Raw genomic sequence first — 72089 nt, 5'->3', positions numbered from 1 at the left:
TGCTGCTATGTGGAAAACTGTTTGGATTTTTTGCACTGTTTAACAATCAAATTGTATTCACACATACAGCATAGTAGGACTTTGTAGAAAATTGACACAGCTTTTCCTCAGGATACTCAGTTCTCATGCCACTTGCTGTAGTGCTGTTGTTAGTCATTAAATACAAATGTTTTGGATTTGAGACAGATATAAAAAGGTGTGTGCATGCCAGGATGCTTATTTTTCAATGTGGGTGTGTACGTGGATGTTTTGGCCCTTGGCTTGGCATCATTATCATAATTTGGCCCTCGGGGAAATCTAACTGGGGAACACTGTATTAGAAAGTGTGACTTCTTTTGGCCAGGCAGTGTACAAGAACGGAAACTACTAACAACCAAATTCTAAATCTTCTATTACTACCAGGAGAGGTGATTAAATAATACTGTGGCAGCGGGGGCATGGTCAAGTGCCGGTCTGTGACAGGAGGGCGGAGTCGGGGAAGGTAAGTGGCAGAATCGCTACACCTGAGGGTAATTAACCTGTGTTTTGTGTGTTTTCCCCAGTAAACCGCTCCCTATTTAAGGAGGGAGAGTGAGAGTGGAAGGGAGCATTCCCAGAGGAGACTACAGCGTGTGTGTGTGTGTGTCTCTCTGATGCTTGATTTAAATTGTCCTACTGAAAAGTACGGCAATAAAGCCTTCTGTTCCCCCTGATCTCTGTCCTGCCGTCCTCTGTGCTCCACCCACACGTTATTCTCGCTACAGTGGTGCCGAAACCCAGGAAAGGTGGAGCACCAGTCCTGCAGCTCCATGGAATCCTCCCCGTTCGCAGACTTGGTCCACGCCCTCGCCACGGCTCAGCAGAGCCAGCACCAGGCACTCGTCATGCTCCGGAAGGAGCAGGAGCGCCGCTTCGAAGCCCTGGTGCTGGCTCAGCAGGAAGATCGAGAGGCGTTCCGGCGTCTCTTCGCGTCGGCGGGGTCCACCAGCGCCCCGGCCGCGGGCCCGTCTCCCCTCACCTTGACCAAGATGGGCCCGCAGGATGACCCCGAGGCTTTCATCACCTTGTTCGAGCAGGTCGCCGAAGCCTCGGGGTGGCCGATGGAGCAGCGCGCGGCGTGCCTCCTCCCCCTCCTGACGGGAGAGGCGCAGCTGGCCGCACTACAGCTCCCCGCCGACCGCCGGCTGGCCTACGCTGACCTTCGCTGGGCTGTCCTCCAGCGCGTGGGGCGCATGCCGGAGCAGCAGCGCCAGCGCTTCCGCGCGCTGCGGATGGAGGAAGTCGGCAGCCCGTTCGCGTTCGGCCAGCAGCTCCGGGACGCCTGCTGGCGGTGGCTGAGGGCCGAAGATCGCAACGCCGAGGGAATCATCGACCAGGTGGTGCTGGAACAGTTCATCGCCCGCTTACCAGCCGGAACTGCGGAGTGGGTCCAGTGCCACCGCCCGGCGTCACTGGATCAGGCCGTAGGACTGGCGGAGGATCATCTGGCGGCTGTTCCGGCGGCAGGACAACTGATGGCATCGTCTTCTCTTTCCTCTTCTCTCTATCTTTCTCCCCCCCCTCCTCCCGTGTCCCGTCCTCGCCCCATTCCCCCACCATGGAGGCGGGGGCCGGCTCCACCCCAGCTGGCCCGCTGCACCCGTGGTGCCCTCCCGTTTCTCCCTTTTGTGTCTGTCTCTGCCCCCCCTCCGGTGAGTGAGCCCCAGAACACAGCTGCAGAGGGAAGGCCCGGGCCGGTTTGCTGGCGCTGCGGGGAACCGGGCCACCTGCAGTAACAGTGTGCAGCGATGGAGGTGGGGGCGGTGGTGCGGATCCCCGACGCACCAGAAGCTGCCCTCGATCGGGCCAGAGCGTATCGCATACCGGTAAGTGTACAAGGGGCTACATATCAGGCGTTGGTGGATTCAGGTTGCAATCAGACCTTGATCTGCCAAAGCCTGGTGCAAGACGAGGCATTGGGGGGAGCACAAGGGGTGAAGGTGCTGTGTGTGCATGGGGATATTCACAGCTACCCGTTGGTGTCGGTCCACATACATTTCAGAGGAGAAAAATCGATAGTGAAGGCAGCGGTTAATCCTCGCCTCACCCACTCTTTGATCTTGGGGACTGATTGGCCGGGATTTCGGGGTTTGATGGCACGCCTAGTAAAGAGTGGGTCCTGCCGGTTGACAGGGAAGGTCCCGGTGTCGCTTTGGCTGGAGCTGCGGTCGCAGAGCCGTCTACGTCATCTCCGCGACAGAGTGAGGAGCCGCCGGCCCCTCCTCTTTCTATTGGGGAATCCCTCGCGGATTTCCCACTGGAACAATCGCGAGACGAGACTCTGCGACACGCGTTTGACCAAGTGAGAGTAATCGATGGTCAAACGCTCCAGCCGAACGCCACCCCGTCCTTCCCCTATTTTTCCATTTTAAAGGATAGGTTATACCGAGTGACGCAGGACACTCAGACGAAAGAGCGAGTCACCCAGTTGTTAATTCCAAACAGCCGCTGGGAATTGGTATTCCCGGCGGCTCACTTTAATCCCATGGCTGGACACCTCGGGCAGGATAAGACACTTGCCCGGATAATGGCCCGATTCTATTGGCCGGGGATTCGCTGCGACGTCCGTAAGTGGTGTACGGCGTGCCGCGAATGCCAGTTAGTAAATCCAGCGGCCATTCCAAAAGCGCGCTTGTGCCCCCTACCATTAATCGAGACCCCATTCAAAAGAATTGGGATGGATCTCGTCAGGCCATTAGATTGGTCAACACGAGGGTACCGCTTTATATTGGTTCTGGTGGACTATGCAACGCGATACCCGGAAGCGGTGCCTCTTCGCAATATCTCAGCACGCAGTATTGCAGGGGCCCTCTTCCATGTCATCTCCCGGGTTGGAATCCCGAAAGAGATTCCGACTGACCAAGGCACCTTGTTTATGTCACGAACACTGAGCGAACTCTATGGGCTACTGGGTATTAAGCCGATCCGCACCAGCGTTTATCACCCACAGACAGACGGTTTAGTTGAACGGTTCAATCGCACCCTCAAGAATATCATCAAAAAATTCGTAAGTGAGGATGCACGTGACTGGGATAAGTGTCTCGAACCCTTGTTGTTTGCAGTGTGAGAGGTCCCCCAAGCCTCCACGGGGTTCTCCCCGTTTGAATTATTATATGGGCGTAAGCCGCGTGGCATCTTAGAAGTACTGCGGGAAAATTGGGAGGAGGGACCTTCACAGAGCAAAAACGAAATTCAGTACGTTATGGATCTGCGCGCAAAACTCCACACGCTCACCCACCTAACTCAGGAGAATTTGCGGCAGGCCCAGGAATGGAAAACCCGCCTGTACAACAAGGGCACGCGCCTTAGAGAGTTCACTCCGGGAGATAAGGTACTCGTCCTGTTGCCCACGTCGAGCTCCAAATTAATTGCTAAGTGGCAAGGACCCTTTGAGGTCACATGGCGAGTCGGGGACGTCGACTATGAGGTTAGGCGAACGGGCAGGGAGGGGGCACTACAGATCTACCACCTCAATCTGCTGAAACTCTGGAACGAGGAGGTCCCCGTGGCATTGGTGTCGGTAGTTCCGGAGAAGGCGGAGCTGGGGCCGGAGGTCCAAAAAGGGACATTGGCATCTCGTACCTCTCCGGTCCCCTGTGGAGACCACCTCTCCCCGACCCAACTCACGGAGGTCGCCCAGTTGCAGACCGAGTTTTCGGATGTGTTCTCGCCCCTGCCCGGTCGCACTAATCTCATAGAACACCACATAGAGACGCCCCCGGGGGTGGTAGTGCATAGCCGTCCTTATAGATTACCCGAACACAAAATAAAGGTGGTTCGGGAAGAACTTCAGGCCATGCTTGAAATGGGCATCGTCAAGGAGTCCCACAGTGACTGGAGCAGCCCGGTGGTCTTGGTTCCCAAGGCTGACGGCTCGGTCCGGTTCTGTGTGGACTATAGAAAAGTCAACGCGGTGTCTAAATTCGACGCGTACCCAATGCCTCGTATTGATGAGCTGCTCGATCGACTAGGCACGGCTCGCTTTTACTCGACACTGGATTTGACGAAGGGATATTGGCAGATCCCCTTAACTCCATTATCCCGGGAAAAAATGGCCTTTTCCACACCGTTCGGCTTACACCAGTTCGTCACACTTCCGTTTGGGCTGTTTGGGGCGCCCGCTACGTTTCAGCGGCTGATGGACCGGGTCCTCCGGCCCCACGCCACCTATGCGGCCGCTTACCTAGACGACATCATCATTTATAGTAATGACTGGCAGCGGCACCTGCAACACCTGAGGGCCGTCCTTAGGTCACTGAGGCGGGCGGGGCTCACTGCCAACCCGAAGAAGTGTGCGATTGGGCGGGTGGAAGTACGGTATCTGGGCTTCCACTTGGGTAACGGGCAGGTGCATCCCCAAATTAATAAGACAGCAGTGATTGCGGCCTGCCCGAGGCCCAAGACCAAAAAGGGGGTGAGACAGTTCCTGGGGCTGGCTGGCTACTATCGTAGGTTTATACCTAATTATTCGGACGTCACCAGCCCGCTGACTGACCTCACTAAAAAGGGGGCGCCAGATCCAGTCCAGTGGACGGAGCAGTGCCAGCGGGCTTTCTCTGAGGTAAAGGCTGCACTGTGTGGGGGGCCACTTTTACACTCCCCTGACTTCTCTCTCCCTTTTTTGTTACAGACGGATGCGTCGGACAGAGGGCTGGGGGCCGTTTTGTCCCAGCAGGTGGAGGGGGAGGATCGCCCAGTCCTATACATCAGCCGGAAGCTGTCAGTGCGTGAGGGGCGCTATAGCACAATTGAGAAAGAGTGCCTGGCGATTAAGTGGGCGGTCCTCGCCCTCCGTTACTACCTGCTGGGGCGCTCTTTCACCCTCTGTTCGGACCACGCGCCCCTCCAGTGGCTCCACCGCATGAAGGATGCCAACGCGCGGATCACCCGTTGGTATCTGGCACTCCAACCCTTCAACTTCAAGGTGGTCCACAGGCCGGGGGCGCAGATGGTCGTGGCGGACTTCCTCTCCCATCGGGGGGGGGGGGGGGGGAGTCGGCTGCGGGCCGGACAGGCGCCCGGCCTGAATCGGGCGGTGGGGGTATGTGGCAGCGGGGGCATGGTCAAGCGCCGGTCTGTGACAGGAGGGCGGAGTCGGGGAAGGTAAGTGGCAGAATCGCTACACCTGAGGGTAATTAACCTGTGTTTTGTGTGTGTTTTCCCCAGTAAACCGCTCCCTATTTAAGGAGGGAGAGTGAGAGCGGAAGGGAGCTTTCCCAGAGGAGACTACAGCGTGTGTGTGTGTGTCTCTCTGATGCTTGATTTAAATTGTCCGACTGAAAAGTACGGCAATAAAGCCTTCTGTTCCCCCTGATCTCTGTCCTGCCGTCCTCTGTGCTCCACCCACACGTTATTCTTGCTACAAATACACTGAAGAGACATCAGTATTTTTTCCCTTTAGTCCTTTTCACAACTTGCAGCCAGAACCCATTAACTGCTTTATCTAAATAAAATGAGTTAGGAGATTACAGACCATTTCACCAACCAACACCAATTTTACTCAGTACTTTTTTCTTCATCCAAATACTACATGAACTGGGGAGAATAAGTCATGAAAAGATAAATGATATCTTCATCAGAATGGAATGAGAACATGCTGATCTTTTCTTAATGTGACACAGGAATGCACAGTTACATTTAGAGTTTCATTTACATCTCAGCTTCAGTAATGGTTTGATCTTGATCAGGATCATGGTGGATCTGTCCTGGGAACACTGGGCGTGGGGGGGGCCAGCAGGGGCGTGGTCAAGCGTCAGTCTGTGACCGGAGGGTAGAGTCAGGGAAGGTACAGTAGCAGCAATTGAATTTTTCCCGTTCCAACTGCACGCCATGCGACTGCCATGCGACTGCCGTGCAGTTCCCAGCTGAACGCCAGGCGGCTGCCATGAATGGCTCAGACCCCCCTTCCTCCCCTATTTTAATTCTAAACACGCCCATTCATTTGATTCCACGGTGTCGCCATTAGATGACGCTTCTCTCATAAAAAAAAAAAAATCTTGAAATGATGCGTGAAGCTTTTGTACTGCGCTTCCCGATTTCAGTGAGAAAGTAGCTGTAGAATAGATACATAAATGTGAGGTAAATTTTACCCAATTTAAGTATTTCATAGCTTTTTATTTCAGTTATTTTATACTCAATATATGGAATTAAATCTACCCCAAACAAGTCAATGCAAATTGTTACCTCAGATTTATTGGGTAAATTCTATATGGTAGGTTACTTTTTCAGTGCAGGAGCAGACGAAACTGCGGGTCTTGGTAGTCTGGTGGTTACTGCACATGTCCTGTACCGGTAACTCCTGAAACATGGTTTGATTCTTGCCTTGGGTTTACTCGCTCAAAAATAAATATTTAAAAAAAAATGACTCTTGCAATGAAGCACTGTGCAATTTTTAGTGTTACATGTAGGTCCTTGTATCATCCGATCATTCAAGTATTCCATTTAATCAGAAAAACAAAAAAACACTCAATATTTCATTTTCCTGTTTTTCTGTATGACCAAAAAATGAGGGATTGGTGTTTGTTTTCCTTTTTCCAACTCAAAACAGAACAAATAATAAACAGGGAAACCAAAACGAAATAATAACTCTAATTTATGATTATTGATTTTCTCTATTCCCCACGCTACATTAGCCTTCCCATGATCCTCAGCGACAGTCCATCATCATCTCTGCGTCTATGAAACAGAAAAAGTGCATGTGCATGTATATATCAAGTAATTTATTCATACATCCTATTCATTTAATATATTAAGCTGTTAATGTTAAGCTGATGATCTCTTAATTATTATTATCTCAATATAATAGTAATCTGTACTCGAGTTGAGGGGGGATGGGGGGATGCCTTCCCCCGGAATAAAAAATGGTCAAAATCATCCCCTCTCTAAAATGGGCATCCCCCCTCCCTTCCCTTGAGCAATTTTATGAATAAATGTGGACATTACTTCTATTTAACATTGGAATTAGAAATGCCATTCCACGTAGCTTTGCTGAAACTGAGCATACAGTAAGCTACCGCGAGAGAGGGCACGCGCAAGTGAAGCGTTTGAGGAGGTGACATTCAGTTGGGGTTCCGTTATTTTTTATTTCATTTGGCGTCAGTGACAGCAGCGGATTGCAGCATCATGGCCAAGCGGAGTGGACAGCAAGACCTAAGCAAGTTCGGCTTTAAGATCGCAAGAAAAAAACATTTCAGGAGGTAAGTCAAGAGTTACGAATATCAGTCACACTTTCTGTGAGCCCACTATCATGCTGTAAAGTTACCGATATGGAGCCTAATTTGTGGGCGGCAGATAACAACACAGCTATCATAATGAATGTTAGTTTGGAGTCTATCCAGCTATCGATAGCTTACTCAGGTTCATGTTAGCTTTGATTTCTTGTATAAGGCCATTAATTTAATCAGCCTGGACGTTCGTTTGTTATTCTTCAGGCAACAAAAAGTGTTATTCAAGACAGGAAGGCTAAAATAAATGACACTAGCAGTTTTGAAGGCTTCATTGCCTCATTAGAGAGCCGGTCACAACATGTAAGGCAGAGCAGGATTGGTGTAGGACTTGACAAAGGCTACGTTCACACTGCAGGCTGAAGTGACTCAAATCCGATCTTTTCGCCCATATGTCACCTGTATCCGATCTTTTATTGACAATATGAACGACACAGATCCGATTTTTTCAAATCCGACCCAGGCCGTTTGGATATGTGGTCCTAATTCCGATTCCTATCCGCTCTTTTCATATGCGACTTCAGTCTGAACCACCAGGTCGCATTCATCCGACTTACACGTCATCAACAAGCCACAAACGTCACTATTCTGCGCTGAAGTAGGCGGCGGGTCTCTCAAAAAAAGTTACAACAACATGGCGCATAATCACGGGCGCAGATAGAGGGTGGGACTCGTCCCACCCAGATTTAAATTCACCTCGCTCGGTCCCCCCCACTTATAGGGAGAAAAAAAGTCTATGCTGTCTTTCTTTGCATAAGGCAAACCTCACGGAAAAATCAAAAGACTAATTACCATTCGGTTTATTGAGGTGCACAGCAGTGTATTCATAGTTGCAACAACTCACATAAAACAAAGACTGATATTCGATTGGTTGAGCTGCGCAGACTGCACAGGTTGCGAGCTCGAGCTTGGTTGCTATGGTAACCCAAAACAAGTTTGACAGGCATATCGGGGTTGGGGTTGGTTTGCTGGCAGCTTTGTCCCCCCCAGTTCAAAAAACGTATCTGCGCCCCTGCGCATGACATCAATGCGAGGGACGCTTCGGGCTGTGAAGGTTCTGAATCTTCTCAATGGAAGGACGCAGAGGTTAGGGAGCTGATTTCCATTTGGGGGGATACAGCTATTCAAGCTAGATTGGATGGGTCATACCGCAACCGGGCGGTTTTACTTCCGTAAACACTGGCCATGCTCACTGCGTGTGACGTTGTCGTATCCTGCAATGCGCATGCGGAACACTTTTAGTTCGCTTTTCGTTCATACTGAGGATCACATACAAGTCACATATATTTGTTAATGTGAACGACCTCACAAAAAAATCGGAATTGAGCATTAAGCCTTGCAGTGTGAACGTAGCGAAAGTGTCTGCTAAAATGCAGCTTTCTTTTTCTTCGTCATAGGCTCTTCTTCTGTCTCCTCAATGGGCCTTTTCCCCTTTCCAAAGAAACTTTCCAAAGATGCCTGCTTTTAACTCATTTTGCTAGCTTGTATCCAGTATGTATCAAAGTGCTGCTATGTATCGAAGCAAAGTATCAAAGTATCCAAGGCAGCTCCTTGGTAACCGTGAATGTTACGGTGTCACGTGACCTAGATAACAGCAGGAATCAACGTTACAGAAAGAATCCGGTCATTTTTCAAAGCTCAAATCCTCGTTCAGATAATAAATAAAACAGAAATAACATTATAATTATATTTAATTAAATTATCTTATCCACTGCTCTTTATTCCAGATGACAGTCAGCAGCAACTGCAACACAGTGCGACAGGAGCTGGAGGACCCGGAGTGTGAGACAATACAGGAGCAGGAGCAAGCAGGAGAACCAACAGCTGAAGAGCTGACCCCGATAGCAGAGGGTCGTTGAAACGACGTAGAGTTTTGGTCAGAATGGTCGGTTTCCGTCGTACGTCAGAAAATCAACGTTGAAACGGCGCCGTGAAACGTCGATTTCTCCGCCGTCTGAGAGGGTCGATTTATCACCGTTGAATCAACGTGGGTAAAGGTTGATCTGTCGACCGTCAGAGAAGGTTGAATATACGACGTTGAACCATCGTCACTTTTGCCGGCCAGTTTTCAACATTGGTAGGATGAGCAACTGGCCCGTAGCCAGGGGGGATCGGAGGATTCGTTCGATCCCCCCCCGCGACACCGCGCCCCGGACACACACGCCTCAAGATTACTCAAGATTTATTCATTTGTTCATGTCCGATGAATATACATTGATTCACATTTAAATTTACAATATCAAATCCAGACTAATCAAAAAAGAAAAGTAGACTAAGTGAGGACGAGTTAGAAAAACGGGTTCATTTCTCCTATGTTTATGTTTACACGTTTTGTTCAGACTGCTTTACACCCCAATCCAGTGGGTGGCGGTAATGCCCCCATTAGACCCCTTTCACTGACGTCACCCGAAACCGGAAGTAAACAAACCCTGCGCCACATTGGAAGACCAACAAACTCGTGATTAGGGGGAAATAACGGCAGCGCGCGGTATGTGAACCCACGAGGCACTTGGTTCATCATAAACCTACAATGGTAAACTTTTGTGCTGTGTTAGGGTTCTAACAAAGCTGATGGGAAAGGTGAAAAGAAGTCTTTCTACAGAATACCAGCTGTGATTGAGACACAAGCAAACCAAGGAGCTTTCTGCCGGGAGACAGAGAGAGGATTTAGCTGCTTTATGCAGAGCGGATCTGAATACTTCAAGTCTATTTTGTTACTGGTAAGTCACTAGGCTAGAGTGTTGTAGAACATTTTTTTAAATGTTTACTGAATAAAAACATCCTTAATTTTATCAAATATTCTCTATTCTATATTTCATTTCTTTCTTTTGTTTTAATTTTCCTCCCTCCATCCCTCTTTGGATTTTAAATATAGTTTTTCCCCATGTCCAAATAATGAGGTAGGGTGGCATTTAGAAACCCATAGCCTACTGCTGACTTTATCAATGCTGCATCAAATTAATTTTGGTTATGTTTTTCTGTTTCCATGTACAGGTCTGCGCCGCAGGAGGAATAGGCCACAATTATAAATTATAAATAAATCATAAAATGTTTCTAAGAACTTGTTCAAGTGTGTTCTGTTCCTTATAAATGTTAAAAGTTATGCCTCATTAGATAGCTTGACAAACATTAGGAGAGGTGCATTGTTGCATGCATTTTTATATCCTGTTGTACATTAAACAGGCCGTAGCCTACGCACATTGATATAAATTAAGTTTCACTTTCATGGTTGAAGTATGCATGTGTGTGTTCATCCTAGGCAAGAGCCCCGATGCTTTATTGTTAGCTAGTTTAATTTAGCCTGTTTTGCTTAATTTGTAGCCTTCCTGTTGTACATAAAACAGGAAGTAAAGTTGGATGAATCATCGCCGAAAATTAAACTATAAATCGACCGAAATACGTAGTTGAATAAAGGGTGAAAGGGGGTCTATTCTCTGTCGACCACCAACCACTTTTCAACGTCGTTTCAACGGAAACTCGTATGAGCAAAGCGGTGTTGAATCAACGCCGGTGATCCACGATGATTCGACGGCGTATGGTCGAAGAACATGCCGATGATTCCACGTCGAATCAACGACCCTCTGCTATCTGGGGAAGATTTACAATTTACTGTTGCTTGTTTTAGCTTATTGGTTACCTACCTACCTCTGTATTTAATTCAATGTTCAGCTTTGAATAAAAATTCTATTGACTTGATATGAAAAGATTCAGTTGTTCATTTACATTGCCTGCTGAGGTTTTAATAAATTATTTACCAAATGATTTAAAAGGAGCCTACCATGACTATGAAGTTGCACTTCAAATTTGTCATCTGCATTTCACCCTAATATGGAGAATGTGGTAGGTATCCCAGATAGCAGAGGGACGTTGAAACGGCGCTGATTCTTGGTCAGAATGGTCGGTTTCCGTCGTAAGTCAGAAAATCAACGCTGAAACGGCGCCGTGAAACGTCGATTTCTCCGCCGTCGGAGAAGGTCGATTTATCACTGTTGAATCACCGTGGGTAAAGGTTGATCTGTCGACCATCAGAGAAGGTCGAATATACGATGTTGAACCATCGTCACTTCTGCCGGCCAGTTTTCAACATTGGTAGGATGAGCAACTAATTGTTCAGAATATAAATTCTGGCCCGTAGCCAGGGGGGATCGTTAAGCGTTTTAGGATGTCCCATCGGAGGGTTCGTTCGATCCCCCCCGGACACACACGCCCCTCAAGATTACTCAAGATTTATTCATTTGTTCATGTCCGATGAATATACATTGATTCACATTTAAATTTACAATATCAAATCCAGACTAATCAAAAAAGAAAAGTAGACTAAGTGAGGACGAGTTAGAAAAACGGGTTCATTTCTCCTATGTTTATGTTTACACATTTTGTTCAGGCTGCTTTACACCCCAATCCAGTGGGTGGCGGTAATGCCCCCATTAGACCCCTTTCACTGACGTCACCCGAAACCGGAAGTAAACAAACCCTGCGCCATATTGGAAGACCAACAAACTCGTGATTAGGGGGAAATAACGGCAGCGTGCGGTATGTGAACCCACGAGGCACTTGGTTCATCAAAAACCTACAATGGTAAACTTTTGTGCTGTGTTAGGGTGTTCTAACAAAGCTGATGGGAAAGGTGAAAAGAAGTCTTTCTACAGAATACCAGCTGTGATTGAAACACAAGCAAACCAAGGAGCTTTCTGCCAGGAGACAGAGAGAGGATTTAGCTGCTTTATGCAGAGCGGATCTGAATACTTCAAGTCTATTTTGTTACTGGTAAGTCACTAGGCTAGAGTGTTGTAGAACATTTTTTTAAATTTCTAAATTAGAAGATTTGAAGTGTGCTCGTGTATTTGGGGGGTACGGGAGTAGGGGGCCAGATGAAGTCCACCTTTGGGGAAAAAAGATCCCCCCCCCCCCCCCAATGCTGGCTACGGGCCTGAAATTGCCACTGTTTGTCTTATCCTGCTTACACATAGATACGAGTAAATGATATAAGTATAAGTGATAATGATAAGTAAATGATAAAAAAAGAACAAAAACCAGTTTACTTTCTTAACTCAGCAATGGATTTGACCTTCTATCTTTTGAAAGTTTTTTTGCAAATAACATTTCCAAGATTATCATAAATTAATTCTAAGAAGATTGAAAGTGTTACAAAACCTGCATCTTATTACCTAACTGGTGGGAATGGTGGTGTTACAACTTATCCTGGTGTTACTTTCATACCCGGTGTCTCTCATCTCTGTTGTATTGACTTTCATTTCAAGGCATGATATAAAAAAGGGCCAGTACGTATACGTAGCGATATGTCGTTGGATGTCCCATGCTGTCCCATAATGCAGTGCGATTACCACTGCTGTTTACTGGATGACGTCATTTTCGTTATATACCTGGGTGCACGCGAAACTCCCACACCACTCGGTTGGATCGCGACTCTCTTGTGGATCGGCCTGCTGTTACGCTTGGAGCATTGAAACAACATTGAGAAAAACACTGGACCACGCTATATTTTCATTCATCCCTGGACATCTGGTACGTACCATTATTCAGTCACTATTAATAAAGGGAATTTCGAATACAATTTCAAGCAGTTTAAGAAGTTATGATGAACTTCAGTCATATCACGCGTTGGAGAAATTTCCCTCAACTAGTATCCATTTGAAACAACAACAATGCAGATGCATTATTCAATCGAAAAACGAGTCAAAGTAGTTGTCTTGTTGGAGTGAAAACTTAGCGTTGGTGTGAAAACTTAGCGTTTAAATCGAGCATGTAGGCCTAAGTCGCATGTCGTTTTGAGCTGACCTGTTCTTTTGTGTAGCCTCATTATTGTCTCATTATTGTCTTCATGCTACATTTTATTCTATCAGTTGTCTACCTTAGCCCTTTGTGGAGGAACTGACGTAGGGGTCACAGTGAGGCGGATGCTGCGTAGCCTCCTGGTCAACAGCTTGGCCGGCCAATTTAACTGGGCTGGAAAGGGGGAAAAAACTGTGTTTAAGGACATCAAGATCCATGATGTCCTGTTTGGTAGGTTATGCATGTGCACAAAGCTGTAAAAGAGGGTAAAATAGTAAGCTGTCGCAAGTACTTGCACACTACTTCTAAACGTTCTTTGATAACTCCTTCACTAACTGTAACATTACGATTATAATGACAACGACAAACATATTGTGAAAGATGCAAAGGATTAAAAAGGATTAAGAAACTCACCAGGCGCCTTACTCAGAAAAAGCAGGTGTGCAGGCAAGTCCAGGGAGGCTGACTGAGTGACGAACGGTCCGGTAGTGGCATTTCTATTTCCGCTTTGTGTCAATGGGGAAATTAAAATGTTTTTTTTTTTTTTAATACCGTTTAAATTGTCACAAGATTCACATCTATGGTTTCTGATTTTTACATATATTTTCTGTACTAGTACCATTACTTGCCACCGACGCAATCAAGAAGTGGCTTAAGTAAGTGGCTTAAGTGTGACGTACATAGTCTTAACAACTCAAACTTTAACAATTATCACTATGCAAAAGTCTCAATGTTGTTTTGTTCTTTTTCTTTCAGATGCTCTACAAAAGCAGCTGCCAGGGAGCACACACGCTACTTTTAGGCCAAGTTTACATTAGACCTTATCTGTCTCGTTTTCTTCGCGGATGCACTGTCCGTTTACATTAAAACGCCGGGAAACGGGAACCCGCCAGGGTCCACGTATTCAATCCAGATCGTGTCTGGTCCGGTGCTGTGTAAACATTGAGAATACGCGGATACGCTGTGCTGAGCTCTAGCTGGCGTCGTCATTGGACAACTTCACTGTGACATCCACCTTCCTGATTCGCTGGCGTTGGTCATGTGACGCAACTGCTGAAAAACAGCGCGGACTTCCGCCTTGTATCACCTTTCATTAAAGAGTATAAAAGTATGAAAATACTGCAAATACTGATGCAAATACTGCCCATTGTGTAGTTATGATTGTCTTTAGGCTTGCCATCCTTCCACTTGCAAGTGGTAATTGACGCGCATGCCCGACATGCACTGAGATCTCACACACAGCGGCTCAGTCCCAAATCACTGCTCGTGCGCTCCACTCGCGCGCTCTGTGAGCTGTGCAGGGCCGGAGTGCGCACCCTCCAGAGGGCACTCGCTGTTCAGGGCGGAGTGATTTGGAGCGCAGGATGCCTGCGGAGCTGAGCGTATCCGTGTATTGGCGTTGCTGTGTGCACACTAATCGTTTTAAAACCGTTAATCTGATGATCCGCTGATACGGTCTAATGTAAACACCACCTTAGTGACGCAATCAAGAAGTGGCTTAAGTATGCGCCAGAGAGAGAGAGGGAGGGATGAGGAGACGTGAGGTAGGGTGGCATTTAGAAACCCATAGCCTACTGCTGACTTTCTTTATCAATGCTGCATCAAATTAATTTTGGTTATGTTTTTCTGTTTCCATGTACAGGTGTCTGCGCCGCAGGAGGAATAGGCCACAATTATAAATAAATCATAAAATGTTTCTAAGAACTTGTTCAAGTGTGTTCTGTTCCTTATAAATGTTAAAAGTTATGCCTCATTAGATAGCTTGACAAACATTAGGAGAGGTGCATTGTTGCATGCTTTTTTATATCCTGTTGTACATAAAACAGGACGTAGCCTACGCACATTGATATAAATTAAGTTTCACTTTCATGGTTGAAGTATGCATGTGTGTGTTCATCCTAGGCAAGAGCCCCAATGCTTTATTGTTAGCTAGTTTAATTTAGCCTGTTTTGCTTAATTTGTAGCCTTCCTGTTGTACATAAAACAGGAAGTAAAGTTGGATGAATCATCGCCGAAAATTAAACTATAAATCGACCGAAATCTGTAGTTGAATAAAGGGTGAAAGGGGGTCTATTCTCTGTCGGCCACCATCCACTTTTCAACGTCGTTTCAACGCAAACTCGTTTGAGCAAAGCGGTGTTGAATCAACGCCAGTGATCCACGATGATTCGACGGCGTATGGTCGAAGAACATGCCGATGATTCCCCGTCGAATCAACACCCTTTTGCTATCTGGGTATGTCAGCCAGGAGACTGACTAAATATGACACGACATCCACATTGTGCATGTTTTACAGTAAAATACCAGTGTATTATGTTTTTTACAACAATAAAAACGGTACACAGTGTGTACTACACACTTTATCAGCACAAAATACTGTATGTCTGGTAAATGAACAAGGTCCACAGACCTACGTTGTATGCAAACCCTCCTAAAAGCAAACCAGTTTCCCACCGATGGGTTGACACGCGACTAAAAATTTCACCATCCCCCCGGTTTGATTTTACAACTCGACCACTGATAGTAATAATAAATAATGATAACAATAACAACATGGCATTCATTTTGTCGCTTTCAACATATTGTGTCAGACCAACTTTGCTTTTTATTAGAGGACATGAATCAGTGTATCATTCGTTCTTTCTATTTTCAAATGGCAATCAAAAAATGAAAAAGTAACTGGTTATTTTGTTATTTGTTTTTATTTTAACACAAAAAAATGAAAAAATGACTGGTTTTTCATTTTATATGAGCCTAAAATTGAAATGAAAAACAATTTTTTTTTCATTTTTTGATTGGCAATTAAAAATGGAAAGAACGAATGATACACAATCCGTGTATCATTCGTTCTTTCTTTTTTTTCAGTAATACTCAATGACTCGGCCAGGCCCTTTCTTTAGTGTAATAAGAGACAGTAGAGAGGTTCATGCCATTTGTCTATTTTTATTAACCGGTACAGTGTAATCACAAAACAGTATTGTATTTGAACCGACAAGAGACAGTTACCGTATCATTTCCCACTATGCCCTCCTTTGTTCCTAATAACCAGATTTATCATGTTTAATTATTAACAATTATAATAATAATAAATCAATATAAAACCCCGACATCTACAGAAGATTTTCAACAAATAGGGGGCAGGGAAGTAGAGCTGTGCAATATATCGTATTTTTATCACGATATCGATATTGGTGTCAAACGATATCAAAATTCATAATATCGATATGAAACGATTTTTTGTCATTTGTCGAAAGGGACGTGCACAATATTTCTACAATGGCAATAAAACAACAATAACATTGACGTGACAGTAAGGTAAAACGAACCCTTCTGTCCCCTAAGGCACACTGTAGCCTTACATACGTCATCCATTCTACTCCCGCGATATCTCCGCAACAGTAAAAAATCAGTTCTTCTGTTTTCATACGTGTCGGGTGATTTGATATATTGATTTCTTAATATGTTGTTTGATTTGCTTGCTAATAGTTATAATAATACAATTAACATACATTTACGTCATATTTTTGGATGTGGGACTGGGTAATGTAAAAATGGCATCTACGGAAGAAAACAAGCACAACAATATTAGCACATATCCAGCTTGCTAGCTGTGTTAGATGTGTTAAACCGTGTGGATTTAAGTGGAATAATTGCGAGTCGTCCTGTGGTCAAGGCAGCGTTTTAAGCTAAGGCAATTTGGTTATTAATGTTGCCCGCCGCGGCATGTTTACTTGGGTTCATTTGATTTTGACTTGTGCATCTGCAGCTAGCATCATGCTTTGAAGTAGGTTCTGCTAAGGACGGGTTTATTGCGCGATGTAGACGGACTCAGATGTAATTACATTGTTTTTAAAATTCCGTGCGCTTAAAACGGTGTCCCCCTGCTAATCATGTAGCCCTAATCATGTGTTGCTTTTACTTTTCTTAATGGCGAGTGAAATATCTCTGCAAATGGTATTTCAATGCTGACATGCCAAAAAGATAGCGGAGTCCACATTTGGAAGATGAAGGAAGAGAAGCCTATTTTCATGTATGTTAATTCTTAAGGACTTGTCTCTATATTGTGCGTGTTTAATGTTGGTGTCTTAACAACACACAAGCTTACGTTGTAGTGTGTGTGAGAGAGAGATTTTATCCTTGGCTGGCTACGAGCCAGTGTGGACGTTACGCGGTAATCACTGGTAATACCAGCGCTGGCTCCATCCTCTGTGATCGGAAATGTTGAGTGAGGAGAACGTGAGCCTTGTGCAGGCTATTGAGGTATTTCACCTGACGTCACAGGGTCACGTGACGCCCTGGTGTCCGCCATTTTGAACGTCAAGTTACATACTAACGCTGCAGACAGAGAGGGAGAACCAGCTTGAAAAAAAAAACGTGTTACAGACACCTAGAATAGATTAATTTGTCAGTAAGCACTCTATAAATAACCATGGTGTTTGGTTGTTGTGCTGTGGGCTGCCACAACAGACAGGGACAGCGTGCAGGACGCTCCTTTTACCGGTTTCTAGTGATGGGAATTTCGGCTCTTTTTCGGGAGCCGGCTCTTTTGGCTCTTCTTACTATAAGGAGCCGGCTCTTTCGGCTCCCAAACAGCTCCTGAGATTTTATTTTTGATTTAATTGCTGCAATTAACTAGTTAATTAATTACATTATTATTTATATTTTATCAATAGGATGTTTTCCATTTTATTTTTTAGTTTTTGTAGCCATTGTAAAGCTTTGTAAAGTATAGCAGTGTAACAATGTTCTAGTTATAGAAATAAAACTTACTTACCAATTAATAAATTATTTTCTCACAAACATAATGCAAAACTGTGTTATATTACCAATATAAAATACACAGCTGATTTTAAGCATTACACCAATTTTCGTATATTCGCAGCTGTGAATGACATCAACCAAAAAAAGTAGGCGTACACCATGCTACTTTTTTCCTTTGAATGGTAATAGACAACACAAAGACGCAATCGGACAGCAACTTTTTTTGTGAAAGTCTCTCTCTCTGAGGCACCTAAGGACAAAAAACTAATTCGGCTCCCACCGAAGAGCCGGCTCCCGTCGTTCACTTCAAAGAGCCGGCTCTTTGAACCGGATCGTTCGCGACCGACACATCACTACCGGTTTCCTACTGACCCAGACAAGAGGGCCAAATGGATTGCAGCTGTGAAGAGACAGGATTGGGAGCCAACAGAGTACTCCAGACTTTGCAGTGATCATTTAATTTCAGGTTAGTTTATCAATTAACGCAATTTTGATAAAATATATAGCAAAAAGTAAATGGGTCAGTGTTTGTTAACCCATCTGAGCAGTGAAACAAGGCAGTGTTAATTTGTCTAGGGTTGCATGTAGCAGACATCAGACATAAAACGCAATAACAAAGGCTAGAAAGAAACGGGACACAGAAATAAATAAACAGGGCTCCATACCAAGGCTGGGTACAGTGTTTGTGATAAAAGACAGATCCAATTTAACACGAATCACAGTACTTTCTTGTTAAAATGTGCAAAGGTCTCCACCATCTCATACCGCCTTGCACTGAAAGACTTAAGCGTGCCGTCCAAAATGGCTGCGTCACGTGACTTGGTCACGTGGGTGAAATACCTCAATAGGACCTATGAAAAGTACAGTATGCTTGCACAGTAAATAGTTTAAGTAAAAGGCGTTTCAGGGTACAACGGGAAGGGTTGACAGGTAGCCTATGAGGCCTGTACTATAAAAATGTGGCCCGGTGCCTCAGGTGTTGATGATCAGGGCTTTAAAAAAAGGTGTATAAATATCGTTTTAAAAATCGCGATATCGATATTTACTGAAAAAATCGTGATATTGATTTTTTCCAATATCGAGCAGCCCTACAGGGAAGCTCGCACACAGCAGCGAGTGATCTGTGATGAGATGATTTTGAGAAGCAAAAAAAAAAAAAACGCTCAACACCAGCAAATGTGGATTAAAGCAGAAAATTGCGTTAGGTAAAATCATTTTAGAAATTTTGGAAATCATTACATTCTTGTTTTTTCAATAAAAATAATATTTTTTAACTTTATAATGCTTAGTTACGTGCCGGGGCTCTGTCAGTCATTGATAGCCCAACTAATCACAGCGCTGTGGTTCTTTTCCTGATCCTTGGCATTGTGTTTTTTCTTTCTTTGTTGATAATGTGTTACCGTATGTGAAAAGGCCCACTTCTGCTGCATGCCCCCTCCTCTCTGCAAAAATTGTGTATTCCTCTCAAGGTGCTAACTGTCTCCATTGTATTGTGAACAGCCACTCCACCCCCCACTGAGGTTGCTATTCATGAATGGTAATTTGGTTTTAGGTTACACCCTAATTTCAGTGACAATTTACTCTGCCAAGCTTACAATGTCAGAGGACAGAGGACTGCGTGCCCCAAAAAACACAATTTCAGCTTGGAAAAACTACAGACAGTATAACTTCAGGAAGAAAATAAACATTTATTTCACACTAAGAAAAACAGACTCACTACACATGGAGGCTATACAAAGCACAGAAATGTAGCATAGAGTTGTCCCATCTAGTAGTTTCCACATTCCCATGGTGAGTCTTTCCTACAGTACATTTTCCACAGGTGTATTTGTGGCAGCGTACACAAAGTTCAGTGCTTCTGTTATTATTGCAGGGTGCACTGTCCTTCCCAAGCCCCATCCTCAATGCTCCACAAGTGCCTGGTCAGCACCCCCATGTTATATTTGGATTATTATTCCATTATTATTTGAGGCTAGGTTTTGGGCTAGGGGTTGGGTTAGGGGTGAGCTCAGGTTGGGGTTAGAGCCAGGATTTGGGGTTAGGGTTAGAACTGATCCTTCTTGGTTGCCTTGGTTGTGACGAAGTCTGGTTAGGGTTAGAAACAAAGAGGCTATTTCTCAGGTAACACAATAATTAGGCTTCTTTACACAACAATGGGAGGCAGGTAATGGTACGTTAGACTTATTCACAAATTTGGGGGGATTTCATTGCAGACTAAAGTCTGCACTTTGGGCCTTCTAGTGTTAAAAATATGCTGTTAACTCAAAACACTTCTTATTCATTGCAAAACGTTTATTTCAGCGCTGTATACAGGTATTGAGCACACAATGTGACCGCTTTTATGCGGTAGCCTAATAATAATAGAACAACCCGAAAATTGCAGGGTAACCCCAGACCTGTGCAAGTGATGTGCTACTGGCAAAAGAGCCAGCGACGTATGAAAAAAACCTACACCTTGGACCAAATACATATTATTTTCGGCACGCTGCTCCACCAGTCTGTAATGGTATTTTTCATATGATTACATGATGGTGTAAATGTGGTCTTGAGAAAAAAAAAAACGTTTGCAGACCTTTTGTTAAAATCGCTAAAAGTGATGTTGTAATATTAATATGTAATAAAAAATAATATCATCAGACAAGGCGGCACAGTGGTGTAGTGGTTAGCACTGTCACCTCACAGCAAGAAGGTCCTGGGTTCGAGCCCAGCGGCCGACGAGGGCCTTTCTGTGTGGAGTTTGCCTGTTCTCCCTGTGTCCGCGTGGGTTTCCTCCGGGTGCTCCGGTTTCCCCCACACTCCAAAGACATGCAGGTTAGGTTTACTGGTGACTCTAAATTGACCGTGAGTGTGAATGGTTGTCTGTGTCTATGTGTCAGCCCTGTGATGACCTGGCGACTTGTCCAGGGTGTACCCTGCCTTTCGCCCGTAGTCAGCTGGGATAGGCTCCAGCTTGCCTGCGACCCTGTAGAACAGGATAAAGTGGCTAGAGATAATGAGATGAGATATCAGACATTATGATCTTAGAAAACGTTTTAGTGACGAACAGTTACAGACAGTAATATGTCGTGATATCTCATCTCATTATCTCTAGCCGCTTTATCCTTCTACAGGGTCGCAGGCAAGCTGGAGCCTATCCCAGCTGACTACGGGCGAAAGGCGGGGTACACCCTGGACAAGTCGCCAGGTCATCACAGGGCTGACACAGACAACCATTCACACTCACATTCACACCTACGGTCAATTTAGAGTCACCAGTTAACCTAACCTGCATGTCTTTGGACTGTGGGGGAAACCGGAGCACCCGGAGGAAACCCACGCGGACACGGGGAGAACATGCAAACTCCGCACAGAAAGGCCCCCGCCGGCCACGGGGCTCGAACCCGGACCTTCTTGCTGTGAGGCGACAGTGCTAACCACTACACCACCGTGCCACCCTGTCGTGATATTATAAAATATTATTTTTCATTAGGCTATATATTAAATTATATATTAAATTTATCTTCTAAAATAACAGACTGTACTCATATCATAACCGGTTTATTTCACCATTGGAGATCAGATCACAGAAGACATGCGTTACATGACTCATTTTAAGGATTTAAGTAGGCTATTTAAAAGCAATACCAGCAGGACTTTGTGGCTCAGGTGTATAAGGCGCCACACCATAAATCCGGGGACCCGGGTTCGATTCCGGCCTGCAGTCATTTTCCGAGCCCTCCCTGTTTTTCTCCTGCTCATTTCTACACTGTTCTAAATGAGTTTGGATGTCTGTAAACCAATCAGGATGCTTTTTGTCGAGCATGCGCTACATGAACAGGCACACACACAGGCTCCCTCGCGCACTCCGTCATATGCGCGATGCAGACATTAATGTTTCGTGTGCACGCTCTTGCTCACTTGCTCTAGATTCCGGGAGATATTCTCCAATTTGCGGGCATCAGGGAGCCACTATCAATATGCGGGAGACTCCCGGAACTTCCGGGAGACTTGGGATGTCTGCACTCATGGATTAAAGCAAAAAAAAAAATCATCTGACTGAAAAAAAAGCTCCATGTCGTTGGCCCCTACCACATCAGCGATGCGTCAAATTTTAAACGCCGTGTTGTCCATTATCCCCTCGGCCCCTACTTATAGTACATTTACATAATTTTAACAATGACTAAAGCTAAGGCAAGACTTTACCATTGTCATTACTGGCTATAAATGATGAAACATCAAGTTTTCAGCGCAAAGTGCAAATTTATTTCAACAATACTTTAGTAATGCACAACAGTGGTTAAGAGAAAAGTGCAAGTGCAGTCGAACTTTAACCATGCTTTCAAAAGAGTGGAACAGAAAGAACTTGCAAGAAAAGTAAAGTGAAAGTTAACTTTTTCTGCTTCTTCGCAGTGAAGCCAAAGGCATCTAGTTTCTTGCCATTGCTTCCATAGACTTTTTTTATGGCAAACTACACAAAAGCACACACCTGCCATTTTCATCTTTTTGCACCATGAACTAAATGGCTTGCCATTATTGCCCGTTTCATTTAGCCAAGCCCATCTCCACTTATTCTTTACCGTTTTGTCGATGTCTGACACATCTGTGCTTTCATTTAAAAGAAGCGCGTCCATACTGGCAAAACCGAAAGTAATTTGACACGCTCTAGTGATGGAAATCGAAGGGCCTATGTCCGGTGGCCTTATACGCAGTACTCGAGTTGAGGGGGGATGTTGGGGGAGGCATCCCCCTTCTGAAATAAAAATCTCAAATCATTCCCCTTATAAAACAGCCATCCCCCCCATCACATCCCTTGTACCATTTTACCGATTAATGTGGAAATTAGCCTACAATTATTTTAACAAATATTACTACCATTTCAACATTAGAGGCTTTGCGCAGTGATAGCCTAAATGTAGCCGGATAAAAAAGACGCATGTTTATTTATTCGGTTGCACCTCTCATTCACACCTATACGGAGGTTTCAGTCACTGAAAACAGCTACTTTTGCAAACTCTGGGCAGAGTGGAAATTTCTGAAAACTCCATCTTCAGACACGCGTGTAAATCGGGAAAACGAAGCAGCAGTGGGCGAGAGGGCGCGCGCGAATATGAGTCATAGGTGTGACTCTTTCACCAAATGCCAATTGTCCCGGTTCTTCATGAAATCGCACGCGCACGCACAAATTCATTAGGTTAACTTTCAAATAACTGTTCTTGTGCACTTGCGACACCAGAGCCACTTTCCTGAATTTTGAGCTTCGGAGTATTCACTTCTTTATCTATTTAATCAATGAATTTATTTGTCACATACATTAAATTACTAATGTAAAACATTAGTAGCCTATTTAAGCAATCGCTGTTTTCTCCACTGTTTTCCGACCTTTTATGCTTAGTGAATGAGACACTTCATTACACTCCACTCACCGACTTCCAATTCCGGACTTTTTTGAAAATGTAAAATATAGGCCTACGAGATGTTTTTTTGGCACTTAATTCGCGTTGGTCCTTCACTATTAATTTTTGAGACTGATGAGGCACTAAATACTGTGGAATTATTTTCTCCTTACTATGAAGTTTGTCATCTTAAACAAGTGTCGGGAAATCTTGCAGCCCGACTCCGCAGCCTCCAATGTTTAAGCGAACTGCTGTAACCATAATGTTTAAAGATTAAATCGTAGGCTAATCAAACCAAAGAAAAACACAGCCTTTCCAGGACGTTGTCTGCCGAAGTCTGTTTAACCTACAAAAGGCTTAATAGCAAAGGTCTTGCTGCGGCTTCAACTTTTCACCTGATCACTTTTCAGTAGGCAAATATCATTATTACTACTACTACAAAAGGCCTAGTATTGAGACAAGTAGTAGGAAGACAAGTAGTAGGCAACAAGTAGTTGCCTAGTAGTAGGACAGCCAAATAGTTTCATCAGTGGCCTACGCCGAGCCTCTCTGGGACTAGACAGTAGCGGAGGCTTTATTTATTTATTTATTTATTTATTTATGCCTATCCATGCTGCACTAGACAGTGTTTATGTAGAGAGCATGCGCACTTCAATCAATCAATCTATCTTTTATTTCAATTATATATAAACATATTCAAACTCGCTGTATGAGCGTATTAAAATCTTATGGCTTTTTAACTCCCGGTGAAAGTCCTCCGGGTTGAATTAACTAACTGAAATCAGCTGTTCTCAGCGTTTGATAAACCTGCTTTGTGAAACAGACAATCACTGCTCCTCCCCGTGGAAAAATGAGGGATAGCAGCTGGTTTTCACACAAGCTAATTAGGGGCGTCACCAGTCAGGACTGCATTGACTACGTCATTGTGGGGGATAAATTATCTGCACGGACCAATCGGCAGACAGTCACGAACCAGTCAGGGGACGGCCAAGGGCCTGCTGAGGGCCAGTCACGGAAACGTGGAACAAACTCAATGGCTGCCACTGTAAGTGGCAGAATCACTGCACCTGATGTGGGTTAATCTGTGTTTGTGTGTCTTCCCCAGTGACCACGCCCTATATAAGGAGAGAGACAGAGAGCAGAGGTAGGAGGCTCCCCCTGACCTGAGGACTTGTGTGTGTTTGAGAGAGGGAATAATTAGACTGAAAAGTACTAAATAAAGAGTTGTCTTGGGGAACTTAGTTCTGGCCTGCCGTCTTTTCTGTGCTCCACCCTTACGAACTGCTACAGTGGCGCTGGAACCCGGGAATCGAGCACAGGAAAAAGAACAGCCCCATAGAGTCCTCCCCCTTTGTGGACCTGGTCCACGCCCTCGCCATGGCCCAGCAGAGCCAGCACCAGGTGCTAGTCACCCTCCGAAAGGAGCAGGAGCACCGGTTCGAGGCCCTGGTGCTGGTGCAGCAAGACGACCGACAGGTGTTCCGGCACCTCCTCGCGTTGGTGGGGTCCACCACCTCCACCGCCCCTTCTCCCCTCACCCTCACTAAGATGGGCCCGCATGACGACCCTGAGGCCTTCATCACGCTCTTCGAGCAGGCAGCAGAGGCCTCGGGCTGGCTGGTGGAACAGCGCGCGGCCCGCCTCCTCCCCCTGCTAATGGATGAGGCACAGCTGGCCGTGCTACAGCTCCCCGCCGACTGCCGGCTGGTCTATGCGGACCTTCGCCGGGCCATCCTCCAGCGGGTGGGGCGCACCCCTGAACAACACTGTCAGCGCTTCCGCGCTCTGCGTCTGGAGGAAGTCGGCCGGCCGTTCACGTTTGGCCAGCAGCTCCAGGACGCCTGCTGGCGGTGGTTGAGGGCCGACAACCGCAACGCCAAGGGGATCATCGATCAGGTGGTACTGGAGTAGTTCATCGCCCACCTACCAAAGGGAACTGCGGAGTGGGTCCAGTGCCACCGCCCGGCGTCGCTGGATCAGGCCATCGAGTTGGCGGAGGACCATTTGGCAGCTGTTCCGATGGCAGGACAGCGGACATCCTCTTCTTCCCTCTTCTCTCTCTCTCTCTCTCTCTCTCTCTCTCTCTCTCCCTCTCCTCCTGTGTCTCGTCTTCGCCCCATTCCCCCACCGTGGAGGCGGGGGCCGGCCCCACCCCAGCCAGCCCGTCGCACCCTTGGTGCCCTCCCATTTTTCCCTTCTGTGTCTGTCTCTCCCCCCACCCTCAGGTGAGTGAGCCCCAGAGCACCAGTGCAGAGAGGAAGCCCGGGCTGGTTTGCTGGTGCTGCGGGGAGCCGGGCCACCTTCAGCAATGGAAGTGGGCGCGGTAGTTCGGATCCCCGACGTTCCAGGAGCTACCCTCGATCGGGCCGGAGCATATCGCATACCGGTGAGTATCCAAGGGGATACACATCAGGCTTTGGTGGACTCTGGCTGTAATCAGACCTCAGTTCACCAAAGCCTGGTGCAAGACGAGGCATTGGGGGGAGCACAGGGGGTGAAGGTGTTGTGTGTGCATGGGGATGTTCACAGCTACCCTTTAGTGTCAGTCCACATTCTTTTCCGAGGGGAAAAATTTAGAGTAAAGGCGGCGGTGGTACTCAGACTGGGGACTCCATTGTGCTACTGGGGGAGTTCAGTGCTCACGTGGGCGACGACAGTGACACCTGGAGGGGCGTGGTTGGGAGGAACGGCCTCCCCGATCTGAACCCGAGTGGTGTTTTGTTATTGGACTTCTGTGCTAGTCACGGTTTGTCCATAACAAACACCATGTTCGAGCATAGGGGTGTCCATAAGTGCATGTGGCACCAGGACACCTTAGGTCGGAGGTCGATGATCGACTTTGTAGTCGTTTCATCTGATCTCCGGCCCCATGTCTTGGACTCTCGTGTGAAGAGAGGGGCTGAGCTGTCAACTGATCACCACCTGGTGGTGAGTTGGATCCGCTGGCAGAGGAGGAAGCTGGACAGACCTGGCAGGCCCAAACGTATGGTGAGGGTCTGCTGGGAATGTCTGGCCGAGCACTCTGTTGGGGAGGTCTTTAACTCCCACCTCCAGGAGAGCTTTTCCCAGCTTCCGAGGGAGGCGGGGGACATTGAGTCTGAGTGGACCATGCTCCATTGTGGACGCAGCTGTTCGGAGCTGTGGCCGCAAGGTCTCCGGTGCCTGTCGTGGCGGCAATCCCCGAACCCGGTGGTGGACACCGGAAGTAAGGGATGCCGTCAAACTGAAGAAGGAGTCCTATCGGGCCATGTTGACCTCCGGGACTCCTGAGGCAGCTGACGGGTATCGGCAGGCCAGGTGTGCTGCAGCTCGGGCAGTTGCGGAGGCAAAAACTCGGAACTGGGAGGAGTTCGGGGAGGCCATGGAGAAGGACTATCGGTCGGCCTCGAAGAAATTCTGGCAAACCGTCTGGCGCCTCAGGAGGGGGAAGCAGTACTCTGCCAACACTGTTTACAGTGCGGATGGGGAGCTGTTGACCTCGACTGGGGACATTGTAGGGCGGTGGAAGGAATACTTTGAGGATCTCCTCAATCCCACCATCATGTCTTCCACTGAGGAGACTGAGGCTGATGACTCAGAGGTGGACTCGTCCATTACCAAAGCCGAAGTCACTAAGGTGGTTTGCAAGCTCCTCGGTGGCAAGGCACCAGGGGTGGATGAGATCCGCCCTGACTATCTCAAGTCTCTGGATGTTGTGGGGCTGTCTTGGTTGACACGCCTCTGCAACATCGCGTGGCGGTCGGGGACAGTGCCTCTGGAGTGGCAGACTGGGGTGGTGGTCCCTCTTTTTAAGAAAGGGGACCGGAGAGTGTGCTCCAATTATAGGGGAATCACACTTCTCAGCCTCCCAGGGAAGGTTTACTCCAGGGTACTGGAGAGGAGAATTCGACCAATAGTCGAACCTCGGATCCAGGAGGAACAATGCGGTTTTCCTCCTGGTCGCGGAACACTGGACCAGCTCTATACCCTTCATAGGGTGCTCGAGGGTTCATGGGAGTTTGCCCAACCAGTCCACATGTGCTTTGTGGATCTGGAGAAGGCATTCGACCGTGTCCCCCATGGTATTCTGTGGGGGGTGCTTCGGGAGTATGGATTTCGGGGCTCTTTGCTAAGGGCTGTCCGGTCCCTGTACGAACGGAGCAGGAGTCTGGTTCGCATTGCTGGCAGTAAGTCAGACCTATTCCCAGTGCATGTTGGACTCCGGCAGGGCTGCCCTTTGTCACCGGTTCTGTTCATAATTTTTATGGACATAATTTCTAGGCGCAGCCAGGGGCTGGAAGGAATCCTATTTGGGAACCACAGGATTTCATCTCTGCTTTTTGCGGATGATGTTGTCCTGTTGGTTTCTTCAAACCAGGACCTTCAGCATGCACTGGGGCGGTTTGCAGTCGAGTGTGAAGCGGCTGGGATGAGAATCAGCACCTCCAAGTCCGAGGCCATGGTTCTCGACCGGAAAAGGGTGGCTTGCCCTCTCCAGGTGGGTGGAGAAGTTCTGCCTCAAGTGGAGGAGTTTAAGTATCTCGGGATCTTGTTCACGAGTGAGGGAAGGATGGAGCGTGAGATTGACAGGTGGATCGGTGCAGCCTCCGCAGTGATGCGGTCGCTTTACCAGTCCGTCGTGGCAAAGAAGGAGCTGAGCCAAAAGGCGAAGCTCTCAATTTACCGGTCGATCTACGTTCCGACTCTCACCTATGGTCATGAGCTTTGGGTAATGACCGAAAGAACAAGATCGCGGATACAAGCGGCTGAAATGAGTTTCCTTTGCGGGGTGGCTGGGCGCTCCCTTAGAGATAGGGTGAGAAGCACAGTCACTCGGGAGGAGCTCGGAGTAGAGCCGCTGCTCCTCCACATCGAGAGGAATCAGCTGAGGTGGCTTAGGCATCTTTTTTGGATGCCTCCTGGACGCCTCCCTGGGGAGGTGTTCCAGGCATGTCCCCCTGGGAAGAGGCCCCGGGGAAGACCCAGGACATGCTGGAGGGACTATGTCTCTCGGCTGGCCTGGGAATGCCTCGATGTTCTTCCCGAGGAGCTGGCCGAGGTGTCTCGGGAAAGGGAAGTTTGGGCTTCCATGCTTAGACTGCTGCCTCCGCGATCCGGTCCCAGATAAGCGGAAGAAGACGAGACGAGACAAGGCGGCGGTTAATCCTTGCCTCACCCACTCTATAATTTTGGGGACTGATTGGCCGGGATTCGGGGAATTAATGAGCCATCTAGTGAAGAGTGGGTCCTGCCGTAATTTAGCAGGGGGAGGTCCCGGTGTCGCTTTGGCGGGAGCAGCTGTCACAGAGCTGTCTACGTCATCTCCGTGTCAGAGTGAGGAGCAGCAGGCTCCTCCTCCCTCTATTGGGGAATCCCTTGGGGATTTCCTGTTAGAGCAGTCATGAGACGAGTCTCTGAGGCAAGCGTTTGACCAAGTGAGAGTAATCGATGGTCAAACGCTCCAGCCAAACGCCACCCCATCCTTCCCCTATTTTTCTATTATGAAGGATAGGTTATACCGAGTGACGCAGGACACTCAGACTAAAGAGCAAGTCACGCAGCTTTTGATTCCAAAGAGCCACCGGGAATTGGTATTCCAGGTGGCTCACTTTAATCCCATGGCTGGACACTTAGGGCAGGATAAGACACTAGCCCGACTAATGGCCCGGTTCTGTTGGCCAGGGATTCACGGCGATGTCCGTAGGTGGTGTACGGCGTGCTGCAAATGCCAGTTAGTAAATCCAGCGGCCATTCCAAAAGCGCCTTTGCACCCTCTCCCATTAATCAAGACCCCGTTCGAAAGAATTGGGATGGATCTTGTCGGGCCATTAGATCGGTCAACACGAGGGTACCACTTTATTTTAGTTCTGGTGGACTATACAATGCGATACCCGGAAGCAGTGCCTCTTTGCAATATCTCAGCATGCAGTATTGCGGAAGCACTCTTCCGCGTCATGTCCCAAGTTGGAATCCCGAAAGAGATTCTGACTGACCAAGGCACCTCGTTTATGTCACGTACGCTGCATGAACTGTATGGGTTATTAGGTATTAAGCCGATCCGCACCAGCGTTTATCACCCACAAATGGACGGTTTAGTTGAACGGTTTAATCGCACCCTCAAAAATATAATTAAAAAATTCATAAGTGAGGACGCACGTAATTGGGATAAATGGCTCAAACCCTTGTTATTTGCAGTGCGAGAGGTCCCCCAAGCCTCCATGGGGTTCTCCCAGTTCGAATTGTTATATGGGCGTAAGCTGCGCGGCATTCTAGATGTGCTGCGGGAAAATTGGGAGGAGGGACCTTCGCCCAGTAAAAATCAAATTCAATACATTATGGACCTGCGCGCAAAACTCCACACACTCACACACCTAACCCAGGAGAATTTGCGGCAGGTCCAAGAACGGCAAACCCGCCTGTACAACAGGGGTACGCGCCTTAGGGAGTTCGCACCGGGAGATAAAGTTCTCGTACTGTTGCCCACATCGAGCTCCAAATTGATCGCCAAGTGGCAAGGACTCTTTGAGGTCACACGGCGAATCAGGGACGTCGACTACGAGGTGAGGCGAACGGACAAGGGTGGGGCGCTACAGGTTTACCATCTCAATCTGCTCAAACTCTGGAACGAGGAGGTCCCCATGGCATTGGTGTCGGTGATTCCGGAGAAGGCGGAGCTGGGGCCGGAGGTTCAAAAGGGAACATTGGCATCGCGTACCTCTCCGGTCCCCTGTGGAGACCACCTCTCCCCGACCCAACTCGCGGAGGTCGCCCAGATGCAGACCAAGTTTTCAGACATGTTCTCGCCCCTGCCCGGCCGCACCGACCTCATAGAATACCACATTGAGATGCCCCCGGGGGTGGTAGTGTGCAGCCGCCCTTACAGGTTACCTGAACACAAGAAAAAAGTGGTTCCGGAAGAACTCGAGGCCATGCTCGAAATGGGCATCATCGTGGAGTCCCACAGTGACTGGAGCAGCCCGGTGGTCTTGGTTCCCAAGACCGACGGGTCAGTCTGGTTCTGTGTGGACTATAGAAAAGTCAACGTGGTGTCTAAATTTGACCCGTACCCAATGCCTCGTATTTATGAGTTACTCGATCGACTAGGCACGGCTCGCTTTTATTCGACACTGGATCTAACAAAGGGATATTGGCAGATCCCCTTGACTCCTCTATCCCAAGAGAAAATGGCCTTTTCCACACCGTTTGGCTTACACCAGTTTGTCACACTTCCTTTTGGGCTGTTTGGGGCACCTGCTACGTTCCAGTGACTGATGGATAGGGTCCTCCGCCCCCACACCACCTATGCGGCCGTGTACCTAGACAATATCATTATTTATAGTAATGACTGGCCACGGCACCTACAATACCTGAGGGCTGTCCTTAGGTCGCTGAGGCGAGCGGGTCTCACAGCCAACCCGAAGAAGTGTGCGATTGGGTGGGTGGAAGTACGGTATCTGGGCTTCCACTTGGGCAATGGGCAGGTGCGTCCCCAAATTAACAAGACAGCAGCGATTGTGGCCTGCCCGAGGCCCAAGACCAAAAAGGGGGTGAGACAGTTCCTAGGGCTGGCTGGCTACTATCGTAGGTTTATACCTAATTATTCGGACGTCACCAGCCCGCTGACTGATCTGACTAAAAAGGGGGCACCAGATCCGGTCCAGTGGACGGAGCAATGCCAGCAGGCTTTCTCTGAGGTGAAGGCTGCACTGTGTGGGGGGCCACTGTTACACTCCCCTGACTTTTCTCTCCCCTTTATGTTGCAGACGGACGCGTCGGACAGAGGGCTGGGGGCCATTCTGTCCCAGGAGGTGGAGGGGGAGGACCTCCCCATCCTGTACATAAGCAGGAAGCTGTTGGTGCGTGAGGGGCACTACAGCACCATCGAAAAGGAGTGCCTGGCGATCAAGTGGGCGGTCCTCGCCCTCCACTACTACCTCCTGGGGCGCTCTTTCACCCTCTGTTCAGACCACGCGCCCCTCCAGTGGCTCCACCGCATGAAGGTTGCCAACGCGCGGATCACCCGTTGGTATCTGGCACTTCAGCCCTTTAATTTCAAGGTGGTCCACAGGCCGGGGGCGCAGATGGTCGTGGCGGACTTCCTCTCCCGTCAAGGGGGGGGAGGAGTCGGCTGCAGATCTGACGGCTGCCCAGCCTTAGTCGGGCAGTGGGGGTATGTGGCAGCGGGGGTGTTGTCAAGCATTGGTCTGTGACCGGAGGGCGGAGTCAGGGAAGGTAAGTGGCAGAATCACTGCACCTGATGTGGGTTAATCTGTGTTTGTGTGTCTTCCCCAGTGACCACGCCCTATATAAGGAGAGAGAGAGCAGAGGAAGGAGGCTCCCCCTGACCTAAGGACTCATGTGTGTGTCTGAGAGAGGGAATAATTAGACTGAAAAGTACTAAATAAAGAGTTGTCTTGGGGAACTTAGTTCTGGCCTGCCGTCTTTTCTGTGCGCCACCCTTACGAACTGCTACAGGGGGATACACCTTAAATGCAATGCCAGCATGGCCACATTCACACACATTTGCACCTGGGGCAATTTATCTTAGCCAGTTCACTTACTGGCATATTTTTGGGAGGTGGGTGGAGGAAAACAGAGGAAACCTGCATGGAAACTGAAAAAATCTGATCTCATTATCTCTAGCCACTTTATCCTGTTCTACAGGGTCGCAGGCAAGCTGGAGCCTATCCCAGCTGACTCCGGGCGAAAGGCGGGGTACACCCTGGAGAAGTCGCCAGGTCATCACAGGGCTGACACATAGACACAGACAACCATTCACACTCACATTCACACCTATGGTCAATTTAAAGTCACCAGTTAACCTAACCTGCATGTCTTTGGACTGTGGGGGAAACCGGAGCACCCGGAGGAAACCCATGCGGACACGGGGAGAACATGCAAACTCCACACAGAAAGGCCCTCGCCAGCCATGGGCCTCAAACCCGGACCTTCTTGCTGTGAGGCGACAGCGCTAACCACTACACCACAGTGCCGCCCAATAATAATAATAATAATAATAAGAAGAAGAAGAAGAAGAAAAACTCAAAACACCAAAGGCAGGATTGAGACAGAAACCCTCATTGTGCTGCCATTGTTAAGAGTTTAGCTATGATAATTCTATGGATAAATCAGCAGAAAACCAAATGCAAGGTTTAATGCTATCACCTTAGGGTGTGATTTATCCTGCTTTGAGATAAGGACTGTTAAGCCGTATTCATCCACAGACCAGACTGTCCATAACCACACTCATCCATTCACTGGAACAGTTATATTTAAGGAAAATATCTAAGTAGGTGCCAATTCTTTATATTTCCTCAATCAGATCAAGCCATTAATAAAAATGTCTTTAAGAGCAATGATATGAAATATTTTTATTGTTCCATGTAATGTAACCCTACATTGTACCCTACATTGGCATATGTTCCACATATACCAATGTGAATGACAAAGTAGAGCAGCATTGAGAAGAACACCAACATTTTTATATGATGTACGCATGTAGTGATAGTCAAACTCAATGTGTCAGACTTTGTATATGTACACAGTTTCATGCATCCCAGAAATCCTCAGAATAATGAACTGATCTCATCATCTCTAGCTGCTTTATCCTGTTCTACAGGGTCACTAAAATATAAAAAAAGACAGGCAAAAAAGGAACTTTATTTTTAAAAATATTCTAAGCAATGCTCTCTTACCATTTTGAGTGTCGTGACGCCTGATTACCAGTAGGGGGAGACATGTGCTGGATGCTGTTCATGGACAAGTTGCAGATCCAGAGCCTCTCCTCTTCTCTCCTTTTGTTCATGTGTGTTTATGTTCATGTCTGATTATCTTCCAGCTATTTAAGTACTCATTCACATACAGAGATCATATTATGATCCAAAAATTAAACAAGAAAATGGAAGACTTATCACAGGCAAGACAGAGTAATAAGAATTATACATTTTCCAAAAAGTAAAAGAAATCTTCAAAATGCTTCTAAATCTGTGAGCCTCTAGCAGAACAAAATTGGTATAATAATAATAATAATAATACATTATGTATAATTTCATCAATGTCAAATATTTCGGCTTAGAGACAATGTACAAACATGCTCAGCTTTAACATGCCATGTTGGATATATTTCCATTGCAGTCAGGCAATTGCTGGGTTTCAGTCACGTGACTTTTCTTAGCGGTTTTACCGGAAGTGAAATTGCTGGTGGTCTAAACGGCTGCTTAGTGCAAACAACTAGTGATAACTTATCAGAGTATGTTCTTAATCTAGAAGCCACTACTCGCTTTAGATATATTCAGAAGATTGTTATGTGCAATGGAATAGACTCCTACAGTCTGGGAAAGAAGGATTTGTCATACGATCTCGAAAACTACCCTTCAGTCGAGTTCCCAGACATCTCAAATTATCTGGTGTTGCAGACATCCTTCTACACTGCAAAACAGAAGAAAACTGCATGGAAGAGTATGGAGGCTTACAACTTTTTTGTATGTGGCTGGATAAAGGACCTCAGTATCAAGTCGCTGCCGAATGAGTCCTGTATTGTTTTTGCCCATGTAAGTATGTTTTTGTTTAAGCTTTTCATTCACGTCTTTACAACGAAGCGTTGTAAGTTGAAGTGTAAACAAATGACAGTTCGCTTGATTCTCACTTGCATTCACTCTTATCTCTCAGGTAAATCATTGACAAAGATCATCAGAAACCCCTTTAAAGACCTGGATCTTAGTTAAACAAGATGGAGACGTGATCACGGCGCATTGTAACTGTATAGCTGGGTAAGAATTTTGTCGCAACCTTTATGCACATGTGTAGCCCTCTTTTCCCTCAGAGGGGTATAATAAGTGTAACCTGGGTCCGTGGGTTAGGTTCTCACCTGTTAAACCTTTTAATACAACAAACTTGCTATGCTAACCAGTGAGTGGACACAGAGGCAGTATAAAAAGAGAGTATAAAATAAAGTGTATTATAACAAGACACAGTGTAACAATACCCCTTGCCAGGATACTCTACAAGACCTGAACCAAAGAACTCTTATTAACTGTGAGAATATCAGTAAAAATGTATGAAATGTGTATTAAAAGGTGGCCTTACTAAAGGTTGTAAAACAATAGCCCTATGGCAATATAGTAAAGTCGCCTATTTAAATATATAAAAAGGCAAAAAGATGCTGATTCAATAATAAAAGACTAAACAGTATATAATAAAGTTATCAGGCTATTAGATGCTTTAAATGTATATCAAATGATTAAATATGATGAAAGACTATAATACAAATGGATTGAACAGCTATATGTTCAATCCGTATAGAAAAGACTCCCATGTGAAAATTCAGACAGTGTAAACAAATATTTTCAAGTGTCAAAACTGGTGATTCAAATATGGATAAACTCCCAGTGTCTAACTCTTTGTGACTGATATGAACCCAACAGGATGGATACAGCGTACACAATACAACACTTGGTACCGTTAACCAGAATGCTTAAAATACTGCAGTGACGTCACTCAAACTACACATAAATGTGATCACAAAAAAGCTGGCATAACACAAGGAAAAGAAAAGAAAAAAACCCGTTGCAGGCCTGTTCAAAACTCCTCGCAAATCGGTGAGGGTCCTCGCCAAAGCAGGTATCTTAGGGTGTTTTCACACTTGGTCCCTTTCAGCCATCTAACCGAACTCAGATCGATGACTCAGCATTTTTTGTGCATATGTGAACACTCCAGCCGTACCCAGACCCCTTTAAAGCGAACCAAACTGAGACTACCTCAGGAGGTGGTCTCAGTACGGTTCGCTAAAAATCAACGGTACGGTTCGCCTAATCTGCGCATTGTGAACAAAAAGCGCACCGGGTTCACTTCGCCTTTTTCACTGTAGTTTAACCTTCTTCGTTTGCCGTAGTTGGTCACGTGACTGTAGCAGGGAAACCCAACTTCCTTTTGGAACTTACCACAGCCGCTGGAATAAATTTATTTTCCTTAATCCGCACTATTTTGATCAAAGAATACAGCAGGGCAAGCATGGCAGCAGACATTTTGATTCAAGAGAAAATTACCCAGAATTCCATGCACTGGGGGTCTGAGGGCTCTAGAGGACCTGGTGTGAACAGAAAGAGGGCTGAGGCCCCATCAAAGCTTAACTGGACCAGAAAGAGAACCGAGTCCTCTTTGTAATAAATTCACAGTGTGAACACAAAAAGAACTGAGTTATTTTTCTGTTGGTCCATTTTTTGGTCCACTTAAAGAGGACTGAGTCTGGTTCCTTTAAAGGGGACCAGGTGTGAAAACACCCTTACTCACAGTTCGCGTGACAGTCACTCCGATGTCTCGCTCAGCAACATTTCAACTTACACGGTCAGTCAGTCGAGTCAGAGTGCGCTTCCCCTCGATGCTGCTCCCTCGATGGCTAATCTGAGGAACCTCAAGCCCCCTGGTAGCTCGAGGTGCTATCAGGCAGCATATGTCCCATGTCAGCTGTCTGAGGAACCTCGAGCGTCCCGGTAGCTCGAGGCACTATCAGACGACTCCTACGTAAGGCAAGTAATTAATACCAATACTAATACTATACTATGCTATGCCATACTACAATTTACGACAGCAAGATGGACGGCTGGCAACTAACAACTAGCTTGTTAGCAGGCGCGAGCTGAACCCCAGTGTAGTTAAGAGTAGCTAGGCTATTCTGCCTCTCTCGTGCAGATCCCGTTCTTTTCATGTGAATCCTCTCCCAGTCTGCCGTGTGTGTGTGCGTGCGTTACACCTCTCCCCCCACCAGATCCCACCCATTGTGTGCTCTGATAGGAGGACAGTGAAACTGACCATAAACTTGACCTATGATAATTATTTATTCCACCAGCTATAAAGTTAGGTCTGCCCACTTAGTGCTCTCACACAAACGGTGTAAATAAAACAAAGTAACAATATTTAACGGTCAGTGAAAAATAACTAGCAGTGCCGTGTATGTGTGTAAAACAGCTAGCTAGGGGACTATAGCTATACCATGTAGGTCTGCAGCTAACATAAACAATACATAAAGCAGTACACCCAGTGTAAGCATGAGGGGTTATAAAATAACCCTGGACTACATATGGGACTTTATGAGGAGTAAACAAAGAAACAGCTGGTGAGTTTAGCACTTCGTGACGAAAAAGTACCGTAAAATAATGACACATAGCAAAAAAAGTACTTGGAAAACACTAACTACATAGCTGAGAGGGATATACAAACCTTTCACGAAGTGATCATGGCAAACTTGAGCATGCTTCGACTCGGCTCCCTTCAATTTCAGTGAGAGGTTCAAAAGCCACCTTTCTCAACATCTATTGTCGAGAAAATCCTGTGTTCGTTCACCCTTTTTTTATTAGCTCACAGGGAACCCTGAAGAAACTTTTATCAGTTTCAGGGTTTGATCGATTCAAACAACCTAAAACAACACAAGCATAAGGCATTTTTCATGTGAGCAATTCACCTTCTCTGTACAAACGCTTTGTCAACTGAGCTTTGGTAGACCTCCAGCTAAAGTTTTGAATAACTAATGAAGCAGGTGTGACGTCACGTGAAACTCAGCAATATCCTGATGTGCAGGGTTTTGAACATAACCCTGCCTTTCCCCAAGGGGACAGTTAGTGGATTATGCTCCACGTGCTTGGAGCTGACTTTGATTATGGCATGACTGTTGATGCCAGGTGGACTCATATGCAGAAAATTTCACTCTCCTTTTTTTTTTTAACCAATAACAGCCTCTAGAGTTTACATAGAAATATCCGGGTTCGAGCTGACAGGAAAGCTACACTAACTCAAATAACCAATGGTTACAAATGTGGTGAGCAAAAAAGTTTCTATGAGTGAACAACTCATTGAACCTAGAGGTGGATGGGCTTCAACAGCATCTGCTGCTGTTGAAGCCCATCCATCTCTAGGTTCAATGAGTTCCAATCCTGACCAGGCAATTTTTTTTTCTTTCTTTCTTTTTTCTGCAGCCTGATTGGATTCGGAATATATATACAGTGGTGCTTGAACGTTTGTGAACCCTTTAGAATTTTCTATATTTCTGCATAAATATGACCTAAAACATCATCAGATTTTCACACAAGTCCTAAAAGTAGATAAAGAGAACCCAGTTAAACAAATGAGACAAAAATATTGTACTTGGTCATTTATTTATTGAGGAAAATTATCCAATATTACATATCTGTGAGTGGCAAAAGTATGTAACGCAAACTGCACAAAGTTTAATTTACAAGGAAGTTTCAAGGCTGTGCTGAGTATATGAATAAACACGTCTATATATCTTCACCAGCCACTTTAATAGGAACTTCTTGTTGATTCTAAGATTCCTGTTCTTGGCTGCAGGAGTGGAACCCAATGTGGTATTCTGCTATTGCATGCTGAGATGCTTTTCTGCTCACCACAGTTGTAAAGAGTGATTATACAGTTAGATCCATATATATTTGGACACTGACACAAATTTTGTTTTTTTACCTGTTTACTGAAACATATTCAAGTTATAGTTATATAATGGACATAAAGTCCAGGCTTTCAGCTTTCATTTGAGGGTATCCACATTAAAATTGGATGAAGGGTTTAGGAGTTTCAGCTCCTTAACATGTGCCACCCTGTTTTTAAAGGGACCAAAAGTAATTGGACAATTGACTCAAAGGCTATTTCATGGGCAGGTGTGGGCAATTCCTTTGTTATGTCATTCTCAATTAAGCAGATAAAAGGCCTGGAGTTGATTTGAGGGGTGGTGCTTGCATTTGGAAGATTTTGCTGTGAAGAAAACATGCGGTCAAAGGAGCTCTCCATGCAGGTGAAACAAGCCATCTTTAAGCTGCCAAAACAGAAAAAAAACATCCGAGAAATTTCTACAATATTAGGAGTGGCAAAATCTACAGTTTGGTACATCCTGAGAAAGAAAGAAAGAACTGGTGAACTCATCAATGCAAAAAGACCTGGACGCCCACAGAAGACAACAGTGGTGGATGATCGCAGAACAATTTCCATGGTGAAGAGAAACCCCTTCACAACAGCCAACCAAGTGAACAACACTCTCCAGGAGGTAGGCGTATCAATATCCAAATCTACCATAAAGAGAAGACTGTATGAAAGTAAATACAGAGGGTTCACTGTACGGTGCAAGCCACTCATAAGCCTCAAGAATAAAAAGGCTAGATTGGACTTTGCTAAAAAACATCTAAAAAAGCCAGCACAGTTCTGGAAGAACATTCTTTGGACAGATGAAACCAAGATCAACCTCTACCAGAAGGATGGAAAGAAAAAAGTATGGCGAAGGCATGGTACAGCTCATGATCCAAAGCATACCACATCATCTGTAAAACACGATGGAGGCAGTGTGATGGCTTGGGCATGCATGGCTGCTAGTGGCACTGGGTCACTAGTGTTTATTGATGTGACACAGGACAGAAGCAGCTGGATGAATTCTGAGGTATTCAGAGACATACTGTGTGCTCAAATGCAGCCAAACTGATTGGTCGGCGTTTCATAATACAGATGGACAATGACCCAAAACCTAAAGCCAAAGCAACCCAGGAGTTTATAAAAGCAAAGAAGTGGAATATTCTTGAATGGCCAAGTCAGTCACCTGATCTCAACCCAATTGAGCATGCATTTCACTTGTTAAAGACTAAACTTCAGACAGAAAGGCCCACAAACAAACAGCAACTGAAAACCGCTGCAGTAAAGGCCTGGCAGAGCATTAAAAAGGAGGAAACACAGCGTCTGGTGATGTCCATGAGTTCAAGACTTCAGGTAGTCATTGCCAATAAAGGGTTTTCAACCAAGTATTAGAAATGAACATTTTATTTACAATTATTTTAATTTGTACAATTACTTTTGAGCCCCTGAAATGAAGGGATTGTTTTTTTTTTAAAAAATGCTTTAGTTCCTCACATTTTTATGCAATCATTTTGTTCAATCCACTGAATTAAAGCTGAAAGTCTGAACTTCAACTGCATCTGAATTGTTTTGTTCACAATTCATTGTGGTAATGTACAGAACCAAAATTAGAAAAATGTTGCCACTGTCCAAATATTTATGGACCTAACTGTATAAGTTGCTATATCCTTCCTGGCAGCTTGAACCAATCTGGCCATTTTCCTCTCACCTCTCTTATCAACAAGATGTTTCCACCCACAGAACTGTCACTCACTGAATGGTTTTTTTTTTTTGCACCATTCTGTATAAACTCGAGAGACTATTGTGTGAAAACCCCAGGAGATCAGCAGTTTCTGTAATGCTTAAACCACTCCATCTGGCACTACCCATGCCACAGTGAAAGTCACAGAAATCAGAGATTTTTCCCATTCTAATGTTTGTAGTGAACATTAACTGAAGCTCTTGATTTGTAGCTACATGATTTTATGCATTGTACTGCTGTCAAGGGATTGGCTGATTAGATAACTGCAGGTAGGTGGGTGTCCATCTTCCATATTCCAGTTTGCATATAGGTCAAACTGGTCCATAGAGGGCACTATCTCCGCTGCTTTCCACCCAGCCCTCACTCACCTGGACTCAAAGAACACCTATGTGCGAATGATGTTCTTGGATTACAGTTCGCCATTCGACACAATCATTCCCCAGCAGCTAATACAAAAACTTGAACATTTGGGACTCAACACCTCTCTTTGTAACTGGGTGCTGGGCTTTCTTACAGGGAGGCCACAGAATGTTCGGGTCGGCAGTAACACCTCCAGGACCATCATACTGAGCACAAGGGCCCCACAAGGGTGTGTGCTCAGCCCGCTGCTCTTCACCCTGCTGACCCATGACTGTGTACCAATCTACAGCACCAACCACATCATCAAGTTTGCGGATGACATGACTGTGGTGGGCCTCATCACTAACAACGATGAAGCAAACTACAGGAATGAGGTGAGCCAACTGGTCCAGTGGAGTAAAGACAACAATCTCTTCCTGAACATGGAGAAGACCAAAGAGATTGTAGTCAACTTCAGGAGAGGTCACTCAAAGCATCCCCCTCTGACCATTGATGGTGCTGCAGTGGAGAGCGTGAGCAGGACCAAATTCCTAGGGGTGCACATTGCTGAGAACCTCTCCTGGTCCAACAACACCGCATCGCTGGCCAAGAAGGCTCAAACTCACCTCTACTTCCTCCGCAAACTGAGGAGTGCACGAGTCCCACCCCCTATCATGTGCTCATTCTGCAGGGGCACCATTGAGAGTGTCCTCGCTGGCTGCATCACTGCGTGGTACAGAGGCTGCAGTGCCTCCTGCCGGAAGACTCTGCAACACATAGTGAACATGGCCAGCAAGATCACTGGTACCCTGCAGCCCTCCCTTACGGACATCTATCACTCCCGTCTCACCCGCAGAGCCATCAGCATCGCTGGTGACACCTCCCACCCGTCACACTCACTCTTCAACCTCCTGCCCTCAGGGAAAAGTTACCGGAGCCTCCGGGCCTGCTCCACAAGACTGCTGAACAGCTTTATCCACCAGGCCATCAGGATGCTGATCTCTGTTCAGCATCCTGATGGCCTGGTGGATGAAGCTACCCCTGGTCTGTAACACATTCATTCACACAAGAAACTCTCTCATCTGTTTGCACATCACACTACAAACATCTGCGTTACTGCTGTATCTGCTGCTATTACTCATTTGCACTACTGTTCATACAGTGCTGCTTGAAAGTTTGTGAACCTTTTAGAATTTTCTATATTTCTGCATAAATATGACCTAAAACATCATCAGATTTTCACACACGTCCTAAAAGTAGATAAAGAGAGCCCAGTTAAACAAATGAGACAAAAATATTATACTTGGTCATTTATTTATTGAGGAAAATGGTCCAATTTTGCATATCTGTGAGTGGCAAAAGTATGTGAACCTCTAGGATTAGCAGTTGATTTGAAGGTGAAATTAGAGTCAGGTGTTTTCAATCAATGGGATGACAATCAGGTGTGAGTGGGCACCCTGTTTTATTTAAAGAACAGGGATCTATCAAAGTCTGATCATCACAACACATGTTTGTGGAAGTGTATCATGGCACGAACAAAGGAGATTTCTGCGGACCACAGAAAAAGTGTTGTTGATGCTCATCAGGCTGGAAAAGGTTACAAAACCACCTCTAAAGAGTTTGGACTCCACCAATCCACAGTCAGACAGATTGTGTACAAATGGAGGAAATTCAAGACCCTTGTTACCCTCCCCAGGGCTGGTCAACCAACAAAGATCACTCCAAGAGCAAGGCATGTAATAGTCAGCGAGGTCACAGGACCCCAGGGTAACTTCTAAGCAACTGAAGGCCTCTCTCACATTGGCTAATGTTAACGTTCATGAGTCCACCATCAGGAGAACACTGAACAACAATGGTGTGCATGGCAGGATTGCAAGGAGAAAGCCACTGCTCTCCAAAAAGAACATTGCTGCTCGTCTGCAGTTTGCTAAAGTTAACGTGGACAAGCCAGAACGCTATTGGAAAAATGTTTTGTGGACGGATGAGACCAAAATAGAACTTTTTGGTTTAAATGAGAAGCATTATGTTTGGAGAAAGGAAAACACTCCATTCCAGCATAAGAACCTTATCCTGTCTATGAAACATGGTGGTAGTAGTATCATGGTTTGGGCCTGTTTTGCTGCATCTGGGCCAGGACAGCTTGCCATCATTGATGAAACAATGAATTCTGAATTATACCAGCGAATTCTAAAGGAAAATGTCAGGACATCTGTCCATGAACTGAATCTCAAGAGAAGGTGGGTCATGCAGAAAGACAACGACCCTAAGCACACAAGTCGTTCTACCAAAGAATATTTAAAGAAGAATAAAGCTAATGTTTTGGAATGGCCAAGTCAAAGTCCTGACCTTAATCCAATCAAAATGTTGTGGAAGGACCTGAAGCGAGAAGTTCATGTGAGGAAACCCCCCAACATCCCAGAGTTGAAGCTGTTCTGTACGGAGGAATGGGCTAAAATTCCTCCAAGCCGGTGTGCAGGACTGGTCAACAGTTACCAGAAACATTTAGTTGCAGTTATTGCTGCAGAAGGGGGTCACACCAAATACTGAAAGCAAAGGTTCACATACTTTTGCCACTCACAGATATGTAATATTGGATCATTTTCCTCAATAAATAAATGACCAAGTATAATAATTTTGTCTCATTTGTTTAACTGGCCTCTCTTTATCTACTTACAGGACTTGTGTGAAAATCTGATGATGTTTTAGGTCATGTTTATGCAGAAATATAGAAAATTCTAAAGGGTTCACAAACTTTCAAGCACCACTGTATACACCTCATAAGCTGCTCTTCTTAGCACCTTCTCTGTTAGATATTGTACTGTATTTGCACTACCTGCTATTTTGTACATTTTTTTTGTAATCTTTGTCTGTTTTTACAAGTAAGGTGAGAGAGAAGCAGCATTTCGATTCTCCTAAATGTCCTGGATATATAGTGAATTGACAATAAAAAAAAATCTTTGAATATTTGAATATATTCTCTCTCTCACACAATTCCGTATGAAAGCCTAAACTGTGCTAAACTTTCATGAAAGTAGCTGGAATTTTAAAATTATCTTATTAATGACCTTGCTAACTCCAGCTGAATTTTCAAGAAATGCAACAGCCATGGAAATACTAATGAACATATTTGTGAAAGTACACATAATGCAAAAATAATGCCATTTTGTTAGATGGAAGGAAGAGTACAATTTATACAGTATATGCGATGGCTTGCAAGTATGAACGATCATTGGTCCAAATATTCCAAAATGTCTGGTTTCAGAGAGAAAGCAGTTACTGAGGAGTGGAAAGAGTCAGATCTTATTGGTGACCTGAACCAATGATCTGACTCCCTGAAATGAGCCAAAAGTCCCTTCAGTATTCCTTGCATGTGGCTGAGAGGGTTTAGATTTAAAGATGCTCACCAATCACAGTGTGGCCATTTATATATTTACAGTAATATTTAAAGGCATAGCAGCAAAATCAGCCTGTCTTATCCTACAGGGTTTTCATACCATGCTAAAACAGCATGCAAAAATAGAACAAAGGCATTTTTTTTCAATAAAAAAAGACAAACTCCTCAGACTTTACAAAAACATTATCGGGAATAATATAAAATAATTGACAAGTGTATACGGTGTCCCCTTTAAGAGCTTCCACTATAGTTTGATTCAGAAGTAGATATAGCGGAGACGATCAGACCAGACTTGTCTGTAGAGGTTGATTCCAAGTGAAATGCGATCTTAAACTGATGTTTTATTGGCAGAAATAAGAGTACGCTTTTGGAGTCGGGTGTGTACAAATGAACAATTTGCTTGGAATGTTTAGTGTTCACATCCTTACTGAAGGACCCAATCATTTGTGATGGTGCTTCATATAATGATGTTTCACAAAAGCTTTCCAAATAACCCAGTTTCCAAAGAACTCCTGCAACCTCAAATTATGATCACAAATTTTGCTTTTAAGAAAAGCTATTCATTTTGCGATGTGCATTGGTGTAACACAATGGCCAAGCCAATTGTTCTGGAGGAATCAACTGTCCAACTAAAATCTACCATCTTCTCCTGAATTTCAGACTTTTGTGCCATACAATATTGGCACATGTACAGCACCCTCCACAACTGGCACCCATTGTTAAGATATGTTCTTAGGTTTCTAATAAATTAAATTTTTTTAATAATATAGGACAACAATGCAAAAAAAGAGAAAAATCCAACCTTTAATTCAAGTGCATTTATTCAGTGGGGAAAAAAATCCTACATTAAGAAATCCTTTTACATGAAATCATGTGTACCACAATTATTGGCACCCCTGATCTTAATACTTTGTACAACCCCCTTTTGCCAACAAGACAGCACTTAATATTCTCCTATAACATTTCACAAGATGGGAGAATACAGAGAGCGGGATCTTCGACCATTCCTCTTTGCACAATCTCTCTAAATCATCCAGAGTCCTGGATCCTCTCCTATGCACTCTCCTCTTCAGCTCACCCCACATGTTTTCAATTGGGTTGAGGTCTGGGGGCTGAGATGGCCATGGGAGGAGCTTGATTTTGTGTCTGGTGAACCATTTTTGTGTAGATTTCGCCACATGTTTAGGGTTATTATCTTGCTGAAAGACCCAGTGACAGCCCATTTTCAGCTTTTGGGCAGAGGCCATCAGATTTTGATTTAAAATGTCCTGGTATTTCAAAGAGTTCATGATGCCATGCACCCTAACAAGGTTCCCGAGGCTTTTGGAAGAGAAACAGGCCCACGGCATCACCGATCCTCCCCCATACTTCATAGTGGGCGTGAGGTGCTTTTCCGCATACTCATCTTTTGTGTTATGCCAGACCCACTTAGAGTGTTGCCAAAAAACTCTATCTTGGTCTCATCTGACCAAAGCACATGGTCCCAGTTGAAGTCCCAGTACCGCTTAGCAAACTCCAGACGTTTACGTTTGTTTGTAAGTGAGAAAAGGCTTTTTCCGTGCATGCTTCCCAAACAGCTTGTTGGCATGTAGATAGCACCTGATGGTTGTTATGGAGACTTTGTGACCCCAAGATGCGACTCTTTGATGCAATTCTCTAACAGTGAGGTTTGGAGAACTTTTTACTTCTCTTACCATCCTCCTCACTGTGTGCGGTGGCAAGATAAACTTGCATCCTCGTCCAGGCTTGTTTGCCACTGTTCCAGTTGTTTTAAACTTCTTGATGATTCCTCTGACTGTAGATATGGGCAGGTGTAGGCAAGTGGCTATTTTCTTGTAGCCATTGCCTGACTTATGAAGGTTGACACACATCTGCCTTACTTGAATGGTGTGTTCTCTTGTCTTTCCCATGTTGAAGAATGGATAAGAGAAATAGGCCTCTGTGTCACATCATATTTATACCCCAGGGAAACAGGATGTGATGAATTGCTATTTAAAGGTTCCTAGATACTCTGATCAACTTTATAAACTCCAGTAGAAATGACAGAAATGCTTCAATTACGTTTATTTTCTAGGAATTATGGGTGCCAATAATTGTGGAACAGGTGATTTTATGAAAAATATTTATTATTTTTTTAAAAATTCACTTGAGTTAAGGGTTACATTTTTCTACAATTTTCAGTGTGAGATTATGCTTCTGCAATAAAAATTGAATTTATTTTAAGACTTTTAACACGTCTTAGCAAGGGGTGCCAATAATTATGGAGGGCACTGTATGCATCACAAAAATGATCAACAATTCCACTGGTTCCTAAATGATCTGCTATGATATTCCACTCTGCACAGTTGTGCCAAATAAATGTACAGTATCATAACATGATGCATGATTGTTCGTTGTCAATAATCCCATTATTATCTAAAACAGCTGTAAAAACCTTAAAGCATATACACAGAGCCATGGCCTCACTTTCGTTTATAAATGCCTTGAGACCTCAAGAATGGCACAGGAATGGTTTTAAGCATTAACAATAAATCTAATATAGTAATTTTTATGATTAAAGTGATTTATATAGGGAGCGATCTGAGTAAATGACCTTGACGTCCGTAACATCACACCAGGAAGTCTATTGGTCTCATCGCCATTTCTGCTATACTAAAACACAGAGCTGACTGTGACTCCGATCCTCCATTTTGAGCCAGTTTATCACCATGCCATGTAGATGTGTTGCTGTACCCACCAGCAACATGACAGAAGGTGGATTTACGTTGCATTCATGACCCAAGAATGTTCAAACTGCAAAGATTTGAACACGTTTTGCGAGAAGTTTATGGGCAAATTGGGCGCCTATGAAGTGGTCTCTCCTCTGCTCTGCACATTTTACTGAGGACTCGTACAAGACCCTCTGATCTGTTGAGGAGTGTTGGCTATAAGCCCGTATTGAAAGAGGGTGCAATATCAACAATTAAAGAAAAAGAAAACTACAAGAAGAGGAAAGTATTTCTTTTATTTATGTTTTTAAAAAGCAAAGTTCAGTTGCACCAGTCCTCCCGGAGTGAGCCGAGGGTTGTTGCAAAAACCTGGGATGGAACGGGACATGACCTGTCGCTCGGGCAGTGACCTCCTTGTGGTTGTTGTTAAAACCAGTGATGTCTCATTCCGTCCCAGGTTTTAGTAATTACCTGAGTTGAGCAGTAATGGCGGAGTACTCTGTATGGACAAAATAGAGAATGAGTGGACCAGCCGTCTTATTTCTAAACTTGATATTGCTGCCATCTCGCCCTTATGTGGAAGAAGTGAATGAACGGAGAACTGAACGAACAACTGAAAGTCAGATTGTTTCAAAACAGTTGGCCACAAGATTGGCCTTCAAGAAGCGAGAACACAGACGGGTAAGCTCCAACTCTCATTTGGATAAAAAAAACAAAAACATGTCATTTAACTGCATTTAGATTAATACATGTACAGTAGACCCCCGCCTATTCGCAGTTCAGTATTCGCAAATTCACATTCGCGGGATTTTATATAGAACATATCTCCTATACATTCGCGGAAATCTCAGCGATTCGCGGTCATTTGCGACAAACATATCGAACGTTTACGCACTGCAAACGTTTATGCACTGCTACATTCTCGGAGCCGAATGCTCGCTTGCTATTGGCTGAAGTTTGAATGGCGGGCTGCTGCTCATTGGCTGATACAAATGAGCGCATTGTACAGTACAGTACAGTCTCGTGGTTCCCGTAGTTCAGACTTGTTCACGTGTTGTGCGTTCTTGGTATTTTTGAATAATTTTTATGCCCTACAATGGCTCCTAAACGCTGTGCATCTTCTAAGGCTCCTGCCAAGGAACCTAAGCGCCAGAAGAAGGTAATGATGCTGCAGGAGAAGGTAGGACTTCTCGATATGCTAAAGGAAGGGAAGAGTTTTGCAGCAGTGGCTCGTCACTACGGCATCAACAAGAGTACCGTGCGCTACATAAAGAAGAAGGAGCAAGAGATCAGGAAGACCGTGTCTATCAGCTTCCAAAGCAGTGCGAAGGTCGTGTCTACGGTCAGGGATAAGGCCATCGTCAGGATGGAGTCAGCCTTGGCCTTATGGATCTCCGACTGTCGGAAGAAGAATATCCCCCTAGATAACAATGTTATCCGGGAGAAGGCATGAACCTTCTATAGCCAATACGCCCCTGAAGGTGGAGCCGAAGAAGTGAGCATCGAAGAGGAAGAGACAGAAGAAGAGGCAGGACCATCATCGTCATCATCATCGTCACCATCTAAGGGTTTCCTGGCTAGCAAGGGGTGGTTCTACCGGTTTCAAGAACGGTATGGACTGACAAGTGCCGTCCTTCACGGGGAGAAGGCATCCACAGACACCGAGGAGGCTGCAAAATACCCTGAGAAGTGGAGGAAGATCATCAGGGATGGAGGCTACCGCCCAGAGCAGGTTTTCAATATGGATGAAACTGGGCTGTACTGGAAGAAGATGCCCTCCCGGACGTACATCATGAAGGAAGAAGCCCGTGCCCCTGGCTTTAAGGCGCAGAAAGACAGGATCACACTCCTCATGTGTGGCAATGCTGCTGGTCACATGTTGAAGCTTGGCCTGATCTACAAGTCAGCAAACCCCCGAGCGTTGATGAACAAAAATAAAAACGCTCTGCCTGTGTATGGAATGCACAACAAGAAGGCATGGGTGATGAAAGTGTTGACGTCCAATTGGTTCATGCAGAGTTTCATTCCTCAAGTGAAGGAGTACCTGAACGATCTAGGCTTGGAATTCAAAGTTCTTCTTCTCCTCGATAACGCCGGGGGGCATCCTGCTGACTTGTACTATGATGGTGTCAAGATTGAGTTCCTCCCTCCCAACACAACTTCACTCCTTCAGCCGATGGACCAGGGCGTGATCCAAGCCTTTAAGGCTCTCTACACCCGTAACGCCCTCCAGCATCTTGTTAGTGAGATGGATGCTAACAGTGACTTCACCCTTAAGGACTACTGGAAGAAGCTCACCATCGCCACCTGCCTCACCATCATCGGTCAAGCCCTTAAGGATATGAAGAAACAGACCCTTAACTCCTGCTGGAAGAAGTTGTGGCCAGAGGTTGTCAACGATTATGAGGGCTTCTCTCCTTCTGAAATTCAGCACTCAGCCATTAATAGGGCCGTCATCTTGGCGCAGCACTTGGGAGGAGAAGGCTTCGATGACATCACTGAGGAAGAAGTCAGGACCCTGATCGATGCCCACTGTGACCCCCTGACAGACCAGGATTTGGAGGAGCTGACCGAGTCAGCCAGTGAAGATGAAGACGGCGACGAAGACGAGCCAGAGGATGAGGGTCTGTCTCTGGACCGCTTGTCGCAGATCCTTTGGCACGTGAGGGAGGTGAAGGACATGTTGATGTCATGGGACCCTTATATGGATCGCTACATCAAGTGTGGCAATACAATTGATTCTGCCATCGAACCATATAAGCAGCTCTTCAACACCCTAAAGAAACACCAACAGCAGCTTCCCATAACCATGTTCTTCAACCCCATAAAGAAAACCCCTGAAAAGCCTCCTGAAGACCCCGAAGAGGAGGAGGAGGCCCCTGAGTAGATGTAACGCCTCTGCTGTACAGTCATCATTATTCGTCGTCATCATCATCATTCATCATCATCAGACTGCACAGCAGTTTTCTTTACTGTTTACGTACACTTTCGTTTAAAGAAAACGTAACCGTAAACTACGGTAACACCATCTATTGCCCAAACATTGTAGTACATGTAGCTACATTATGGCATACGTACGTGTTGTTAGTTCACATAGTTATTTACTGTACATTTGTTATGATGTTTTCACTTGGATTAATAGAATTTTATTTAAGGTAATGGAAGTTCTATTGCATTATTAGTATCGTATTAGAGTGTGAAATGTTTTAAATACAAGTACCGGGTATTTACATTCATAGTTAGTCTACGACACGGAGACAGTTGTCGGTACTATATTAGCCTAAAGTTAAGCCTACGATACGGACTAGGGTGTCGTATACTGTCATACATATTTTCGAAAACTGTCTACAAATTGGTGAGAAGTGTATCTAAAGTGTTTGGGATCATAGCCTAGGGTATAGGGAGTGTTTTAGACATCAAAATAAGCATTTGTGAGCAGTTTTATGGGGGGGGGGTTTACAAGTATTCATGATTTTGGCTTATTCGCGGCCATGTTCGGTCCCTAACCCCCGCGAATACTGAGGGCTTACTGTAACTTGTATTGTGTGTTTAAGTTATCGGTATGAGATTATTTAATTTGCTTCAGAATGTGATTGTCTCAGTTCATCTGATTTATTTAATTAGCCTTTTACGTTTTATCAATGAAAATACATGCATGTACATGTATGTTGCATAAGTCATAACACCTATCCTGTTTTAATGAGAGTCAATCCACAATCAGTGAAGTCAAATCAGTCTTAGTTGAGCAAGTCGGTAACGGTATTTCTTACTTTCACCATAAACTTTTATTTATATGACTTTTGTCTATAGCTGTAAAAGGTCTCGGCCTTAAAACCGGTTACCACAGTGACATCATGCACTCAGCCATGGCTAGCTCAGCGGGGAAGCTGAAATGCCAACTTTGCAGTCGATTTTAACTCTCAAAAATGTATATCTTTTTTATTTCCATTTATGCAGCAAAGAAGAGTCAAGAGTCAATTTCTGAGATTCTATCCACTCGGAAATTAATTTAAAAATAAAGGTTATGCGGGGCGGCACGGTGGTGTAGTGGTTAGCGCTGTCGCCTCACAGCAAGAAGGTCCTGGGTTCGAGCCCCGGGGCCGGCGTGGGCCTTTCTGTGTGGAGTTTGCATGTTCTCCCCGTGTCCGCGTGGGTTTCCTCCGGGTGCTCCGGTTTCCCCCACAGTCCAAAGACATGCAGGTTAGGTTAACTGGTGACTCTAAATTGACCGTAGGTGTGAATGTGAGTATGAATGGTTGTCTGTGTCTATGTGTCAGCCCTGTGATGACCTGGCGACTTGTCCAGGGTGTACCCCGCCTTTCGCCCGTAGTCAGCTGGGATAGGCTCCAGCTTGCCTGCGACCCTGTAGAAGGATAAAGCGGCTAGAGATAATGAGATGAGATGAGAAGGTTATGCGTATCTGCTTTAAGAATGAAACAAACTGCAATGATCTCTTATCAATATACATTATATTAAATTGGTTCCACAATTGGGGTGGCATGGTGGTGTAGTGGTTAGCACTGTTGCCTCACAGCAAGAAGGTCCGGGTTCAAGCCCCGTGGCTGGTGAGGGCCTTTCTGTGCGGAGTTTGCATGTTCTCCCCATGTCCGCGTGGGTTTCCTCCGGGTGCTCCGGTTTCCCCCACAGTCCAAAGACATGCTGGTTAGGTTAACTGGTGACTCTAAATTGACCATAGGTGTGAATGTGAGTGTAAATGGGTGTCTGTGTCAGCCCTGTGATGACCTGGCGACTTGTCCAGGGTGTACCCTGCCTTTCGCCCGTAGTCAGCTGGGATAGGCTCCAGCTTGCCTGCGACCCTGTAGAACAGGATAAAGCGGCTAGAGATAATGAGATGAGATGGTTCCACAATTGTGAAATTTTCTTCTTTGTATGTTTTGCGCTTGAATGATGTTTATCAATTTCCTTATAAATTGGATTAGAGGTACACAGTCCAGAGGCAAGTTCTTGTCTTCTCCTAACTGGTCAACTTTCAAGTCATATCTAGTCAAATCGTATACAAATATATATTCATCTTTTAGGCATCAAAGTACATACATCGAGCATTGCATCATGTGCAGCTGTGCATGAATAAATAAACATTAAAAATTAAGATTCTGCAAGACAACAGAGTAGCAAAATACTCTAAAGAAGGGGTGTCAAACTCAAATTCACAGGGGGCCAAAATTAAGAACTGGGACTAAGTCGCAGGCCAAACTCAATATTTATTGAATAATTAATTTTTTATTGAATAAACCACTGTAAACAAACAAGAAATAAAATGTGAAATAAAACAAATGCATTTCTGTTTGTACCAAAGAAATCCAATAGACTACCTACATTTAATTAAAAAAAACTTTTTTTTGCAGGCCAACAACCAAAATTATAATAAGTGCCTTCAATGAAAATCATTCAATTATTAACAGTTCATGGAAAACCAATCTTTGCTATATGGTCTGACATGGGCTACTCGCATTGGTTCGAGCCAGATACTTGGCTTCTCTTCTTAGATGCGAGCATATCAATGTCTGGGGTTAAGCTCTGAGCTGAGGAAATCCTCAGAATCGAGTGAAGGCGCTCATCTGAGAGGCGACTCTTGAGTGGCGTTTTGTTCATCTTCATCAAAGAGAACAGTTGCTCGCACAGATATGTGCTGCCGAACATAGAGAGCGTTTGAGCAGCTTGCTCACGAAGTCGTGGCATTGTTTCGGGGAGGAAACGTGGAAACTCTGTGGCACCCACAGTGTCATACTTTGACTTGAGCACGTCACTACTTTGGAGTTCAATCAATTCCATTTGAATGTTGGTTGGTGAGCTTTCGATGTCAACCGTAAACGGATTATTGAGCAGTTGAAATCTGTATTTCTGGGCTTCAAAATCGGCAAATCGTCGGGTAAACTCGACGCTGAGTAAGCTGAGTTTTTCAGCAAACTGTGCGGTTGGCACCATGGCAGGCGAGATCTGGTGTTGTATTGCTTGGCAGCACGGAAAGTGGCCCATATTTCTGCCCAGCAGCTGAGTCTCCCACAGGCGCAACTTGGTCCTGAAAGCCTTGACAGCAGCGTACATATCTGTGATGACGTGGCCACGCCCCTGAAGCTGCAGGTTGAGCGCATTAAGGTGTTTCAGGATGTCACACAAAAATGCCAGCTCACACAGAAATTTTTTGTCCCTGAGGCCTGTGGTGTCTTTTCCTTTGCTCTCCAAAAACTGGCAGATTTCCTCATGCAGCTCAAGAAACCTGTTCAAAACTTTCCCTCGACTTAGCCATCTCACGTCAGTGTGGTAGGGCACGTCTGTGTATTCAGAGCCAGTTTCATCAAGGAAGGACTTGAATTGACGATGATTCAGTCCTTTGGCCCTTATGAGGTTCACCACGCTCGTCACGGTGCTCAACACATGCTCCATTCGCATGCTTTTCCCGCACAATGCTTCCTGGTGTATGATGCAGTGGTACACAGTAAGCTCACCTGCTGCATGCTCCTGCATTCTCTCCCTAACCCGGCCCACCAGCCCGCTCCTCTGTCCGCACATCGCTGGCGCACCATCTGTGGTCAGTGACACGAGCTTCTCCCAAGATAGCCCGATTTCATTAACACACTTGGCCACCTCTTCAAAAATGTCCTTCCCCGTGGTTGTGCTGTGCATCGACTTTATTCCCAAAAGTTCCTCCGTAACGCACAGATTAGAGTCCACTCCACGGACGAAGATTGGCAGGTGCGCAGTGTCACTTATGTCACTGCTCTCATCCACAGCAAGGGAATATGCCATGAAGTCTTTCCCCTTTTCCACCAGCTGCTCTTGGCAGGTTGGTGGCGAGCTCACATGTACGCTCAGCTATGGTGTTTCTGCTGAGGCTTACGTTTTGAAACGCTTGTTTTTTTTCTGGGCACACGATATTACACACTTTTTCACCATGCAGTTTTTAACAGACTCTCCCTCTGTAAAGGGTCGGGCTGATATAGCGATGTCTTGTGCAACAGTAAAACTAGCTTTGACAGCAGCATCGCTTCGTGACTTTGCTTGGATAAACATAGTTTGTCTTGAAAGCAAACTTGTTTTCAACTCCTCTACCTTTTGTAGCTTGAGTTTTGCATCCAGATTCTTGTATTTGTCTTCATGTTTAGTTTCGTAGTGCCGTCTTAAATTGTACTCTTTAGTGACAGCCATGGTAAATCCACACAGCAAGCAAATAGGTTTTTCCTTAAATAATATTAACATGTAATTGTTCTCCCACCTATCTTGAAAAGTCCGATTATCAATCTTTCGCTTCGCCATTTTCAAGGAAAGTTTGTCTGGTTGCATGGATACGAATTTGTTTGTGAACAGAAAAGGCGGCAATAACAATGCAAGGCATTTTGGGATTTGGAGTGTTATCGGCATGATACGCTGAATGTATAGTATGTAGCGCCGATGCAGCGATGGGCCGCGCTGCTGATGTGCTGAATAGAACACTGGCGCGCCAGCTCCAATACGGATGCGCTGTATAGAATACGCGGCAGGCCAGCTATAATACGGATCTGTTTATGACCTCGCGGGCCAAATTTAAGTACCTCACAGGCCAAAATTGGCCCGCGGGCCTGAGTTTGACACCCCTGCTCTAAAGTATGAATTAACTTAATGTAAGCTTTAAGTGTAGATGATGCAAGTTCACTCAGCATGTCCTTTAAACCGTGGCGTTTCTTTACAGGGTAGAGTGAATTAACAAAAACATTCGGAATATTGTATAATTTGTCAAATCAAAATAACTAATTAAAAGCATTATATAAAATGTGCTCCAGGCTGTACATATTCCAAATTCATGACCTCTGTTTAGTATCTCATGGTTTTAAGTTGTGGCATGAATAACTGTCAGAGCCCAATTGACTCTTTCACATTATCCATAAGACTTTGCACCTTGGGGGGGTAACCAAAATATAAACAAACTAAAACAACATAGCATCGCACACTGACAGTAATCTTTCAAATTTAAATCTCCCTAAAACCTTCAAAGAAGTGTCATAACTAACTAAACCAAAGCTTAAAGAAATCTGCAAAGCCTTTTCTGTGGACTTTGAGAAATCAATTGGTAAAAAAAAGTGCTTGTAAATATCGTATTGAATGCTTTGAACATCTCTACTTTGGGTGACAGTCAGCAGCCTTCTTCATTTGTCAACACAGGTATTCTAATAATTACTTACCTGCAGAAGTTAAAAGATTGGCAGAAGAGCTTCGAAAGATCAACACTGATTATAGAAGAATCCACTGTAGGTGCATTTGGTAATTATTAAGTGATCTCATTAAATCAGTCTCATTAAATTTGAAGGTTAATAATTAAAATGAATCAGTCTCATTTGAATCATTCAAAGTGAATCAGTGAATCATTCAAAGTAGTGAATCATTCAAGTGAATCATACCATTAATCCTGGTGCTTAATAATAAATTACCAAACATCTAAATTATGGTATATTCCAAATTATTATTGATCGCTTACCATATTACATAACTTATATGCACACTTTTGAATTCTTTGAGAGATTGGGTGACTTCAAAGATATTTATTGGAACACAAATAAAACAGTTTGTTTAATAAATGAATTTATTATAACAAAGATAAAAATAAAATGAATAATGTCAGCAGATATATACAAATATGATGATATGGTCATATACTTGAGTATGTAGATGTGTAAGAGCGTGTGTGTGTGTGTGTGTGTGTGAGAGAGGCTATAAAGTTTGGAATGTTATCTGAGGTGTTGGGGAAAGGTGAATCCTCGTGGTTTGCCTTGAGATAAAGGAATTCTACCTACTTATAACATTACCAAATCCCCTTAAATCTTGATAAGGTCAAAATGTATAATAAGAGAACTAAATATGTTAGTAGTAAAGAAAAGCATGCACAGCCTATCAATTGAAAGAACATAGAACAATTAATCAATTCAACATGCTACGTGTTTAACAGTGTACACAATTAAACAGTTTGAGTTTAAATTCACACTACTTCATAAAGCTAATTCCTAAGACTAGCTTAATTATGCCCAAATGCCAAAATCTTACTCAATATTCTTCAGCAAGGTATGAAGAGATATTCGCCGTTGGAGCACGTGAGTCGCTCGTGATGAAGGCGTAGAGAGCTTTCTGGTCCAGCGGATCACTTGGGTCGTTTCCGTGAAGGCAGAGGATTCTTGGTCCGAACTTCAGCGTTCGTGAGGAAAAGTCTCTGATCAGAATAATATGTGGCAGATCACAGAATCCAGGGACACATGTCGGCCCGGGGGCATTTTGAGTTATTGACAGATTCAGAAAGTACAGTTTCTAAGCTTTCCAATGATGCCTTCCATGTGGAGATCTGACAATATTTGAAGAATGTGTGGCCTTTTGAAAGTGTATACTTCTTAAAACAGAAAAGGGAGAAAATCGCCCTCAAAGTTTTCCATCTCAGCTACTCTGGGTGTAGGGCGGGCACATAATGGTGCTCATTTGCATGACATTAAGGAAAGCCCTACCCCCTACGAGCTAGCACGATACTACTTTCATGTAAACAAAGCTCACCACATCAATTTTCCTTCCATGCAAAGTATGCCCAACACAATTATGAAGTACAAAAATAAGTCCTAAAGTATACTTTAACGTTTTGTGGTTGAAAAATTACTCACACCGTAAGAAAGAAAGATAGCACGATGATGACACAACTAACACAACACTAGTTTCATGTAAAGCCTCGGTCACAACCGGCCATACCGCGCTACTACGGCCGGTCTACATGCAAAAAACGCAAGAAACACACGGAGAGCGCGCATGAAACGCACGAGAGTGCGCGTGTGAAAAGCACGAGAGCGCGCGTGTGATGTGCTGATTTTCGAGCTGTAGACCGGCTGCAGAGGTTCTTTGTCATGTCAAACAAACTCTACGGGCGCTTACGTTTTTTTCAGGTTGCAAGACAAACTTACGGCCAACGCGCGTCTTTCTCCGTGAACAAAAAAAAAACGCAGCGATTTGGGAAACGCCAAAAATCACACGGCCAAAAAATCGTACGTCCGGTTGTGACCTAGGCTTAACCAAACCACAACACTCTCCGTTACATGCAAAAATAACCACACAGCCTTAGATTAATAAACTTACCCCATCAGAAAGAGAAACGGCGCCTTGCACACACCAATGCCTCCGATGGAATAATGTAGTCCTAGAATGGTCCGTGTATCATCCGATCATTCAAGTATTCCATTCAATCTGGAAAACGAGGTTGCGTTTTTGTTTTTGCTAGAAATGGTTATCTCCGATGTAAATACCGAGTGTCTGTTTGCTTCGCGGTGTTTGCTCCTCTGCGCTCTGTTTAGTAACTCATTCCATAGTGAAATCACACGCCTGTATGCAGGTTAAGTAGCCATGCGCTCAGCCCGCATCATACAGCTGATTCGCGGGAAAAAAAAAAATACTTAAATCTTCATATGAATGGCCCATATGGTAATTTACCCACACCCCCCAGCAGGCTACAGTCCTGACAAAAACGAGACAATTTGCAACAAAAAATGTATGCTTTTCCAACAAAACAATCTATTATCTGAAATACTGATTGCATTCTTCAAGATCTCAACTTGCACATGATGGGAAAAAAACAAAAATCACAAATTTCGAAAAAAAAATGCTTCTTTTGCGATTATCTCGGATTCGTTTCAGCCGACATGTGTCCCTGGATTCTGTGATCTGCCACATATGCACAGCGCTTTTTAGTCAGAAGGAATCCAGTTGCTTCCAACTTTTAATTAAAAACTGTGTTTGAGCGGCAGTCGTGACGTCACTTCTAACACGAATAAACCGGTTGTAACTCAGGTTGAGTTTAAAGATCGCGCGACTCTGGAGTTTACCTTGGCCAAGGGTAAGAAAGAAATCGCGCTGAAGGATGGATCTTGCAAGAAAGAGGTGTTTTCGGGTTTGCCCGCGAAGCGAGCAGTCTCTTTGTGTCTGAAGACCACCGGTCCAGAGACGGAAAGAGGAAGGGCGGAGCATTTCCCTTTGTCTTATGCTTTCAGCGAGGACGTGGTGGTGATCCCGCCCCGGCGTGACGCAGGTCAACGTGGAAGTGGGCTGATGGGAAATGTAGTTTCTCAAAGAGACAGTGGAATGTACCTACACCACAGTGAAATAGTTTTTGCTGGGTGCTGGTTATAATGAGAAAGCTGTAAAAAAAAAAAATGCTTAATCCATGGGAATACAAGCATGGAATTCACTTAGTCAAGTAAATACTGTAAACACAGCAGAATTGTCAAATTTATGTTGTAAGTTGATTTTGATTTCCTTCACTCTGATTTTCCTAGAGCTCATATGCTACCAGATTATAACAATCTTTGTGCTGTTAGAGGAAGCTGTTAGGACTACAGGGTCAAATACTACATTCAATCTACCAACAGAAACACTAAAAATGGAAGTACATTTAAGCTTACTGCATCATTTGTGCTTTGTTTTGGGAGTTGATCCTTCAATAAACTTGTCAGTTTCAGTTCTTTGACTTGTCCTTATTTTTTGGTTTTTGCACTTTTCATGACTAAACACAAAGACAGAGGGGTTATAGGCTTTGTGACTTGGCTCATCAGACTTTACTGCACCACTGAAGTGTGCAGAACACAGTCACGTGTTGTCTGTTGGTGTAAAATTTTGATGGCAAATTCTGTATACCCATGCTTTTCAATGCTTAGCTTCTTTAGGTATTCTATAAAACTTTTTAAATCAGAATTCCTTTTATGGTTATTTGAACAAGTTGGTGCACAGCAAAAGTTGTTTTTCCCCCATGTGAATTTGAAGAAATGACTGAGGTTATCTGACTTAGTAAACAAATATACAGCCTGGTTACCCCCTAAGGTGCAAGGTGTTATGGGTACCGTATGTGAAAGTAGAGAATATACAAAAAGTAAAATGCAAAATAATTACTTAAGAAAAATCTGGAAACCTCAGAGGATAAGTATGTTATATTGATAGCTAATTAACTGGGGATTTGTCGAAGTTTGTGCATCAGAAGTTTTATTCTTCAGCTGAACTATTCTGGTGGTTCCAATGTCACCCAGGAACTGACTGGATGATGCCTTCAAAAAGAGTGGTGACAGTAGAGAGACCGAGGACAGCTGGAGAGATGACAACTGAGGTAGTTGAGAGGTCTGCAGGAGAATTTGAGAGGTATGCTTTGACAGAACTCCAGGTACTGGTTAAAGTGGAAGGGCACAAGAGGTGGCAAAGAGAGAGATGAAGAAAGAAGGCATCATTACTTGCCAATCCCATCAAGCATGCCAAGCAGCTGCTTGGCCAGAAGTGGACAACCCCATAGACACCAACAATGACCTCCCCAAGTGCACTCAGTGACCCTGAGAGACCACACCTTGGGTCCATGTGACATGCTGATAACACCACCTAAACTAGCAGCAGATGCCAACTTTAAGGAGGTCTGCCTGAATGAAATAGAAGAAATGGTCAAGAGATCAAGAACAGGTTCAGCCCCAGACCCCAGTGGAGTTCCTTTCTAGGTCTATAAGAACTGTGCAAAGCTGCACCACTCCATTTGGAGGGCCCTGAAGGTGATCTACCAGAGATGAAAGATTGCTGAGGCATGGAAGCCTGCTGAAGGTGGTTGCATACCCAAAGAGGCGAAATTGGAGAACATCAACCAATTTTGGATCATCTCCATGCTAAATGTTGACAGCAAAAACGTCTTCAGCATTGTCAGAAAATGAATCTCTTACTTCCTACTGAGGAATAGTTGCATTGACACATCACTGCACAAGGGAGGCATTCCAGAAGTCCCAAGTTGCCTGGAACACATGGGTGTCAGGAGACCTGACTGTGTTGTGGCTAGATTTGGCCCGACAAACTAGTTGAAATGACACTGGAGAAATACCATGTACCCCATAAGGTGAAAGACCTCATCCTGGACTATTACAGCAAGTTCAGCTTGAATGTCCCTTATAAAACAGTGTCATCTGACTGGCACCAACTGGAAATGGGTGTAATCACAGGATGCGAAATCATGGCAACCCTTTTTGCCCTCCCATTGAACATGGTGGTGAAATTGGCAAAGAAAGACTGCCAGGGGCCCCTCAGTGAATCTGGACGAAGGTGGATACTCTACGAGCTGGAAAGACTTGTCAAGTCTAGTTTATTTTTATAGTGCTTTTAACAATAGACATTGTTGCAAAGTAGCTTTACAGAAATTTAAAGACTTTAAACATGAGCTAATTTTATCCCTAATCTAGCCCCAATGAGCAAGCCTGTGGTGAAGGTGGCAAGGAAAAACTCCCTCAGATGACATGAGCAAGAAACCTTGAGAGGAACCAGACACAAAAAGGAACCCATTCTCATTTAGGTGATAACAGACAATGTGATGATAAATAAATTGCTTCTATAATGGTGTCCTATATAATCACAAAGTGTAACTGTAACCAGAAAATTCATTCTAGTTTTAACGTGAAGTCTGTTTTGTTGAAGTTATAAACTGTTCATTGATGGAAACTTGAGTGCAAAATTGTGCATAACTGCAGTCCTAAAGGTAGCAGGTTAACTGTAGCAGAAGAGGTCAACATTTCGATCTCAGGATTGACATGTAACTCAGAGAGACAGACAGGGGGGAGCACAGGTTGTTAGGTATGCCCAATGTCACCTGGTGAGTAAGAACAGTATACATTTTGTGCTGAGTGCAAGCAGGGATGCCGGCAAAACTAACTATGACAGCATAACTAAAAGGGGAGAGCCAGAAGGTAATACAGGCATGAGGGTGCCCTGGGACATAAAGCAGCCAGCCACTACACAATCAACAAACCCGAGTGAGTGGGGGGGGGGGGGGGGATGACAGCATCAATACATCATAGTTTATCAAAACACACTGTATCTGAGGACCCTCCAGATCTACTCCTTTACCTAATAAAACTATTAACAAAAGGCTTGACTAAACAGATATTTTTTCAGCCTCGACTAAAACACTGAGACTGTGTCTGAGTCCCAAACACTACTTGGAAGGCTGTTCCATAACTCTGTGGCTTTGTAAGAAATGGCTCTGCCTCCTGATGTAGCCTTCACTACATGAGGTACCAGCAGATAGCCTGCACCTGTTGATCTAAGTAGGCATGGTGGGTCATAAAGGACCAGAAATTCACTCAGGTACTGGGGCATGAGACTATGCAGTGCTTTAAAGGTCAATAGTAGTATTTTATAATCAATATGAAATTTGATTGGGAGTCAATGCAGTGTGGATAAGACAGGGGTGATGTGGGCATATCTTCTAGTTCTAGTAAGGACTCTTGCTGCTGCATTTTGAACTAAGTGGAGCTTGTTTATGCACTTATTGGAACATCCAGACAGTAAGGCATTACAGTAATCCAACCTCCATCTGTTTTGGCATATCACTACAGTGATGTGGCTGCTCTGATGGCTTCAGCCATCAAAGTGTCTGGGGAACATTTACAGTAGTGGTTTCCTGTTGCCTTCTACTGCATAATCCAACCTGGAGGTAACAAAAGCATGAACTACAGAAGTACTTGAGTTTGTGAACCCTTTAGAATTTTCTATATTTCTGCATAAATATGACCTAAAACAACATCAGCGTTTCACACAAGTCCTAAAAGTAGATAAAGAGACCCCAGTTAAACAAATGAGACAAAAATATTACTGTAGCGAGAATCGCGTGTGGGTGGAGCACAGAGGACGGCAGGACAGAGATCAGGTTTGTCTAACGGCTTTATTGCCACACTTTTCAGGTTACAATACTGTTTTCAAAATAGCGCGAGAGACACACACACACACACACACACACACACACACACACACACAGCGTCTCGTCCGGGTCTCCCTCTGCTCTCGCTCTCCCTCCTTAAATAGGGCGGTTTACTGGGGAGAACACACAAAACACAGGTTAATGACACTCAGGTGAAGCGATTCTGCCACTTACCTTTCCCAACTCCGCCCTCCTGTCACAGACCGGTGCTTGACCACGCCCCCGCTGCCACATACCCCCACCGCCCGACTCAGGCCGGGCGCCCGTCCGGCCCGCAGCCGACTCCCCCCCCCCTTGACGGGAGAGGAAGTCCGCCACGACCATCTGCGCCCCCGGCCTGTGGACCACCTTGAAGTTGAAAGGTTGGAGCGCCAGATACCAACGGGTGATCCGCGCGTTGGCATCCTTCATGCGGTGGAGCCACTGGAGGGGCGCGTGGTCCGAACAGAGGGTGAAAGAGCGCCCCAGCAGGTAGTAACGGAGGGCGAGGACCGCCCACTTGATGGCCAGGCACTCCTTCTCGATAGTGCTGTAGCGCCCCTCACGCACTGACAGCTTCCGGCTGATGTACAACACTGGGCGGTCCTCTCCCCCCACCTGCTGGGACAAAACGGCCCCCAGCCCTCTGTCCGACGCATCCGTCTGCAACAAAAAGGGGAGAGAGAAGTCAGGGGAGTGCAAAAGTGGCCCCCCACACAGTGCAGCCTTTACCTCAGAGAAAGCCCGCTGGCACTGCTCCGTCCACTGGACCGGATCTGGCGCCCCCTTTTTAGTGAGGTCAGTCAGCGGGCTGGTGACGTCCGAATAATTAGGTATAAACCTACGATAATAGCCAGCCAGCCCCAGGAACTGTCTCACCCCCTTTTTGGTCTTGGGTCTCGGGCAGGCCGCAATCGCTGCTGTCTTATTAATTTGGGGACGCACCTGCCCGTTACCCAAGTGGAAGCCCAGATACCGTACTTCCACCCGCCCAATCGCACACTTCTTCGGGTTGGCAGTGAGCCCCGCCCGCCTCAGCGACCTAAGGACGGCCCTCAGGTGTTGCAGGTGCCGCTGCCAGTCATTACTATAAATGATTATGTCGTCTAAGTAAGCGGTCGCATAGGTGGCGTGGGGCCGGAGGATCCGGTCCATCAGCCGCTGAAACGTAGCGGGCGCCCCAAACAGCCCAAACGGAAGTGTGACGAACTGGTGTAAGCCGAACGGTGTGGAAAAGGCCGTTTTTTCCCGGGATAATGGAGTCAAGGGGATCTGCCAATATCCCTTCGTCAGATCCAGTGTCGAGTAAAAGCGAGCCGTGCCTAGTCGATCAAGCAGCTCATCAATACGAGGCATTGGGTACGCATCGAATTTAGACACCACATTGACTTTTCTATAGTCCACACAGAACCGGACCGAGCCGTCGGCCTTGGGAACCAAGACCACCGGGCTGCTCCAGTCACTGTGGGACTCCTCGACGATGCCCATTTCTAGCATGGCCTGAAGTTCTTCCCGAACCACCTTTTTTTTGTGTTCGGGTAATCTATAAGGACGGCTACGCACTACCACCCCCGGGGGCGTCTCTATGTGGTGTTCTATGAGGTTGGTGCGTCCGGGCCGGGGCGAGAACACATCCGAAAACTCGGCCTGCAACTGGGCGACCTCCGTGAGTTGGGTCGGGGAGAGGTGGTCTCCACAGGGGACCGGAGAGGTGCGAGATGCCAATGACCCTTTTTGGATCTCCGGCCCCAGCTCCGCCTTCTCCGGAACTACCGACACCAACGCCACGGGGACCTCCTCATTCCAGAGCTTCAGCAGATTGAGGTGGTAGATCTGTAGCGCCCCCTCCCTGTCCGTTCGCCTAACCTCATAGTCGACGTCCCCGACTCGCCGTGTGACCTCGAAGGGCCCTTGCCACTTGGCGATTAATTTGGAGCTCGACGTGGGCAACAGGACGAGTACCTTATCACCCGGAGTGAACTCTCTAAGGCGCGTGCCCTTGTTGTACAGGCGGGTTTGCCGTTCCTGGGCCTGCCGCAAATTCTCCTGAGTTAAGTGGGTGAGCGTGTGGAGTTTTGCGCGCAGATCCATAACGTATTGAATTTCATTTTTGCTCTGCGAAGGTCCCTCCTCCCAATTTTCCCGCAGTACATCTAAGATGCCGCGCGGCTTACGCCCATACAGTAATTCAAATGGGGAGAACCCCGTGGAGGCTTGGGGGACCTCTCGCACTGCAAACAACAAGGGTTCGAGCCACTTATCCCAGTTACGTGCGTCCTCACTTACGAATTTTTTGATAATATTCTTGAGGGTGCGGTTGAACCGTTCGACTAAACCGTCCGTTTGTGGGTGATACACGCTGGTGCGGATCGGCTTAATACCCAGTAGCCCATACAGTTCGGCCAGTGTTCGTGACATAAACGAGGTGCCTTGATCAGTCAGAATCTCTTTCGGGATTCCGACCCGGGAGATGACGTGGAAGAGGGCCTCTGCAATACTACGTGCGGAGATATTGCGAAGAGGCACCGCTTCCGGGTATCGCGTTGCATAGTCCACCAGAACCAATATAAAGCGGTACCCTCGTGTTGACCGATCTAATGGCCCGACGAGATCCATCCCAATTCGCTCAAACGGGGTCTCGATTAATGGTAGGGGGCGCAAGGGCGCTTTTGGAATGGCCGCTGGATTTACTAACTGGCATTCGCGGCACGCCGTACACCACTTACGGACGTCGCCGCGAATCCCCGGCCAATAGAATCGGGCCATTATCCGGGCGAGTGTTTTATCCTGCCCGAGGTGTCCCGCCATGGGATTAAAGTGAGCCGCCTGGAATACCAATTCCCGACAGCTCTTTGGAATTAACAACTGGGTGACACGCTCCTTCGTCTGAGTGTCCTGCGTCACTCGGTATAACCTATCTTTTAAAATGGAAAAATAGGGGAAGGTCGGGGTGGCATTCGGCTGGAGCGTTTGACCATCGATTACTCTCACTTGGTCAAACGCGTGTCGCAGAGTTTCGTCTCGCAATTGTTCCAGTGGGAAATCCGCGAGGGATTCCCCAATAGAAAGAGGAGGAGCCGGGGGCCCCTCACTCTGTCGCGGAGATGACGTAGACGGCCCTGCGACCGCAGCTCCAGCCAAAACGACACCGGGACCCCCCCCGGCTAACCGGCAGGACCCACTCTTTACTAGGTGTGCCATCAACCCCCGGAATCCCGGCCAATCAGTCCCCAAGATTAAAGAGTGGGTAAGGCGAGGATTAACCGCCGCCTTCACTATAGATTTGTCCCCTCTGAAATGTATGTGGACCGACACCAACGGGTAGCAGTGAACATCCCCGTGCACACACAACACCTTCACCCCTTGTGCTCCCCCCAATGCCTCGTCTTGCACCAGGCTTTGGCGGATCGAGGTCTGGTTGCAACCCGAATCCACCAACGCCTGATAGGTCGCCCCTTGTACACTTACCGGTATGCGATATGCTCCGGCCTGATCGAGGGCAGCCTCTGGTGCGTCGGGGATCCGCACCACCGCCCCCACCTCCATCGCGGCACACTGTTGCTGCAGGTGGCCCGGTTCCCCGCAGCGCCAGCAAACCGGCCCGGGCCTCCCTTCTGCAGCTGTGGATTGAGGGTCACTCACCTGAGGGGGGGGAGAGACAGACACAGAAGGGAGAAACGGGAGGGCACCACGGGTGCGGCGGGCCGGCTGGGGTGGGGCCGGCCCCCGCCTCCGTGGTGGGGGAATGGGGTGAGGACGGGACACGGGAGGAGGGGGAAGAGAGAGAGAGAGAGAGGAGGAGAGAGAAGAAGACATCCGTTGTCCTGCCGCCGGGACAGCCGCCAGATGATCCTCCGCCAGTCCTACGGCCTGATCCAGCGACGCCGGGCGGTGGCACTGGACCCACTCCGCGGTTCCGGCGGGTAGGCGGGCGATGAACTGCTCCAGCGCCACCTGGTCGATGATCCCCTCGGCGTCGTGATCTTCGGCCCTCAGCCACCGCCAGCAGGCGTCCCGGAGCTGCTGGCCGAACGCGAACGGGCTGCCGACTTCCTCCATTCGCAGCGCGCGGAAGCGCTGGCGCTGCTGCTCCGGCGTGCGCCCCTCGCGCTGGAGGACAGCCCGGCGAAGGTCGGCGTAGGCCAGCCGGTGGTCGGCGGGGAGCTGTAGTGCGGCTAACTGCGCCTCTCCCGTCAGGAGGGGGAGGAGGCGCGCCGCGCGCTGTTCCATCGGCCACCCCGAGGCTTCGGCGACCTGTTCGAACAACGCGATGAACGCCTCGGGGTCATCCTGCGGGCCCATCTTAGTCAAGGTGATGGGAGATGGGCCCGCGGCCGGGGCGCTGGTGGACCCCGCCGACGCGAGGAGGCGCCGGAACGCCTCACGGTCTTCCTGTTGAGCCAGCACCAGGGCTTCGAAGCGGCGCTCCTGCTCCTTCCGGAGTGTGACGAGCGCCTGGTGCTGGCTCTGCTGAGCCGTGGCGAGGGCGTGGACCAAGTCCGCGAACGGGGAGGATTCCATGGGGCTGCAGGACAGGTGCTCCACGATCCCGGGTTTCGGCACCACTGTAGCGAGAATCGCGTGTGGGTGGAGCACAGAGGACGGCAGGACAGAGATCAGGTTTGTCTAACGGCTTTATTGCCACACTTTTCAGGTTACAATACTGTTTTCAAAATAGCGCGAGAGACACACACACACACACACACACACACAGCGTCTCGTCCGGGTCTCCCTCTGCTCTCGCTCTCCCTCCTTAAATAGGGCGGTTTACTGGGGAGAACACACAAAACACAGGTTAATGACACTCAGGTGAAGCGATTCTGCCACTTACCTTCCCCAACTCCGCCCTCCTGTCACAGACCGGTGCTTGACCACGCCCCCGCTGCCACAATTACACTTAATCATTTATTTATTGAGGAAAATGATCCAATATTACATATGTGTGTGGCAAAAGTATGTGAACCTTTGCTTTCAGTATCTGGTGTGAGCCCCTTTTGCAGCAATAACTGCAACTAAACATTTCCAGTAACTGTTGATCACACTGAGAGGAATTTTAGCCCATTCCTCCGTACAGAACAGCTTCAACTCTGGGATGTTGGGGGGTTTCCTCACATGAACTGCTCGCTTCAGGTCCTTCCACAACCTTTTGATTGGATTAAGGTCAGGACTTTGACTTGGCCATCCCAAAACATTTAACTTTATTCTTCTTTAACCATTCTTTGGTAGAACAACTTGTGCACTTAGGGTCGTTGTCTTGCTGCATGACCCACCTTCTGTTGAGATTCAGTTCATGGACAGATGTCCTGACATTTTCCTTTAGAATTCACTGGTATAATTCAGAATTCATTGTTTCATCAATGATGGCAAGCTGTCCTGGCCCAGATGCAGCAAAACAGGCCCAAACCATGATACTACCATCACCATGTTTCACAGATGGGATAAGGTTCTTATGCTGGAATGCAGTGTTTTCCTTTCTCCAAACATAACGCTTTTCATTGAAACCAAAAAGTTCTATTTTGGTCTCATCCATCCACAAAACATTTTTCCAATAGCCTTCTGGCTTGTCCACGTGATCTTTAGCAAACTGCAGACAAGCAGCAATGTTCTTTTTGGAGAGCAGTGGCTTTCTCCTTGCAACCCTGCCATGCACACCATTGTTGTTCAGTGTTCTCCGGACGGTGAACTCATGAACATTAACATTAGCCAATGTGAGAGAGACCTTTAGGCCCTGTCCACACGGCAATGGATTCAGGTGAATCTGATAAAATTGTTTATCGTTTCGGCCTGGCGTCCACACGGCACCGGCATTTTGGGTGCCCCAAAACAAAATCTTTTGAGAATGGTTTCCAGAGTGGAAAAATCTGGCAACGGCGCCATTGCGAAGTCGTCTGGATGAGTAGAACGGATTTGTTTACGATGACGTCACAACCACGTGCTTCACGCCGGGTAGAAGTGTAACGAACTCGATGCGAGTTGTCAACAAATCCTATAACTTGGTTCATGAAACGCGCTTACAAAATATTTTCACTGTGAATATTTATTGTGTAATGGTGCAGAGAGAGAGAGAGAGAGAGAGAGAGAGAATAGCCCTTAGGGCAGAGTCAATCCCGCCAGCAAAAATAGGGGAAAAAAAAAGGAGCGATCTCACCTCTTCAGATGTTGGTTTAAGTCCTACAATACATTCCTCAAAAAGGGCATAGAAGAACAAATTAATCCATCAACGTGTAGCATTCAAGTTATTCCGGACCATTAAAGACACCGCCTTCCACGTAGAATCATACGTCATCCTCGCTGCCATATTGGATGGGGCAAAGTGGAGAATAAAGATGCCTCATTCATGTGCTGCGTTTAACTGTACCAACAGGTTTGCCGTCCAAACGAGATCACATGGGATTACCTTTCACAGGTGAGACTGGAAAAATACTTTTCATTGTATTTGGTCATTATAACGTAATTTTACGAACAGATTTTTCTGACTGTGGCTAATATGAAGTCTCGCGCATAATAGTTTATGCGCATGCATCCTTACTACTTCTATTATTCTGGTGTCTCATATGGGACCGTCTTACAGTGCACCTAGAGGTGTGGCATGTGTATTGCATCGTTTTCAGCAAGCGTTGCGTTGCCATATGTACCTGATATTTTACTGATCCGTTGCCCATGTGGACGCAAGATATATATATATATATATATATATATATATATATATATATATATATATTTTTTTTTTTTTTTAAATCTCGTTGCCGTTGTCGTGTGGATGTAGCCTTAGTTGCTTAGAAGTTACCCCGGCGTCCTTTGTGACTTCGCTGACTATTACACGCTTTGCTCTTGGAGTGATCTTTGTTGGTGCGATCACTCCTGGGGAGGGTAATAATGGTCTTGAATTTCCTCCATTTGTACACAGTCTATCTGACTGTGGATTGGTGGAGTCCAAACTCTTTAGAGATGGTTTTGTAACCTTTTCCAGCCTGATGAACATCAACGCTTTTTCTGAGGTCCTCAGAAATCTCCTTTGTTCGTGCCATGATACACTTCCACAAACGTGTTGTGAAGATTAGACTTTGATAGATCCCTGTTCTTTAAATAAAACGGTGCCCACTCACACCTGATTATCATCCCATTGACTGAACACACCTGACTCTAATTTCACCTTCAAATTAACTGCTAATCCTAGAGATTGACATACTTTTGCCACTCACAGATATGTAATATTGGATTATTTTCCTCAATAAATAAATTACCAAGTATAATATTTTTGTCTCATCTGTTTAACTTGGTTCTCTTTATCTACTTTTATGACTTGTGTGAAAATCTGATGGTTTTAGGTCATATTTATGCAGAAATATAGAAAATTCTAAAGGGTTCACAAACTTTCAAGCACCACTGTAGTTTTTCTGTGTCATGTAATGATATTATATTTCTTATCTTAGCAATATTTCTGAGATGAAAGAAAGCTATCCAGGTAATGTTATTGATATGAGTTTCAAATGAAAGACTGGAGTCAATGATCACCCCAAGGTCTTTTACTGCTGTATGTGAAGAAACAGAAAGGCCATCCAGAGTTACTGGGTAATCAGAAAACCTGCTTCTAACTGTATGTGGTCCTAGTACAAGTACTTCTGTCTTGTCAGAATTAAACAGAAGGAAGTTAATAAGCATCCAGTGTCTAATGTCCTTTACACATTCCTCAGTTCTATTAAGCTGGCGTCTCTCACCTGGCTCTGTTAAATTATACAACTGTGTGTCATCAGCATAACAGTGGAAACTAATACTATGTTTACGAATAATGTCACACAGAGGTAACATATATATAAAAAAAAAGAAAAAAAAGCAGTGGGCCTAAGCCAACATGAATTTTAAGCCTGGAAAAGGTCTTTATTAGTAGCCTGAAGAATGTTTAATCCATCAAGGCTGTCTGTGCCAACCTTGAGGGCTGGTTAAGAGTTGTTGACAGATCTGATCTCACCAGAACTTTCAAGCCCTGGATCTATCAGTACGTTTACATGCACATCCAAATCGAGCTACTGTCGGTAATCGAGCAAAGGGTCCCAGCAGGGGTGCCAGAGAAATCCAATCCTACATGCAACTGTGAAATCGAGCTATTGTGTGAGGTGCATTGTGCACCCGAGCCACAGGTGGCGCTACACGCCCCATCGTGTTGGTACACTTCCGGTTGTCATGAAGAAGAGCTATAGTGTTGCCAGATACTGCTGATGTTTTCCAGCCCAAAACATGTTCAAATCCGCCAAAAATGCACTTCAAATCTGGCAACACTGGCAGTTCCGTGTTCAAGCTGTTAGGCTTGCTCTAACAGACTGTATGGCTACAAACTGTCCTGCGCAGACCACTGTTTTGTAAGACAACTTATTTTGCACAATTGTATATTTTTCTAAAGTCCATTTTTTGCTTACAAAAAGATTTTTTTTGCTTACAATTTAACTTATGTCTTAATAAACACACAAAGTTCAATTGTTTTGTTTTTATTGACATTCTTCAGATGTTGGACATACACACACAAATACAATGACTTGTTTATGTACACAATTCACAGCTATGCAACAGCTGTACATATGTATTTGGTGATACAGTAAGTGAGCTAAATTTTAACAGTGCAAACAATGCCACAAAAAGAAAAGATTCATGCCGTTGTCATGATTCGTTGTCATGCCGACCGAGGCTGTTGTGTTTCCCGCTTGTGGTCTCGTCCCTCGTCACTTCCGGAAGGGGCAGTAAGTAGCTCGACTACTAGCTCGATAGGGTATACGTGCACTAAGTAGCTCGGCAGAAATCACATAATCTAGGTCGTGTAGCTCGATTCCGAGAAATCAAGTTCGGTTCAATTTCAGCCGAATTAAGGTGTATACATGGCATTTTGAACTTCGATTTCAGTCGAGCAACGGCAGAAATTCGATTCTCTCTATGTGCATGTAAACGCACTGTATCAGCGTGGGATCCTTCCAAGAATTCTCTGGCCCCTGCTGATCTATGATGTCCCCATCTCATTGTTGGAAGGCTTTGAGAGGAAAGACAGCAGTCACAGCATAAGCTGCATTGTGCTGTATATGGGAACAGAAAAAAAATCTCAAGCTACCTTTCAGGTTTGTCAAGGAGTTTGTTGTGAAATGGGCATGAGACAGTACACCATATCAAGAGACCACCATATCAACAGTACACCATATCAAGAGACCCCAAAGTGACCAGTGAACGTATCACACACTTCATGAAAAATTGGATTTTCCACTCCATGAATGCCGCAAACCTCACTAAATCCTGGCAAGTAATGGCCATAAATTGTCAAGAACAGATTACTGGGGAAGAGGTGGAGGACGGAGTGGTGGAGATGTGAATGATTCTCATTAACATCTGAATAGCAGTGAAACTACCTGTCTAGAACTTCCCCATCTCTAGCATTGGATGAAACAACCAAAATCACTCATGATTGGTCGCCCTGGGCCATTATATAATACAGGCTTGGATAAACCCCTCCTTAACAAATAATAATAATAATAATTTTTTCAGTTGTGTATATGAATACTGCAGTTACTAAAGATTATATATTCATGTGATATACAGGATATGTGGTATATTCATGTTTTTGTTATACTGTAGGTTACACTATAATCAGTAGCATGAATATTAATTTTACTGGAGAAAGAAAAAAATGTTTTATAAGGCACATGGTTAGTAAATCTAAGAGCTTTATTTATACATGGCAAAAATAACAAATGCACCAAATCAGTCATGATGCCCCTCCAGATGTCTATTCATCTATAGTACACTCTGCCATGCTTCCAGCAGCTGTAAACACAATCAGTACAGATAATCAGTACTGTGTAATGCACTGTGTTGACACAATTGATCTACTAATGTAACTGAGAAATAATGTCACATTGACCAACAATGACAATACAGTCGAATCAACTACAATGAATTTAATCTAATAAATCTTACCCTCTACCTTGTCTGTTGACTCTGGGCTGAACACTTCATGGCTGCGGCAAGCTGCAAGGTCCAGTTGACTGGACTAGAAGTTCCTGTGTACTGCCTCATAGCAGGTCTGTGTGCTGCCTCATACAGGCAGTGTCCACTTAACATTGCCGGTGCCTACTGGATACCAAAAGTTGCATCCATAGTCTGTGCAAGGAGGAATCATGGGACATAGGAATGCAGATAAAATACAAGACAAAAAAGCAACAAATTTGAACAAATGAGAAGAATCTGCACACTGAAACTAACAGGAAACTGTTCTTGTACATAAATTATACACTTTTGAACAGCTAAGACAAAAACGGACATGGATAAACAAGGCTGTACAGTTTATACATTAATCTCCTGTTGCAGCCAGGAAGCATGACAATCATAGGCTTACTAGCTAGATGACTGGACTGCATTCTGGGAAATGTAATTGAAAATCTCTTAGTGCTTTATAATATATTTTACTTTTTATTTATAATACATTAATATTTTAGTGCTTGAAATATATTTTAGTGCTTGATCGAGGAGGAAAGACTGCATTTCCTCTCAACTCAGCCGTGGCGTCAGTGGTGTGATGTTGATTCAGCCTCGCAAAGTGAAGCGATGTGATTCCTCGAAAGACCCCCCAACATTTTCTAAATTTTATTTCTCATAAATGTATGACTTTAATCTCTGATAATTTGAGCTTTTTCTTGCAAATTTATGACTTTATAATCTGAGAGAATCTGTGAGTGTTTTTTCACGTAAATTTATGCCTTGAATTTAAAAAAAATCTCTTTTTTCATATTACTCCCTCCCCCAGCTCTGCATTTATTTATTTTTTAAACCTATAACAGTCCTAACATGCCATCATATTAATCCCAAAGTTGTTTACACGCTATTCAGATTTGCTAGTTACTTTAGCTTAGCCAGTGGTGGATTTAGGTATGGGTGACATGAGCAGCCACCCAGGGTGGTATCTTGGTGGGGGTGGTGCAGGGTGTACACACACAAAACAGAACAGTGACATTTGTGCTATCAGATTTCTGTGACTCATTTCACTCACTTTACATCAAATGATATCATGTCACCATGTGGGTCAATTAACCTGTTGGGGTGGACCCTATAATTCTAGTTTGTGAGTTCAACACAAGATTACCAGATTACTTCCTGGTCTCCCACTCAAACGTCTGAGATGGGGAGGTAAGTTGACCACAGCTTTCCCCATTGGAAGCCGGAGGTAGGGGAATAGGGGCATCTATTACCTCCAACTTTGGATAACTAATGCAATTAGTAAAATCAGAGGGAAAAAAAACATGCAAAAGATTAAAAGGTATGCAGCTATGTCATCTCTTTATGAGTATGAAATTATGCATGTCATGAAATAGGTTAGTATAACATTTTCATCTGTTAGCCTGTGGTGCTATGTTAATCCAGCCACTGGGGGTGCATAATTGTATTCTTGGTGCCGGTCCCAAGCCCCGATAAATTGGAGAGGGTTGCGTCAGGAAGGGCATCTGGTGTAAAACCGTGCCAAATCTAACATGCGGATTGAAAAGAGAAATACCATGCCGGATCGGTCAGGGCCCGGGTTTAACAACGACCGCCTCCGGTACTGCTGGTCAACAGGGTGCCGGTGGAAAGTATGCTACTGTTGCGCCAAAACAGAGAAGGAAAAGGAGAGGTGGGAGGCA

The 72089-nt window shown here is 45.5% G+C and overlaps 1 protein-coding gene and 1 pseudogene across 1 annotated transcript; one reads left to right on the top strand and one right to left on the bottom strand.

Moving 5' to 3' along the window:
* Positions 1 to 46926: 46926 nt before the first annotated feature.
* Positions 46927 to 48618, top strand: LOC132893624 (tigger transposable element-derived protein 1-like). Its single transcript, XM_060932771.1, has 2 exons — positions 46927 to 47131; positions 47213 to 48618. The coding sequence occupies exons 1-2, from the start codon at positions 46927 to 46929 to the stop codon at positions 48616 to 48618; spliced, it is 1611 nt and encodes a 536-aa protein (XP_060788754.1).
* A 2576-nt stretch (positions 48619 to 51194) lies between these two features.
* Positions 51195 to 53006, bottom strand: LOC132893623 (general transcription factor II-I repeat domain-containing protein 2-like; annotated as a pseudogene).
* Positions 53007 to 72089: the final 19083 nt, after the last annotated feature.

This window comes from Neoarius graeffei, chromosome 11 (assembly GCF_027579695.1).
Source record: "Neoarius graeffei isolate fNeoGra1 chromosome 11, fNeoGra1.pri, whole genome shotgun sequence".
Taxonomy (NCBI): domain Eukaryota; kingdom Metazoa; phylum Chordata; class Actinopteri; order Siluriformes; family Ariidae; genus Neoarius; species Neoarius graeffei.
The sequence above is the reverse complement of the archived record's forward strand: the minus strand, read 5'-3'. Positions and strand labels throughout refer to the sequence as shown.

Bases quoted from the DNA above. Each gene is read 5' to 3' on its own strand.
- LOC132893624 (XM_060932771.1), top strand. From the start codon at position 46,927: ATGCTAAAGGAAGGGAAGAGTTTTGCAGCAGTGGCTCGTCACTACGGC. The intron at 47,132-47,212 runs GTCGGAAGAAGA...ACGCCCCTGAAG, and splicing joins GGCCTTATGGATCTCCGACT to GTGGAGCCGAAGAAGTGAGC.